General features: G+C 31.8%; 8 protein-coding genes and 1 long non-coding RNA gene across 12 annotated transcripts in view; 5 read left to right on the top strand and 4 right to left on the bottom strand.

Annotated features, from left to right (window-relative positions):
• LOC137825512 (uncharacterized acetyltransferase At3g50280) overlaps positions 1-1,317 on the top strand; it is a 1,954-nt gene extending 637 nt beyond the window's left edge. The window contains exon 1 of the mRNA XM_068631194.1: positions 1-1,317. This exon is cut by the window's left edge and continues 637 nt beyond it. Coding sequence (XP_068487295.1) covers positions 1-1,023 — 1,023 coding nt within the window. The 3' untranslated portion in view covers positions 1,024-1,317.
• Positions 1,318-11,226: 9,909 nt separating this feature from the next.
• On the bottom strand, positions 11,227-12,543 carry LOC137825727 (WUSCHEL-related homeobox 5). The gene is made up of 2 exons (XM_068631470.1): positions 11,987-12,543; positions 11,227-11,772 (listed from the first exon to the last, which is right to left on the bottom strand). Exons 1-2 carry the CDS (start codon positions 12,330-12,332, stop codon positions 11,567-11,569), a joined length of 552 nt encoding a protein of 183 aa, XP_068487571.1. The 5' UTR covers positions 12,333-12,543; the 3' UTR covers positions 11,227-11,566.
• A 3,577-nt stretch (positions 12,544-16,120) lies between these two features.
• LOC137827071 (uncharacterized) lies at positions 16,121-16,555 on the top strand. The gene is made up of 2 exons (XR_011083646.1): positions 16,121-16,205; positions 16,376-16,555. It is a non-coding gene; the product is annotated as an uncharacterized lncRNA (long non-coding RNA).
• Positions 16,556-22,143: 5,588 nt separating this feature from the next.
• Positions 22,144-24,172, bottom strand: LOC137827198 (probable aquaporin PIP-type 7a). The gene is made up of 4 exons (XM_068633428.1): positions 23,279-24,172; positions 22,887-23,185; positions 22,660-22,800; positions 22,144-22,545 (listed from the first exon to the last, which is right to left on the bottom strand). The coding sequence occupies exons 1-4, from the start codon at positions 23,613-23,615 to the stop codon at positions 22,453-22,455; spliced, it is 870 nt and encodes a 289-aa protein (XP_068489529.1). The 5' UTR covers positions 23,616-24,172; the 3' UTR covers positions 22,144-22,452.
• A 7,163-nt stretch (positions 24,173-31,335) lies between these two features.
• LOC137825791 (uncharacterized) lies at positions 31,336-37,652 on the top strand. Of its 2 annotated transcripts, XM_068631582.1 has the most exons (3): positions 31,356-31,622; positions 35,656-35,687; positions 36,797-37,652. In XM_068631582.1, the coding sequence occupies exon 3, from the start codon at positions 36,896-36,898 to the stop codon at positions 37,496-37,498; it is 603 nt and encodes a 200-aa protein (XP_068487683.1). In that variant the 5' UTR covers positions 31,356-31,622; positions 35,656-35,687; positions 36,797-36,895; the 3' UTR covers positions 37,499-37,652. The 2 variants fall into 2 exon arrangements, with proteins under 2 accessions (XP_068487682.1, XP_068487683.1); XM_068631581.1 differs by lacking the exon at positions 35,656-35,687 and having other exon boundaries at positions 31,336-31,622.
• A 6,894-nt stretch (positions 37,653-44,546) lies between these two features.
• Positions 44,547-49,354, top strand: LOC137823467 (glycosylinositol phosphorylceramide mannosyl transferase 1). The gene is made up of 5 exons (XM_068628613.1): positions 44,547-45,483; positions 46,349-46,745; positions 47,402-47,565; positions 47,680-47,750; positions 48,888-49,354. The coding sequence occupies exons 1-5, from the start codon at positions 45,281-45,283 to the stop codon at positions 49,046-49,048; spliced, it is 996 nt and encodes a 331-aa protein (XP_068484714.1). The 5' UTR covers positions 44,547-45,280; the 3' UTR covers positions 49,049-49,354.
• A 93-nt stretch (positions 49,355-49,447) lies between these two features.
• On the bottom strand, positions 49,448-52,014 carry LOC137823466 (uncharacterized). 3 transcript variants are annotated; one of them, XR_011083131.1, is made up of 2 exons: positions 50,001-52,014; positions 49,448-49,900 (listed from the first exon to the last, which is right to left on the bottom strand). XR_011083131.1 is itself a non-coding variant. In XM_068628611.1 (2 exons), exons 1-2 carry the CDS (start codon positions 51,508-51,510, stop codon positions 49,651-49,653), a joined length of 1,443 nt encoding a protein of 480 aa, XP_068484712.1. In that variant the 5' UTR covers positions 51,511-52,014; the 3' UTR covers positions 49,448-49,650. The 3 variants fall into 3 exon arrangements, 1 of the variants encoding a protein (XP_068484712.1); XR_011083132.1 differs by having other exon boundaries at positions 50,007-52,014; XM_068628611.1 differs by having other exon boundaries at positions 50,318-52,014.
• A 2,628-nt stretch (positions 52,015-54,642) lies between these two features.
• On the bottom strand, positions 54,643-56,661 carry LOC137823953 (nematode resistance protein-like HSPRO2). Its single transcript, XM_068629336.1, has one exon. It carries the CDS (start codon positions 56,191-56,193, stop codon positions 54,844-54,846), a length of 1,350 nt encoding a protein of 449 aa, XP_068485437.1. The 5' UTR covers positions 56,194-56,661; the 3' UTR covers positions 54,643-54,843.
• Positions 56,662-64,865: 8,204 nt separating this feature from the next.
• On the top strand, positions 64,866-70,903 carry LOC137827135 (syntaxin-31). The gene is made up of 5 exons (XM_068633354.1): positions 64,866-65,796; positions 67,193-67,341; positions 68,498-68,536; positions 69,915-70,112; positions 70,293-70,903. The coding sequence occupies exons 1-5, from the start codon at positions 65,332-65,334 to the stop codon at positions 70,450-70,452; spliced, it is 1,011 nt and encodes a 336-aa protein (XP_068489455.1). The 5' UTR covers positions 64,866-65,331; the 3' UTR covers positions 70,453-70,903.
• Positions 70,904-71,291: the final 388 nt, after the last annotated feature.

The following is a 71,291-nucleotide window of genomic DNA, read 5'->3' as shown; positions in this document are numbered from 1 at the left end:
CAGGTCACCGAACTCGCTGACGGCCTCTTCATCGGCTGCGCCGTCAATCATGCCGTCACCGATGGCACCTCCTTCTGGAACTTCTTCAATACCTTCGCTCAGCTCTGCAGAAACGCGAACAAAAGCATCCGCAATGTACCGTACTTCCACCGCGACTCCATTCTGATCTCTGACGCCGTCCTCCGGCTACCGGAAGGCGGTCCTCAGGTCACGTTCGATTCTCACGCGCCGCTGCGCGAGAGAATCTTCAGTTTCAGCCGCGAAACAATTCAGAAACTGAAGGCCAAGACGAACAACCGTCGGTGTCAGGAGAACAACAGCACGAGCGTCGAGTTGATGCGGAAGCAAAGCAACGATCATCACGCGAAGGAGAACAACGGCAAGGCCGGTACAATTCTGGAGAGTTGGTTCAAGGTGAACTCGAATTCGAAACCGCAAACGATTACCGAAACGATGGAGATTTCGTCGTTTCAATCAGTGTGCGCGTTGCTGTGGCGCGCGATTACGCGCGCGAGGAAATTGCCTGCTTCCAAAACTACCACGTTCAGAATGGCGGTTAACTGCCGTCACCGAATAGAACCAAAATTGGAACAGTACTACTTCGGGAACGCGATTCAGAGCGTGCCAACGTACGCCTGTGCCGGTGACGTGTTATCCAGGGATCTACGGTGGTGCGCGGAGCAGCTGAACTCAAACGTGAAGGCGCACGACGAGGCCATGGTGCGGCGCTTCGTAGACGATTGGGAGCAGAAACCCAGGTGCTTCCCTCTTGGGAACCCTGACGGCGCATCCATCACTATGGGTAGTTCTCCGAGGTTTCCAATGTACGATAACAATTTCGGGTGGGGGAGACCTCTGGCGGTGAGAAGTGGAAGAGCGAACAAATTCGACGGTAAGATCTCGGCGTTTCCCGGAAGAGATGGAACAGGGACCGTTGATTTGGAGGTTGTTTTAGCGCCCGAAACCATGGAAGCGCTGGAATCTGATCCAGAATTCACGAGATATGCAACGTGTCAGTTGTGACACGTGTGAAAAGGTGGTGCATCCGGCGTAACTACTTGCTCGCATGGTCACGTCATGGTAGTGTTGGGAGGAGGACATGGTTGGAGCAGTGATGATTTAATTCGGGATTGGGGGCTGTATCATGGTGACATAAAATGTTTTTTTTTTTAGCGTTTTTATCTGTTTTTAATTGAGTATGATGTGGTCCATTTTTTTCAGCTTATCAAATGGTTTCCTTTTCTCTTCAAAGATAGAGTTTTCAGAGACAGTTGTAATAAAGTATTAATTTAATATGAAGTAATTTTGGGAAATTAAGTTGGATTTGAATATTTAAAAAAAAAACATGAGAGTTGTGGAAAGAGTGTGAATGTAGAATATGAAGTAATTGGAAGTTGGAAGTTGGAAGTTGGAAGTAGTAAGTGAAAGAAAAGAAAAAGGAAACGTGGGATGGGATAAAGTACTGCCGTACTGGATAATAGAAGTTGAATAAAAGGAGGAGGCTTGACTGTTTAAGTGAGTATTTTTAGGGACAGCTGAGTCTAGCGCTTTTATTGGGATTCTATCCTCCTTACCACTTCACATGCACTCAATGTCAATATCAATATCACACTTACATACACGATTTATATCAACCAAATTCAGATGTACAAAGTTTTCAGACACACAACAACTTGCTCCACTTTCCCTCAAATCATATGCTGTCACCTTTCATTATTGCTTCTGCTTCACTCTCATTTCGGGGAACTTACCTGCCAAAACTCCAAACATAAAACACACTCAGCGACCAATACTCCCGACACACCCAGAGAGACTACTAAATAATACACTTCATAACAGATATGCAACTCAAAAACAAAACAAAACATTTAACACTTCCTTTTATCTCATATTCTGCTTATTTTCTTCCTATTTAAAGCTTTTTTTCCCAATAACCCAATTTTGATTCTATCACCTATCATCATTATTTTTAAATTAATGAATCATATTAAATAAATAATTCAAGTTCAAAACGTCAAAAATAATAGATGACATAAGTTCTTTATCATGAAACAAACTGAATTAATTTCAAAAATATATTTTAAATTAATTAATTAAAAATATTATCCTTTTAAATGATTCAACACATACAGCTAAAGAACCACTGACATCAAACTCAGAAAAAAAAAAAAAAAGAGCAGACAATATGGAGTTAGGATAACAACAAAGTTGTTAGTTGGAGCAAAAATCAGACAAGCATTAAAAAAAACGAATTCAGAGTAAAATAAGCTTAAGCTAATCTTGTAACATAATAATTTTCATTTTGTCAAATCAGGAAGCAAGAGGGGCATTTTGTCCATGGCTTGTCCTTGGACAACAGCATGATGACAGTTACATAACTGCAAGAGTTACATGTAGCAGTTATTTGATTCTGGTGGAAATGAATCGAAACACAATTGTCCAAAATGATATGATCGTGGAGAAATAAAACCAAAACTTCTTTTGACGTAATTATATTTCTACCTTTTAATTTAAATTCTGGAAAATTATAATTTATAAAGAAATACTTGGGATAAGTATAGTTTGTGTCTCACATTGATCCTATGTCAAACTTTGTTTAGGATGAGCTTGTCTTCATATTCAATTAATGATGTGTGGAGTACAATTTGGTTTGGATTGTGAGTGAAATCTGGAATCACAGGAATTCTATCATTTTCAAAAGGGGTGTGGTTGATGTGTCAGAAGTGTGTGCAATGGTGCAAGTAAATGTTTGGTCTTCGATTTCTGTAAAATCTCGTTTTGCTTATAGTTTTCCTATTCTAATTAGTGTTTGGAATCTTTGAAGTGTATCAGGATGGTTTCTTAAAGTATTTTAGGTTTTATTAGTACGGTTTGAGCTTTAGTTTGTTAGATTAGTGGCTCTAGTTAGAAGTTGGTTATTATGTCTTTTGTACAAGGGTTGAATCATTCCTGAAATAGTTCGCATTTATTTATTTTTTATTGCTGATAAAAAAAAAAGTGTCATATAATACAAAACTAAAAATATTGTAAACTATCATAATTTAAAAAATTTAAATATTTTATGTGCTTATAGGACTGAGTAACTTATTTCATTTTGTTATCTTACATATTTTAATAAAAGACAAAAGTTGACCTGTGTCCTTGATTAAGAAATTCAAAATAGAAATAATTTAATAAAAACTATTGTTAGCTATTTCAATGTGAATTCCCATAAATAAATGTTTTAATTCTTTAATTAATATCTTTGACATTTCGGTTAGTGAACTATTTATAAAAATGCCGATAAAAAAAATCTATTTATAAAAACGATCATACATGGCGGACGGGTACTCAGAACAACTCTTTTTTTATGCCATAGTTTATTTTCAAATGACTGATCTTGTTAATTAGTATTATTGTTGTTAGTCGAACACATTTTCATATACAGTACCATTAAATAATTTTAAAATACAATTTTTTTTGTGTTATATGAACTGTTCTCAAATTTTATAAGCGTAAGTTGACTAATTACTGTGTAAATCTATCCAATTTTACACAAAGAACAAATAATATAAAAAAAAAAGTAAAGATGGCAATAAAAGGTGAGTTACGTGGACTGATCCGCAACACATTAGAAAAAAGATGAAAGGGATTGGACAATTATTCTTAAGTTCGTGTAGATCCACTCCCCATAATCCATAATTTGGGTAAATTAAAGTATAATTAAGTTTGTCCTATCTCATAATTTGCATTAATTTTTTTAAATGTTTTATTGTTACCGATCCGCATGACACAAGAAAAAGATGAAAGGATTACAAATTTGTTCAAAACTCCTATAGATACACTCCACATAACGCGTAATTTACGTGGATTAAAGTATAGACCGGTTTGTCCTTTCTCACAATTTGCATTAAATTTTTTAATGTTTTATTGTTACATAGTATAATTTGTATGTTTAATATGGTTAAATACTTTTATTAATATAAGTATAAATCTAAATTTATTGTGGCCGACTTTAATATAAAAACTTTATAGGATGTTTCAATGTTTACTTGTAACAAATCGTAAATCATTAGTATAAGTTTTTATTATTGTTGTAATATTTGTAACAAAACCTTGTTTTGACGAAATACTCAAAGTTGAGATTAAAAGAATTCTAAAGAATTTTTTAAACTTTTTAGTTTATGCGGGTTAGTTCATAAATTTATAAACCTATATAGAACAAGTCAGATCTATTAACCCACAAATATTATATGGGTCACCTACCCTAAATATACAAAAACATATAGAGAACTTGCATAACAACTTTACTACCACAACAAAGGCAAAAGAAGTGTCAATATGGAAGTTATGCAATAGATGTCTAAGCCAAGTTATTTTACTTAAAATAGTTGATAAAGCTTTGCATTCTGCCTTGGTAGAAGATTTGCTGACCCTGTCTTTTTTTTGGACTTTCAAGAGATTAAAGAGTTATATATCGAAAAATGCAGAATCAATTCATAGATTTCCAGCTATCTGGACAAGATCCCTAATCAGCATTACATAAGCATGAAATCGGGTATCATAATCTACTTTAAAAACAATGCCTTGTCTAATAATGTTTTTGAGGTACCTAAACAAAGTATGAACAATATTCATATAATCAATATAAGGATTAGAGATTGACTAAGTTTGTGAAAGTTAAACATATGTCAAACCTAGATGTAGTTAAGTATAAAAATCTTCCTATAAGTCTCTATTATTGTTGAGGATTAACTAACTTGGAACCCAATTATGTAATAAGTTTTAAATTCAGATAAATTGGGATAGTTGAAGGTTCGCGTCCATACATACCACAATCTTTAAATAGAGACAAAAACATAATGCACTTGACATATAAATATTCCTTCTTTTTAGACCTAGATAATTTTATTCCAAGAAAAATTTTAAGATGTCCAAGATCTTTTAATCTAATGTTTACGAAGAAGAATTTTTGTGCATGAAATATCATCATTATTAGGCCCAAAATAATAATATCATCCACATAAACTAAGACCACAACAAAATCTAAACTACTGCCTTTAGTAAACAAAGAATAATCATTATTATATTTTTTATAATCATGACAAAGCAAAGTATTACTGAATTTGGTAAACCAACTTCTTGAAGCTTGTTTGAGCCCACATATAGTTTTTTTTTTTAAAGTTTGCAAACAAGAGGAGCAATGGAGTTGTTTCAAATAGTGTGGTTGTAACCCCGGGAAATCTTCATATAAGTATATTCTTCAAGATTACCGCTTAGAAAAACATTATTAACATATATAGTTAGGCTAAATGCTAATGCTTGGAAGGAGCTAAAGAAGTCTAAGAGTAGTGATCTCGGCAATAGTGGAAAAAGTTTTCTTGAAATCAATGTCATATTGTTGGGTGCGTAATTCCCTAGCAACAAGTCTAACTTTGTGTTTAACAACAATACCATCAAAATTAAGTTTAAACCTAAAAATCAACTTTCAAAACCATTCCCTTAGACAGGTAAAATAGGCAACACTTTTCTATCCAAATTTAGGCCACACTTTTTATTGTAATTTTAATCAATGATTGTTTAAGTGTTGCATTTATGTTTAGGTCACATTTAATATTATTAACAATTTGTTTGTTATAGTAAATCAAACACAGGTCCCATGAGTAAACATAAAACCTATAATCACTACATCAACAAAGTTTATTGTCAAATTATGATTCCGATTCTTATTATGATTATTACTATTATTCTTATTTTGATTATTATTAATAATAATATTTTTTATTTTTATTGATAATAATAATATTTTTATTATAGTTATTCATAAGCCACATTGTAAAAGTGTTATATTTTTCACTTTTAGGCCACATATATATGTTTGTGGCCACTTTTAGATCCGAGTTTTATTTTTTAGCCAACATATTCTAAGGACAACATTTAAAAAAATATGGTTTAAATAAGCAACGATTTTACAAATGTGGTATTTGGTAGTCCTCAAACGACACTTGTAAACTTGTTTCATTTTCTATGTTTAGACAACGATTATATAAGTGTGGCCTAGTGTAACCACGTCTTTGTATCTCCGTATATGATATATTAAAGTCCATAGGTAATAAATGTTGTCTAAATTACCTACAATTTTAAAAAATATGGCATAAAATATTGGTTAAATCACCCAAACTTTAAGGAGTGTTACCTAAAGTTTTCACATTTTAAAAAAATGTTGCTTGAAGTAACTACAGTTTAATAAGTGTTGCCTATAATTTTCCACATTCTATAACATGTTTGAAATAAATAGACAATAGGTGTCCCATATACATTGAGTCAAAGCAAATAAACCTTACTATATAGTTAAAATTTAAAAATCATTACTTATCCATATTTTAGGCAACGCTTTTTAAAAACCTTTAACAAGTCAACGTGGCTTAAAGTAAAAAAATATGTAGTGTCTGGATGTTAGAATTAGAGGCCTAAACAAGAGGGGGTGAATTGTTTTTGAAAGATTTTCACAAAGATTGAAGGTAAAGTAAAAAGCTATGTAGAATCAATCAATTGAAAATTATGTTCAACTAATAAAAAATTGTTTTAAGTTTGATTCCAAATAATTAACCAGTTGTTTTCACGAAACAAGTAGTTGTTTATACTAGAAAAATTGAAAAACAATGTTAAAACAATTTATACCGATTCACTCTTAACCAAAAGTTACATTAAGCCCTTTGCTAACCTCTGAGAATTCACTATGTAATCAATCATAGATTACAAAACACACACCAAGAGTGATGAACCCTTCAAGAACACACACCACTTTATAGCAAACAACACATTTTCTATAAACACGTTCTGAAACTACCTTACATAAGAACACACATAAATACAATGGGTAAATCAAAGCTTAAAGTTCAGAAGTACAAAACCCAATCCTATTCCACACACTTGAGATGATCCAAAGCTTTTGAAATCTTGAAAAACTTTTTTGATGAATCTCTCTTTCTTAGTTAATGCTAAGGAGCATTAAAAAACTTTTATGTAACCTCAATTAATTGGTCAAAGCAGTTAAACCAAAAGCCAAAAGCAGTCAGTTGGATCATTTAAAACAGTTCAACCCACTTAACAAAGTTTTGTTAAGGTTTTCACAAAAAACAATAAGTTGATTGATCGAAACAACCGGTTGATTATGTTTGATAGCAAAGTCAAAACAAAGCTAAGTTTTTCCAAATCATTTTAAAAACCACTAAGTGTCAAACAATGGATTGATTCGACATTTCAACAGGTTGAAATTTCACACCCTTTTAGAAAACTCATCTTTTAAAAAAGGTAAAGATTCAATTGAACTTGGATCATCTTAAGGAATGAATTAACAAGTTTCAAATAACTAAACAACACATGCGCAACAACAAAATTTTCAAGTTTTCTACTTGGATTTAGAGACATCAAAGTATCTTGTTTAATATGGAAGACATCAAAGTATCTTGTTTAATATGGAAGACTGTAGGCTTTTATTAGGTTTCATCTTTTATATATGTTTTAGATGTGTATAAGTAATATTTTGAAAAAAATATTTATATACCTTATATAAAACCCTCTATTGAATTCACAACATAATAGATAGTAAGTGTTTTGGGTGTTACAATTGTAATCTTGAAGTTATTGTAAGCCACCACGGAAAGGAAGGTTTGTAGCTCAATAACTCCTCCTACGTAGACTTCAGTTTGGTATAATAACATCATTGGTCCTTTGTTGTGACGAGGTGAGTTGTTTTCGAAGTTAAAAAAACCTTGGATCATTTTTCTAGAAATCATGGTTTTCCTATCTTTAGAAATTTTTGTTATAGTATAAATGAAAATAATATTGGTGATGATTTCTTGGGAAATAGAGTTATACAATTAAGAGATAACAATATTATATAAGACATTGAAGTCAGTATCATACATTGTAAAAAACTCTCCTCAAAACATATAAAGCTAACTAACTAAACACAAACTAGATCAAACAACATGATAAACCATGGTTGATCACAATAGATGAGTTCACATTATATAATAGATCCAAACTCAAATCCAGCGCATTTTTTTTAAAAAAAAATATCTTACCAAAATGATTTTCTCCAAAGAACATTCGTAGTCTTCGTTCAAAAGATAGTGAACCTAACATCAAATTCCCAAAACTCTACACCCCCCTCGTGCCTAGCTAGTAGTACCCTAAACATATACTACAATATTCTGACAGACTACTAGTCAAAACCAAAGATTATAGCTACATATAGAAGGCATTAGGTTTTTGGAGGTTTCTCGTAGAATAGGGTAACTGCTTATACAATGAACCGAGTGGGTTCATGCATGCAAGTGGAAATAATGAATGGTCTACTACTTTGAATGGCATGCATTTGCCGTACTATTATGCCAATGTAGTTTTCAATTCTGAAGCTGCAAATGTAAACCCAAACGTATCTGCAAGCAAGTGTCAATATCATTTCACACACCAGTTTCCATTGATTCTTATGGTCATACCTCAAAACTTTAGTCAATTTCATGTAATAGCTGCACACCGCCCACCCTATGCTTCACCAACTTCTTTGTACAAAAAGTGCTGTCAATCACATTTATAACCAGAAAGGTATTACCAGTTTGTCTTCTTCTATGTCTAAACATGCCAAAATTTCAAGAAAAAGTCAATGATGTTAGCTACGGGTACTTTATAATCAAAACTACTCGTGACAAAGGGGATGAATATATAAATCAAATTTTATATCCAGTTATAATAGATTGAATTTAAGAATTTATTAATCACTTTTCATCCAATCTAATTTATCTGTTAATTATTTTTCACGTCCTTTTATAAAAATAATATTTATTAAAAATTATTTTTTTTTTAAGAGTTTCCAGAACTGGATTTTGTAAAATAAATATTTAATTAGTGAAAATTTGATTGAGTTAATTTAGATTTTTGAGAGATAATAGATGAATGATTATTTCTTTACAAGATTGAATAGATGGGTTTTCGGGGATATATTTATTTAATAGTGTCAGATTAATTAAAAGAGTTTACTTATAAAACATAAACAAATATATACTTTTGTTATCTAATGAAAAGTGAGAGAGAAGATTTTAACAAAAGAGAAAGTAGAGTTAGGAAATATTTATTAAGGCAGCAATGCTGTAAGATCAATGAAAGTCTAGAACGAAAAAAAGAAACTATTAAAAAAGATAATTTGTTAGTGCTTAAAATTCATTAAAGAAATCATATATATGCTTGTCAATAATTTTTTTAATAATCAATCATAAAAGTTTACACTTTGAGATAGAGGAATCAGCCTACTCACTGACTTTTGGTATATTGATTATTCATACCATTCCTATAAATTGCAATTAAGCTATTTCCATAACAAGAATTATTATGTAAGATCTTAATTTATTTTGTATGAATTTTATTGTATTATATTATTTCATTTTTTTACAATTTTCACTTCAATAACAAGATTGTATAAAACTTATAATTTAATTAATTAATATTTTATTTGGTTGTTAATATTTTTAAAATAGAAAAATAGTTTATAGTAATGAAGATCATTTGCCTAAAGCGAAAAGAAGTTTAAAGTTATTTTTTTGAATGCTAATAAATTTGTCTCTTTTGATTTTTAATTCCTCAATAAAATCACTTTCTTATCTATCTTTGCAGATTTTTTTTTTATCAAAGACATAATTTTCATCATGCTCTAATGCACTTCCTTTTTGTACTTCTTTTTTGTCATTTTCGAATTTTGTTTAGCGCTATGGTTCTCCAGTTCATTATATAATGTCAGTTTTGGGCTTTGCAGAAATACAATCATAAATGTGACGGGCTTCTGACCACGGTAGTTATGGGGCCTATAACAAAGCCTTAAATAGTACACACTGGGCCTCCACGTGAATCAACACGGCAATTTTTACTTAATTTTATAATTTTTTTAAAGTACAGTCTACAATATTAAAATTTTAAAACATTCGGAAAATTAAGTTTTAAAATATATTAAATTTTTAACAGTTCTGGAAGTATTTTTGAAATATTAATTTTTTGGAAATCTGGAATATTAGAATTTTTATTTTGGAATACACTTTCCGAAAACCAAGTTTTAGAAGGAAAAAAAAAGTGGGATATCTGTCGAGTTTAACGGAACAAGTTTTTCACTGTTTTAGACAATTGGTGTCATTGACATCATGATCGAAAAAATTCTTGGCACTTAAATTAATTCCTTTCTTCTTTTTTTCAATTTGGTAATAGTTCCTGCCAATTTCACAGATCGATTAGTTTAATTCATCTTATTTTACACAAAATCAATAATATGAAAGAAAAACCAGCAACATTTTAGAAAAAAATTTATATGGTACCAATTTTTGCTATCGTGTCATGCGAAGTGAATGAGGACACAAAAAGTGAGAGTAATACTAAGTTGCCAAATTTTAAATCAGCTGTTGAAAACCATGTTAATTCACTGATCAAGAGCCAAAACCCACACCATCACACAAGTTTGATGATTTCGCTAGTATATAACTAATAAAATATCGTTTGCTCACCAATCTTGGATGTTCTATTACTCTGCATTAATTAATGCAGGGAGTAATAAAACTAGATTATCAAGTGATAAAACTAGATTACTCTGTATCAAGTGTTAACTGAGATTACTCAAGTTAACCAGTCAAGTAATAAAACTAGATTATGTGAAAGTGGAGGGAGTAATGTTGATGCTTCAAGAATGAAATTGACTCCTCATATGATTATCAGCTTATCATTACAGTAAACTATCTTTCAGATATCAAACCTTGTAAGTCTCCAACACGTAAAGCATATAAGTAATACACCAAGAATTAAACTAACATATATCAGTGTTTGTCGTTATACGAAAGGTATAAAGAAAATATTATTATTATACACAATTCTTATTTGGATTTAATCTTTAGACACCACAATGATATATATATCCAATTCATACTGATTTATTGTTTATTATCGTTGAATAATTTGCCCTTGCACGTGACTAGCTTGCTTCCTTACATACATGTGAGTTGAGTAAGACCACTGGTCTTCATAATTATCCAAGTACCTCTCCCAAACAAAATTAGTAGTAATTTGATAGTAACAATGAGTGACATGCTATCTTGGTTAGCTACAATGCCTTGTTTTATATATATATATTCTTGTGTTGTAAATGTGGTTCATGATATTCAAAGATGGAATCAGACCCGAGGTATGACTACGACCCATTTGTAACTGGTAGAACAGTAAAGTACTAATGTTATCCTTTATGAATTCCAAGGTGAGAAATCTCATGAGGATAGAAATTAGAATCCCAAGCTATCCAAGTATAATCCAACAAAGATCAAATCAAAATTGAAGGAGCATAAGGAGAATGTCTAGACGTTTAGAATATTTTAATGGAGCTAAAACTGATCACTAGGTAAATATTAATCTCATAAACTACATATTGTCTTAACGGTCCATCATACACCCCTAAATGTTTTCTTTATGCTAAACCTAAGTCTACCAAGTAACAACAATGAATTTAGTAAAAATCTTCTTGCCTTCCACCACCACACAAAAGACTGAAACCCTTTTACAGAAAGCTCAAGCGCAGGTCCAATGGTGGGTGCTCTATTTGTTCATCCATCATGTACGAAAACATTGTACTACTATCCCTAAATTCATTTGCATGTAGCCTTAGGTTCTCTTGTTCAGATTCACCGAAGGAGTTCAAGGGAAAGAGTTGAAGAGTCTCAATCACCCTATCTGGCTCTGAAACTCGATACGTATCAGCAAGACCTACAACAATAAGGAAAACTGTTAAAAACACATTACATAGAACCTCAAGAGCTAATTGACAATCTTCCACACTCTCTTCCATAAAGTTTTCCATGAACACTTTAAATCAGCTTAAGCATTAGTTTACGGCAAAAGTTCAATTTTATTCTAACTTTTTAAGACTTTTTATGAATAATTACTAGGAAAAAGTTATGGAAACAGATGTAATACTTACTTTGTGTGGAAGTATTGAAGGAGTTTTGTCTACGAATGAGATCCTTGTCATCAAAGGAGACCTTGCGGCGCTTCTGTCTTTCCCTGGCCTTATGGTTCTGAAACCAATAGAAGACATTCTTGCTCTCAATCTTACCGTAAAAGCTGAGCTGAGTGGAGATCTTTTGAATCTGGTCAGTGCTTGGAGTGCGGAGCCCTGACCTGAAGAGTTCAGTTAGAAGTTTAACCTGTTCAGTGGTGGGATTCCAACGCCCACACTTGGTGCCAGTGGCAGAAGAAGTAGTGCTTCCACTTTTACCACGGACACTTCCTGATCTGATGCAAAAGCCTGACATGCCCTCATCCATGTTTTCTTCCAGATATGATTTTCTCTCTCTCTCTCTGCCTCTGAACTCAACTTTATTAGTTCTGAGATTATCTGAACCATAAAGATCCCAATCGTGCGCATATATATATAATACCCTAACTCATTAATCTAATGTCAAAATCTTTGTCCTTTTATTTTTTGTTGCATTGCTGTGTGGGGATCACAGATCTTACAATCAACGTTCTGTCTTCTTTGAATTTAGAGAATATGAGGGACCATTATGGGGCAAAACAAAAGGTGATCGATGAGTATTTTTTGTGTTTCTTTTCATGAAAACACTGCATAATTGTTACAATTTTGAGCAATGAACAGTTATATATACCTAAAAAATAGGGCATAACTGTTATATTTTATCATGATTGTAACACTTGTTGTGTACTTTCCATAGAAAAACAACATCAAATTGCGCATAGAAAATATAGCATATATATTAATCTTGTAATGTTTTTCATTGCATGTACTGTATTCGATCTGTTTCATTTAGAGTGGTGTTTTTTCATGGCAATAAAGAAATAGAAAGTCATGCGCAAAAGCAGCCGTTGTTCAACGTTTCGGTCTTGGGGCAGCGAACTTCAAGTTTCACTAATTGAAGTTTAACCATATTTTATATGATTCTTCATCGTTTATTTATTTTTATTTCCTCGAGTTCTTCTTAGACACAACACAGTGTGTTTTTCAGTAAAGTGTGCACTTACTCCTAAAATTTATATACTGTTATATATTTGTGTAGTTTTCATTGTCTTATCTCTGATGCTTAGTGCTTCGACAGCATTAATTGTCAAATTAATCCAATTCCATCAAGACATGTGAGTTAAGCCAAACTTTGCTTTTAAAAAGAAACGTTGCCCGCTAAAGTTATTGGAGAATAGTTAAAAGTTAAAGTTGTAATATACTATTTATCTTATAATGAGTTTGGCATCTATCAACTCCAAAAGCTAGCATAGAATATACCATAACTCCTTCACTTCTACACACTATTTTGACTATGTTACTAATAAGTGTGAAATCTTCAACAAAACACTTAAACATTTTAATTATATAATATTAGTGCCAAATCTTTAATGCAAACCCTCGTGCCTAAATTTGAACTTTAAGTTAAGCTCTTGTAGGTGATTTGTTTACATATAGGATCAACAATATAAATGCAAAAAAAAAATCTTTAATTTATATTTGAGTATAATTTAACTTTAAAGTTAGTTTGTAAGGGTAAATTTTTTTAACACACACGTAATATTTATATTGATCATATAAATAGTTAATGTTGCATTTCCTGCAAAGTGAGAATTCAATCTAATAAATAAAATCCAAAGCTGTAATTAGACTCAAAGTGAAAACATTATTTATAAAAAAACTTTATGAACGTAAATTTTATTATAAACTTCACTAATATTTCTTTTTGTTAAAAATCATAGTTTTGTATTTTATTTTCTAAAATTTTCCTCTAGCTTTAAAAAATCAAATATAATGTTAATTTCTATATAATTTGAGTTGCATACCTATTTTAACGTAAAGACATGAGCTTTTCCAACACTTCCTTTCGTTTTATGATGTATGATTTTACCATTATTTAATAATTGAATTCTATCTTTTAATAGGTTTAAAATTATTAAATCTTTTTTCTTTTTTAAAAAATCTCTGTTTTGAACTACTTTTAAAAGTTTTATTCAGCATATTTCTTTATTTTTTTTCTCAATCAATTATCAAACATTTATATTCTCTCTTTGATTTTCTTTTATAAATTTACACTTTCCCTCTGAACTTTTACTTGTATTTTTTCATATATTTATTTAATCAATTTAAAATTTTCCATTATTTTAGATTTTAATGTTTACTTGAAATAAGTTACTCCCGTAATGTTTACTTTAAAATTGTTATTAAAAATAAGATTGAATTCAAACTTAAATACGTTTAGTAATTTTACAATTTTTAGGTTTAAATTTTTTTCCAAGTCGTTTTTTAAATGAATATAACGTGTTAGATCATGGAAATTAAAAAAAAAATGTTTTGTTCATTCCTTTTTAAAATAAATTAAACCAAACACTACCTATACTAAGTTGACTTGTGTTCATGGGAATCTTCCTTTTAAGACGTGGGAGCATAATTATAGAGACGACAACATATGCATAGAGAGATTTGAAGGGGCACCTTGCGACCAGCACAATGGAAGCTGCTTTATTTTCTGTATGTTACGTCACTTTCTCCTTGTCTTCTGTCTTTTCCAATTTTATTAACATTTTCAGACTTACCATGTTTTTCTCAGCAAAAAGAATGATCAGACTTACCATTTTATAAATGTAAGAAGAAAAATTATGTTTGAGAAACCTAAATATAGTTAAACTTTAATTCTTTAAGTTTTATTCAATGTGCCTATGTGTAACCTAGATAGACATTGAAAGTGTTTTACTTTGTCTGCTTCTATTTTATTTTTTTTCTTGGTTCCAAGCAAAGGCTGTGATTCATGATATAGTGGTGATGGAAAAATAAAAGAAGAAATGATGATAGTGTGGTTGAGGAACACGAGAGTGGTAGTCAAGAAAAGACAGAGACCACATTCTTCCTTGCACTTTCTACAATTCCCGAGGATGTTGTACTATTCACGAGTGTCATTTGTCTCTTGAAACTTAGCACTAGGGCTCTAACTCCTACGTGTTTTGGCCACAAGCTGTTGTTCAGTCTACATGTCATGTTAGCCACCAAACTAGCTATCAAGTAATTTCCGCAACTAATTAAGCCTAACACCAAACAAGAAGGTGCTGCCAAGTTGCAAAATGCTCAAAATTCTGATTACACCAACAATAATTACTAAATAATCATCGTGTTCGCAGACTTCGAGTTTTAAGTTTGTGTATAAAAAGTCTTTGCTTTTTTCTTTACAATTCAGTTTCATAAATGATTTTTCATATCTCTCCATAACTTGTCTCTAATTCTCGAAGAAGACTTAGACACTTCATATAATATGTTCCATGTGGAAGAGTGAATACAAATTAGAAGAAATCGTGAATTTTAGACTTAGTCCTCAGTATAATTTATCCTCTCACCATATAATTTATTTGTTCTGATATCATAAGTGCATCACAAAGTTTCATGTCCATAAAAATGTTTATAAACCCATGCATATCTTAACCCATTCAAATATCTATAAAAAGTAAAATTATGATAACTCATTAAACTCATCATGTATGATTACCCAAATAATCTCTAAATAATTAGGATGGAAATACTGTTCTCTTGTATCTTTTTTATGTATAAATAAGGAAGATTTTACATTGATTATAGATAATTTAGGATATTTCATTTAATTTTATAAGATTGAGTTAGGTTTAAAGTCAAATTCTTATGATAGTATCATAGTCATTTAGGAGTATATCCTAGAAAGAATTTGTTATCCTTATTAGGTCACATTTATTGGGTCGCTATCGAACCACCTATAAATATATAGTTTCACGCACGAATTAACAGTTTCGATGGAGATGGATGTGTTAGAAATTCATATCAACTAAAAATAAAAACATTTTATAATATATAAGTGAACATAAATTTTACTTCATGAGATACTTTGTTGATTTTATAAAGTAAAGTACACTTCTTAAAAATACTCGTTAAATATGAAAAAAAAAGGATTTTGTAATCTTTAATAATGCAATAATTCCCCCATAGAAGACTTTTAGGTATGAATAATTGTAAAGGTGCTTTGCTTTTAGGTGAGTTGATGGATGTGTCTATAAGAGGGTTCGTGGACGTATATAAGGAGTAGTGTTTGATGAAAGGAAGAAAGGCAATAAAAAAAGGAAAAAGGGTTAGGAATAGAAGGAAGAGAGGATGCAATGGTGCAACAGGCGTGAAAGAAAGAAAGGTAGGACGCCGCCACACCCTTCTCCGTATGATCCGTGTCTTTTACTTTCTTGTCGCTGCTTTTATGAAAACAAGTACCTACCATGCGCAACCCAATTAACACATTTTCTTAATTCCCACTTATAAATTCTTCCCATCTAACTGCATTGCAACACTGTTTCTTCTTTACAGAGAATAAAAAATATGTGTTTCATCCATGCTCATACAATACAATCCTTAGAATGTGGATGTGCTTTTCCAGACACGACAATAACATAGGCTCAGTGAATGAGACTGCTTAAACAATTTATTATCCTTATTCCCTCCAAGAGACTCAATGTGTAATACCAAATTACCAACGTTGTCTATCAATATCAGTGGCAGAAGTTGCTTTCTCTGATTGTTGCATGCCCCGGCTAGTGGGAATCTTTCAAGTTTTCTCAACACAAATTATCATGCCATTGTTAAAATCTGTGTAAACAAGTGTTTGTTTGCTGTTATAATTTAAAACAGAGGCACTGCTACTTTTTGTTTTAGATTTATACATTGGTGTTAAATGAACTCAGTCCTTTTGAATTATATATAGTAGTGAAGGTGACAAAGAGATCTTAACTAATAAAAAGCTACCTTTCACTTTCTTCCATTATTTCATGCTTTACTTATGGGTGATCGAACGAGAAAACTGTAAAAAAAGTTATAGTGTTCTTAAACCAATTATATTATATTGGTAAAATAGAAAAGTGTTCATTTTGTCTCCTGTAGAATTAGAATGAATATAGGGAAAATAAGAAATAAAAAAAGTCCTATTTCTTCCTATTTTTATACAAAAACATCCTGACAGTTTTTTATTTTATTTTATTTTATTTTATTTTATTTTATTTTATTTTATTTTATTTTATTTTATTTTATTTTATTAGCATGAAGAGTTAAGTATAGTGAAGACCAGATGCATGGATGGACAATATTATGTGAATATCATACTAAAAGCAAGGGTTTTTTTCTCTTCTGTATCACAATAAGAGATAATGCAGACACTCCCCAGGAATCAAGTTATAATATATTTGAATAATTGATTTGCAATGAGCAATGATGCATGTGAATTGTGGGAAAATGCTCTAACTTGGTGCAATATTCCAATTGTGTACTGAGTTGATTAATCCTACAAATTCCGAAGTGAAATAAGTTGCACCCAATTCAACTTTTTTTTACTACCGAGTCATTGTTAGTAAAAGGGTATCATGGCTTATCTATAAACAACAAAACTGAGGAGAAGAAATGACAACTATGTGTCACAATTTTGCTATGTGTCACAAACAGAAAGTACAAAAAAAAATTCAACACAAAAACAAAAATGGTAAAACATGTAACCGTTAAACCAAATCAATTAAATGATCAATGCTATTTATTACTATTATTATTAATATTATTATTATTATCCCCTTTTGAGTGAACTTGTGGTCTGAACATTTTCTTTTCAAGGTGGAGAAAGCTTTTTAAACATTTAGTTTTCTTCACGCAAAAAATAAATTGATGATAGGACAGGATTTAAATTCTACCATTTATATATATATATATATATATATATATATATATATATACATGTATTCTATATAGTTTTACTCTCAACCTTTCGTACCCCCCTTCACAAAAACACTTGCGTATGTTTTTGTTAACAATTTTCCTTTTCCAATTTTTATTATATATATATATATATTTTTTTTTTTTTTTATTTTCGTTTCTTTTTCTTTCTTCTTCTTCTTCTTCAACCAAACAATGTATGTTTATAAATAATTAATAATTGTTTTGTTCATCATTCATTTATTTTCATACAGGCAGTGATTTATTGCCAACTTACTGCAATAATATGTTGCATGCAATTTTTGGGCCTTGTCTGTGGAGATAGGCCCACTATTAGTAATTGAGTCAGGGCAATTGCTTCCTGCACCCGATCAATTGTGACTGGCACCCGACACACTTTTAAAAATCCTAAAATGCCCTTGTCTTCTTCATTTACGGATAAAAATATCCGGAATTGCTAGTTGCTTACGGATAAAAATATCCGGAACTGATCGTTGCTTACGGATAAAAATATCCGGAAGCCACAGTTGTGCCTACGGATAAAAATATCCAGACCCAACTATATTCCGGATAAAAATATCCAGACCCAACTATATTCTGGATAAAAATATCCGTAAGTCAAAACAAACTTACGGATAAAAATATCCGGACCCCAAACTCCCTTATGGATAAAAATATCCGCACCTCTCAAAAGTCACTTGCGGATAAAAATATCCGCAACTCTCACTCACTTATAGATAAAAATATCCGGAAGCATGACGTACTTTCGAATCTGGTGCTCTGCCTGCGATAATGGAGGTCACGGTGGGTGCAGAAGAATGGAAAAGAACGTCGCTCACGGTGGTTGGACAACAAGCTTGCTCACGGTGGCTGCACAACACGGTGGCTTACGGTGGCTGCGGCAGGCACAATGGAATGGAAGAAGAGAAGAATAGGGTTGGTGCAGGTGATTGGGTGCATATCACAATTATATTTTTCAAAATTTCATTAAGGATATATTCGTCTTTTACTATTAAGTGATTGGGTGCCAGTTAGAATGTGTTGGGTGCAGGGAGAATGTGCCTTGAGCCAGATATGCACGGGCTAGTATTTATTGGGCTAATTTACTGTCAATATTATCTGTTGGGCTATTTTTCTTGCAAACAGGAAAAAATTACTGATACCTCCTGCTTATTTCAGCGTGAACTTTTCAGAATGTGTTTTTTTTTCATCCGGAAGAGCTCATCTCAAAATGAATAGAAGGTGCACAAAATTTATAAGATGTAGAAAGAAAAATCCCATATAGCTATGATTGTTTTGTGATCGAATTGGGCTAAACAATTTGTTAACTGAAGTTTATGTTTACCAGATAGCGAACGTATTAAAAGTAATTAATAATGAAAATACTTCTGGTTTTTAGTTTGTAGAAATACATGACCTTAAATAATAAGAAACACGTTATAAATAAAAAAGAAACCATTACATTTTAATACTTAATTCATGCACATGTACTAAGTATTTAAATTAAAGTAAACTAATTATCTTAATCATTTTTATAATTTTCAACTCTAAAATAACATACCACATTGAAACATATTAATATCTCATTTTATTTTATTTAAGTATCAAATAGTATTAAGGGTGTTATTTAATCATAATAATATATAATAAATTTAAGTATAAAATATTGATAGATATTTAAATATACTACAAATACTGTAATAATAACAAGAATAATAATAATAATAATAATAATATTAATAATAATAATAATAATAATAAATTAAGAAGATTTGAGTTAGCAGAACTAATTTAATTTTATATATGATTAAATAATTATTGATGTGTGAAAGTTAATTATTTATTAATGTTAAATATTGCTAAAGCAAATCAATCAGGAATTTAAATTTCTAACTATTATAATAATTTAAATAGTACATATTGTTAAAGCAGATCAATCATGAATTTGAACTTCAACGCTTCCTTATAGAAAACTTGCTAAAAACACTACACTAATGAAAACATTTGTAGAAGAATATATAAATAAATAAATAGAACAAAGAGAGTAACTTGAAAATTTGTCACTTTCATAAAAATAATAAGAGAATTTATTAGACTTTAAATTATCATAATTCTAAATTATTTAAATATTATTCTCTAGGTTTATAAAACCAAATTAATTTTAAAATGATTAAAATTTATTAATAAACATTGAAATAAATAATTCTAATATATACCAATGTCAATTTTTAATATGGAATAAAATATGTAAAAAAATACTTTGAGATAAGTAGAGAAAAATATGCACATCAACCAATTATTAGTCAAGACGAAAGTGAATATATTTTTCTAAGAAAAAATCTGAGTTTATTTTTTTCTGAAAAAAAAAAACATGATGACTGAGGGAATAAAAGTGACGAGAAGCTACCAAATTAAAAACTGTATGAAATAAATCAGTTAGCAAAATAGCACAAAATAACCTAATCTAAATGTCAATATGCTTGAGGTTTTATTAACTTTATATGCACTCCCTCAAAGTTTTATTTATCAGTGTGATAAAAAAATTGAACTTAATAATAATTTTTCTTTATTTTTTACATGTTAATGCAAAAATTGGTTTATCCTTCTCTTTGTTATATATATATGCAATTTCCACTTAAAAGTTGTGTGACAATCTAGCATGTGTGTTCCATGAATGTATGTGGGGCTAGACAATCATATAAATTCAAAACGACATGAAAACAAATATGCAGAAGAGCACCTTTAGCATATCATCTCCAATAAGATTCATAATTTTATCTTTAATAAGAATTTATAAATTTTTTCTGTTTTATAGAACAAGACAGTGTCATATCATCTTATTAAAAACAAAAACGTACAAGAGTTAAACGGGTTCGTCAACTTGTGCACAAATATATTTTACGTTTGTGTCTTCATCACATGTGATCATCACTATCATACTCTTAAAATAAAATCAGAGTACTGTATGTTGAAATAAACATTTTTTAAACCAAGTTGCGAATAAGTTTCAACACTAGCACCATAGTAGTTATACCTTTTTCGTTCTTTAAACAAGTTTTCAATTATAATAAATTGGGATGTGAAAATCAACCACTTTCTACATAAAAACAACTTGTTTGTACCTCTTCCATTTTGTATGTTATGCTAAAAAATGTGAATTGAGCACATTGGCTGGTTAAAATTCATCCCCGCCTTAACCATTACACTTAAAATTAATCCTTATTGGGATACCACGAAACAGAACAATTGTTAAATTTTGTTCTAGTTCAAATTGGTTTCAATCTTTTAAGTGTTTATGTGAACTAGACACGTACAAATGTTCAAAATTTCGAATAAACCAAAAAGGAAATATCGGAGCAAGAAGAGGGTTTGAGTGAGGAAGGTGTTGAAATTTGTTGGTGTTATGGTGGTGTTAAAATAGCAAGCAAATAAGTTATTAAAAATATTGAGAAATATGAGTGTAATTTTTTTTTTTGTATATTTTAATCCAGGGTTATGGTGGAGGGAAAGAGTTACCTTAGGAAATAATAAAATGACATAAGATGAATGAAGAAAGATGGAAATAGACATCTTATCTTACTACTTTGGCAACAACATAAACAAATATGCAATTCGGACATTTGTACGGAGAGAAGTTGGAAGAAGCTTCACCACCATTTTCATTCTCTTAATTATTTCTCTCTTCTTCCACTTTTACTCATTCATTATTTTGTACTTTCACTTCATTTATTATTTTGTGGGGACCTAAGTTCTTCTTCATCCCTATCACTCCAATTTAAATACTACTTTTCTTTACCCATTCGTATATATAACTTGTAGATTGAGAATTGGCCCGAGAATAACTTTTTCTACTTTATTTTAATTGGGGTTCATGTTATTTAAATAATGTCAATGTAGTTAATGAGTGGTGAGACTTGTATTAACGCTTTCTTCACAGGTACTTCTCTGAGGAGTGCCACGTCTTTTGAGTGAAGGGTTCCATGGAAGTAACTAGAAGGAAAATGGTGGCAATCCCATTGGTAAGATAAAGCTTATCCTAAGCTTATTGAATGCGTACACAAATAGTGCACATTCTTTTTTTCTCTGGGCTATGATCACAAATCATTATTAAACGGAGAAGACAAGAAAATGTGCATTATTGATGAAGAAAGTGGTCCCAGATTAGGCAATAGACATCATCCAACCACCCACCTACTTCCCCAACCCCACTCTTTTCTCAAGCTCACTCCATGGATTTCGATTATCCATAGCTAGTGATAACGGCCACAGGCGTGGATAAAGAAACCCAACCTACGCATATACTTCAGGGAAGAGGACAAAAATTACAGGGAGGACATTGCGGGGTCTACACAGAATTAAATAATAATAGTATTATAAAAAGATGCATAAATGACTCTGCTGTTATTTTTAAATTTTGCATAATAATACACAATCACAGCCGTACATCACACATGAGCTGGGCCTCTTCCAACTTAAAAGCAGAGGATAACTGAGGCCCATTACGCGACACATGCACCACCTAATAATCATAAGTTTACATCTATACATACAAAATACAAGACTTTAAATTAAAAGCAAAAAAAAAAAAAGATGAAACAGATCATTGGATGAAATGAAACCGAAAAGCCCACAAACATTGCTTGATTTTTTTTCCCCAACTTGATTGATTAAGCATGAACCGTTTGATTCAATCACTTGGACTTGAAGGGAATGGCGCGGATTACGACCTGGTGGTAGAGTGCAGCGAGAGCCGCACCGATGAATGGTCCCACCCAGAAGATCCACTGCACAAAAAGCGACAATCAATTAGCGTCGGAGATCTGACGGTCGAGATTGGTTTTCCAGAAAATTCTAAAATTTGATGCATTTAAAAGAGAGGACGAAATTAAATATCTCACGTGATCGTCCCAGCCAAGGTCTTTGTTGAAGATGATGGCGGCACCGAGACTACGAGCAGGATTGATACCAGTTCCGGTGATGGGGATGGTGGCCAAGTGAACCAAGAACACAGCGAACCCAATTGGTAAAGGTGCCAGAATCTAGTGATAAATTCAACCCACACAATAAGTCCCACCAAACTTGCGTATTTTTATTAATTAAGAGGGAGAAAGAGGAAGACGCTTACGGGGACGTGAGAGTCTCTTGCGCTACGTTTGGCATCGGTGGCTGAGAAAACGGTGTAAACAAGGACAAAGGTGCCAACAATTTCAGCACCAAGTCCGTCACCTTTTGTGTACCCAGGGGCAACAAAGTTAGCGCCACCGTTCAATGCACCGAATCTGGTTTTTCCCTCGAAACCCTTCACCACTCCAGCGCCGGCGATGGCACCCAACACTTGCATCACTATGTAGAACAACGCCCTGGTCAACGACAATTTCCTTGCCAAGAACAGCCCAAACGTAACCGCAGGGTTTATGTGACCCCCTACACCACAAACACACAAACAAGCAACGTTGTTTATCTTCCACAATTTAAAAACGAAGATATTTTTTCAGCAGTGGAGAAAAAAAAAGGAACCTGAGATTCCGGCGGTGCAGTAAACGAGGGCGAAGATCATGCCACCGAAGGCCCAAGCGATTCCTTGAATACCAACGGATTGGCACTTGGTAGGGGACCTGAGGACACCCATGACGGTTAAGACGGTGATGTAGAGAAACAGAAAAGTGGCAACAAACTCTGCTATCCCTGCTCTGTAGAACGACCATGACGTAAGCTCCGAGGGCTCAAACAGCGGCGCCGGCGGTGGCTCCTGGTAGTCCTTGCCGTCGTCTTGGCTCTGTGCCGCCGTACCAATGGGTTGTCTCTCGGCGTACTTGTTTGCTCCCAACGACACATCCTGCTCCTTCCCCTCCATGTTTTTTTCCTTCTTCTTGCCTCGGATTCCTGTGAGTTGTGAGTGAGTGAGTGTGATAGGGTAAGGAGTATGGTGCGGATTTATAATCCTAATGAGTTAGAGTTAATAGAAGTGAGGGTGAGAGTAGTGGGAGTGGGTCCCGCCAGCGTAATATGTTGAATTTTTTATTGTTTTCTTTGATAGAGACCAATGATTGATGGGGTTCGTCCTAGCTGGCGTGATTCCAACCACTCCTAGAAAGACCGACCATGTTCCGCGCAGCACTGGAACGTGGATTACTGTAGTTTTGAATAAACGGAACTGGGAAAAAAGTTAACGGAAGAAGGGTAAAACGTTTCGTTTTTGACGGAGAGAGTTGCATTGCAGGGACCCAATTCTACGTGGTCCTTCACTGCGCTTGCTCCTGGGCGGTGCTATTGTCGAGACCGGACAAGTATCACGTTGAACTCGCGCCTGCACTAGGACACGTGTCACCAACTCATGCATTGCATGGTGTATTCGAGAATTTGAAACCAACACGCAAATACTCCCCCTACTGTTGTTCGCTGCTGTTACTCCTGTCAGGTGTCTACAGTTTGTTTCTCTTTTTGTTTCAGTTTTACATTTTTAGAATTTGGCTCCATTGAACCACACGTAAACCTACATATCAAACCAACATGCAAGTAATTATACTTTTCAATTTTCATTCTTTTTTATATATATAATTTAGTGTCTCAGGTATTTTCTTCTCTCTTAAATACATACTTTTAAATACTTATTCATTTTTTTTAGTTCGAAAAAAAAAATACTATTTAAAAAATATATAGTATCATTTTAATATTTGAAAGATTATTTATATGATCTGTTTATTTCAAAGACTATTTAAGATACCCAGTATTTTAGAATAAAATTTACTGTTTATTCCTACTTTTAAAACACAAAATTGTAAGGTAATACAATTTAATATAATAGATTTAAGTTGAATATGAATTCAAGTCATTCTCTAATATATATTGATTATTGTAGAATAATAAATCTAAACCAAGAAAAAAGTACAAACAAAAATTAATGCATTTGCTAATGGCTGCAAATCCATGTCATCATTGTTTTAAAAATATTTCACTCAAAGCTGTTTATATAGTAATTACCAACGTTAATAGATGAACAAGGTTTTTCAGAAACAAAAAAAATGTAACGATAATGATGAAGAAACAAGGTTTTTGTGTCCGCTAATTATTATATACAAACATTTCTTCCTTTTGATTTATAAAACATGGTCGGCACATGGATGATGGATGTTCAATGTTCATTTATAATAAACTTATCTCACGTCCATTATTAAATGTTCATTCTACATATATATGCACTCATTTTCCTCTCTTTAATATATTTTGTTTCTTTCTGGTGGATGAGACAACGATAAAGTCTAGATATGTTAATAGGCCATGTCTTGTAACTGTGGCTTTCAATTTGTTTTGTTGGATAATAATAATAATTGCAGGTTTTCCTCTGGTAATACGTAGAGATATAGAAAGGTGGTTAAGGAAAGGAAAAATAAAGAATTTGAATATGGTTGTAGCGTTGTTATTTATACGTATTAGGTAGCTAATATGCATTAGTTTAGTGGGTTGATTAGTGTGAGTGACTTGTAAGGATAAGATTAATAAAAGGAAGGGTTGTTGATGATATTGAGTTTTGAATTGTGGGGAAAAACATTGGAATCTTTTGAAAATTGATTAGTTGGTCATTCTAGTCTGGCAAAAGGCACAAGGTTAGGACCCATGAGCTCCAGGGAGATTTTGGGTGGCAGGGTCCTACACTCTTCTTTATATCTTTTGTCTCGTGGCTTCTAATTTAGAAACACACATAAAATTTAGCTAGGCACTTCTGGACCCCTTTTACCAATTTCCATTATGCTTTCTGTTTCAGTGAGGGATCACAATTCTTTAAAAATTTTGGTTTCATATATATGTCTCTTTTGTTTTCAGAAAATTTATGTGGACAAGAAAAAAGAAGAAAAAGGAAAACCTATTCTAACATTTCATATTCCTTCTAATCAAGTAAGATGGAATATTTTTCCTTCTAAGCGATGTCGATGGAATAATTATTATAAAATATAGCAAGTAATATTTGTTGGAAAAAAACATCATTATAAAAGAGATATTGACACTCATATTGTAATTTATATTAATATGGGTGTTGATAATAATAATAATAATAACCAAATTCCTCTATATTTTTATCTCGGCAAAAACAAATAACAGAGTTATGTATAAGACACCGTTTTTCTCTATATTTATTAATAACAAAAATTATTATTATATAAATGCTAAAAATAAGTAAAAATATTTTAAATGGAGATTCTAAAAAGAATAGAGGAAGTTTTACTTAATAAAAGAAGGTCAAACACATCTCTTAAAACATAGAGAAGTCTTATTTGTTTATAGAGTGAAAGATATAAATTGAAGCAATCAATTTGATAGAACTTGATTAGTTGTCCAATTGATCAACTCCCAGAATCATTTAAGCACATGAACATGGATTTGAGAAATCGTTGAACCAATTAAATAAATAAAAACAATTGTGCATGATGATCTAGTATTGGGTGATCTTATATTCTTTTAATCATAAAGTTTGATATCATGTTACATGTCAATGTATGAGTAAGTATTTACTTGGATATTAAGAGGTATAAGTATAGTCTTTTCTTAATTTCTACATAAAAATTGTCCAGATTTAGATGTTTGTACAACAATATGAAATCTTAATGTATAAAAAAAATTAATTTATGGTATTTATAATTTTATTATTTTAGTTTATGTAATCCTGGTTGAACTAGGTTTTGTGATTTACATTGTTTAACTTAGATGGTCTATAAAATTTATAGTCTAAAATGTCTAATTAGTCTAGATTGTCTAGCAAGTATCTAGTAGGTCGTCTAATGGGTATCGTTTAGTAAACCGTTTAATTTTATGTTCGTTTTTTATTAATGTTGAAGGGACCTTGACTTTTTATATAAGAGATAAGTATGTGTCTTTATGGAGTTGAACTTTGTACTTTGTCTTTCAAAAAATAAAATTGATCCAATTTTCATATTCTTGTGAGTTTCATGAGATGTGTTGTTTATGACTTAGAGTTTTCTTGTAGGTATGTTCTTTTTTATGCTTCAAGCATGACATGCCATATTCAACATAGTATCGAAACATATTAGGATTTTTGACTATTATAGGGTTATTTTTTTGGTTTTTACCAAAATGAGGTCCGTTTAAAAAAAATTACAAATTTAGGCAAGTCGTGCCAATTTGGCACATCTTCATATGCACAAATCGTCCCAATTTGACATGACTCTGCCATGTCATACTGAAGTTGTGCCAACTTAACACGACTTCTGTCATGTTGTACTGAAGTCGTGTCAACTTGGCACGACTTCTGTCACGTCATATTTTTTTTTAATTTTATTGTTTATATATTGGGTAGTAAGTTATGTAATATTAAAAATTAATTTGATACATAATTTTCTAAAAGTGTTAAGTTTTAAAGAACAAAAAATTGAATAATCGTGTATGGATCATGTTTGATTATTAGCTGACTTGACCCATGTCGCCACTTATAATCATTACTTTTCAAGTTATTTATTTTGTTAATTCACAACCATAATTCTCTATTTATTTTCCAAATACAATAAATTTTCATTATCTATTTATTTCCAAATTCAATAACAATTTTCTTCATTTTTTAATTAATCAAATGATCAAGTTATTGTATTACATTACCGCCAAACATGATCCATACACGATTATCCAATTTTTTGTTCCTTAAAACTAACACTCTTAGAAAATTATGTATCAAATTAATTTTTAACATTACATAACTTACTACCCAATATACACAATAAAATTTTATAAAAAATTATGACGTGGCAGAAGTCGTGCCAAGTTGACACAACTTCAGTATGACATGACAGAAGTCGTGTCAAGTATGACAGGACAGAAGTCGTGCCAAGTTGGCACGACTTCAGTATGACATGATAGAGTTGTGTTTAATTGTGACGATTTGTGCATATGAAGTTGTGCCAAATTGGCACGACTTGCCTAAATTTGTAATTTTTTTTAAACGGACCCCATTTTGGTTAAAAGCAAAAATAATAACCCCATGATGGTCAAAAAGGCAACATATTAAATCTTGCTATGCTTCCATTTTGTTCTTTCTTCCCCTGTATTTTGTTATTTCCACAAAAGCATAATATTGTGTTTTTACCACCACTACATGTGAGTTACAATGATTGAGTTATCTTCTTAATGATCTTCGTGTCAAATTCGATGTTACTATGGTTCTATACTGTGATAATCAATATGATCGCAATATTTTTCATAATTTAACTTTCCATGAACATACCAAACACATAGAGATTAACCGTCATGTGGTTAACGACAAGCTCCAAGTCAATATTTTTTAGTTCCTTCCCATACAACAAACTTGCGAATGTCTTCAATGAAGTCCTTGATAATTCTTCTTTAAAAAATAATGTATCCAAGTTGAGAATAACAAGTATACATTATCCAACTCGAGGAGAGGATGTTGAATTAAATATTTGTGATTTATAGTGTCTAATCTAAATAGTATAACTTGTATAGTCTATCCTTTAAAGCGTGTTTTATCTAACAAATACCATGGTATCATTTAGTGAATAGTTTATTTTATGTTAATATTTAAGATATTTTTAACTTTATAAAACAAGTTATATTAAGAAAATAAAATTTATCCAATTTTTAAATATTTTATTGTAAGTTTTTTTTATATATACCTTAAGCATGGCATGCCATATTCAATTACCTAATACTCCTTCAATAATAATAAAATTAGCAAGCCGCAAATTAATATAATTATCAATTTAATAATAATTATAACTTTCAATGTGCTTTAACCCGGGGAAAAACAAAAGCCTGGGCGTCGTTAATTGCAAACGAAGCTAGCTAGGGATATAAATCTATAATAATAGGAAGATTAAGATTTACCATAATATATATTTGAAATTTGAAATCTTAGAAACTTCTCGTATAAAGTGGTTCTTGTGTCACTGTGTTGACAATAATTTATTGTTTTCGAAATGATGGTTTTCTGTCGTCACCACTAGCAGTCCTTCTCATTATAAGAGAAACATACCATATATTTGAATAAACGTGTGGATAAAACTTGTGATTATTTCTCTCCTCTGCGATGCATTGTTTTTTTTAATAAAATTATTCTTATCCTCAAAGTGCTACAACTAATGACACAACACCATATGTTAAATTATATAATAAATTAATCATTCGAGACCGTCTGCGAAATTAGGGCCACAGGTTTGTGTTCGTATGTCATGCCATAATTTTTTAATATGCTTAATGAAGATAAACAAAAATATTAATCGTTCTTTCTTGTTAATTACACTTTTGTTCAGGTCTATCTATTTGGAGGGAAGGATTAGGTTCCTTAATGGTGGCATAATTAATTGTTTCAATCACTGTACCTTTAAGTGAAAGCAAAAGCAAAAGTAATTCCTTGCAGTCGTCACCATATTTTTGTATATAACTATTTTCTAGTTACTTCAGCAGTATATATGCTATATTTTGCATTGGAACATTTTCCCCAAAGGACCACTTCTGCCATTATCATTTTCTACTTCATTTACCCTTTATTTGAGGAGTTAGAGAGGAAGATAACTCAATGATGGAGAAAAGGCATACAAAATTCAGCAAAAGGTACTAGAAAATCAATTAAATAAAATTGTTATAATAAAATGAAACTTTAAACAATGACATGTTAAAATTAATAGAATAAAAATATTTTGAGTTATTGTTTTTAAATTAGTGGCACCATCGGAATTGGGACGAATTTTCAGTAAGGTTGTTTGCATTACAAGAAAATCATGAAATAGAAACCAATTCATAGAAACCAAAATAATTAGTTGCAATAGTAACTAAATTAGAGACCATTTTAGAAACTAAAAAAAAAATTGGTTTCTAAATTAGTTTCTACTATTTTCTATTATTGTTAAATAGTTTCTAAATTGGTATCTAATTAGCAACCAAGGTTTTTGCTACCAAATTTAGAAACTAAATAATTAGTAGTTAAAATCTTAATTGCTAATTAGATACCAATTTAAAAATTATTTAACAATAATAAAAAATAATATAGACTAATTCTTTAAAAAATATATTTGCACTAATGTCCATTCTAAAAATGAATACACTTAATTTATAAATGTATTGATTTTATTAATTTTTTCTTGCAAAATACTTAAAATTTGCTTACTGGTAAGTATTATTTATTAAGAAATTTTGGTAAGGGTGTTGTTTTACTCAAAACTAGAGCACTAAATATACTTTATCTTAGTTTTATTTATAGATAGATATTTTTTTATATATATTTTTTTCTTATGGTGTTAAGGTTAAGGTTTACATTTTTTTTTTATATTATCTTAACAATTATTTTTATCATGATTACTTGTATTAAAATTTATTAGATTCTCTTTGAGATTTGTTCCAGATTATATATTATTTTCTATCTTGATTGTGATAAAATTCTACAAAATGAATATATTTTAATTTGTTGATATTCATATTTTGAGTGATAAGATTTATTCTAAGGTAGATTGGAATCATATCTATCATTACATTATCATTACATAATCGCTTCGTCTTCTTTAATATGTATATCAAAATCTTATCTAATACTAGATGCATATTATAGAAAAGAAAATCATAAAATATAACAAAATAATTTATATATTAATGCTAAAAAGCTAAAGTTTCTTATCGAGAATCAAATAATTTATATAACAAAATGCAATATATATATAAAAAAATACATTTATGTGATAAGTAAGCAATAAATATATTGGAAAGGTAATCACTAAACTTTTATTTTTATTTGTTTTTTTTTTCATTTAAAAGATTTGGGAATTTTCAATACCTCAAATGTAAAAATGTTGAGAGTTATAATCTTTAATAAGAGATACAAAAGAAATTTCTAGATGATATTTTTTCTACTCATTATCAATATTATTTTTTTTATTATCCTCGCTAATGTGTATACTTAATTTAAGAAGTTGGTTCTCCAAGGTTCTTAATAAAACATGAAATTATATGTGATAAAAAAAATGTGGGATGTGTATTGGAAAGTACACAACAAACGACCTTTTTTAATATTAACACTTTTAATTAAATTATCCTTTAATAATTTAATAATCAATCTTATGTTGAGATGAGTTGAATAACTACATATAGGTGTTAAATATACTTTTCTTTTTTTAATAAAACACTTTTTTGCTTCACGTCCCTAAAAAATATTTGTTAGGATTTTTATTCTCCTATTGGGCTTATTGGGCTTTTAGTTAAAGGCCCAATATAAAACAACCGGTTGACAAAACCAACAAAGTTACTATAGACGCACCTCTTGAACTTCTACCTGGTGTAATTGAAATATTTTTCTGATCTCCTAATTTTTTTTTTTTGCTTGAATTGCTACCAAATATTCATAAGTAAAGATACTCTTTGTATGCAGATAATACTTAATTATTCAATTTAAACGTATTTATTAATTTAAATTTTACGTATAACTGATTTCATAATTTATTTATAACGTCAACTCAGTTAAGTTAAACAGTCCAAATTTTACTTACAGTCATGTTAGATTTTTTTACAGAAATTCAAACCACTTGATGGACTATTACAAAATGGAATTGGTACAGTTAAATATCATTGACAATATATTAAAAATACATTGAAACGGTTAGGCTGACCAGACCGCTTCGGCGAGGCTTCACGCATTCCTTGCGGCGGTGATGAGAGGGAGCTGTTGCGTTTTGAACCGTCGGAAAGAGCAGCGGTTCCGTCTACTTGCGATCTCCACCGTTAAATCAGTCAAGATCAAGCTTCTACTCTGTTGCTGCGTCACCTTCACACTTCTCGCCTTCTCCAGAAGCGCTTTTTCCTTCGTCCTATGGAACAACCAAACGCCGCTTCCTCCTCTCTTCTCCGATTTCAGGTTCTCATTCTTTTCTTCCTTTCTCTCTGCTGCACTTCATTAATTTAATCCCAAAAAATTATCCTATTTCTTAATGCGGATAATTCCAAAAGTTAAATTAAACTATTAAGATCGCTTCGTTTTCGGCAACGGCTTCTTCTTCGGAAAGAGTCTTTTTTGCAGTTTAGGGATTTCCATATATTTGTTGGCTTCTCAGATCCCGCAATATTTTTGTTCCAAACACCAGGTCGGTGAGATAACATAGTTAAATCGTTAAATCATTGAAGTATGGTTAGTTTTAGAGCTCATCACGATTTTATTAAGACGCATTAGAGAGGATAGAGCCTTTCTCGGAGCTAAAAAATAATAAGATTTGTTTATAATATTAATTCATTTCTTTTTCTGTGAATTAATATTATCACTTTTTGTTGATTCAGAGATCTTAATTTATTTACGGTACAAATATATAACAAACAATTTCTTTTTTATGGATGCTTTAATAGAGATGACCCATGGACTTTACATATTCGAATCCTATATATCTCTATATTTTTACTGCCTTAAACTAAATAATTTTTTTTTACTTTATTGTTCAGAATTTTTGAGTTGCTATAATACTAATTCTTTTCTAATTTAATATTTTTTCTTTTGACTAATTATTTAAATTTTTTATTCCAAAATTATGTGAGAGTATTGAATATACTCCAACAAATCTTTCCATTGGAAGGACAAGGGATTAAGGCCATTAGGGTTTAGGGTTATTAGGGTTAGTTTTTTAATCACTTTTTCATCTTTAAATATGAAATGTTTTAATCTTAACTCCTTCGAAAAATATAGTTATGTTTAATCATCACATTTGAGATATTATTCGTTTTGAAATTTAGAGTTTTGTCACGTTTTTATCCTTAAAAGGTTGATTGAAGATTTAAAGAAGAAAAATGTATTTGAATCGTTCTTGCCCCCAATTCATAAGTGATGTCAGATTATTAGGCTTATCAAAACAAGTCTTCAATCGAAAGTTAAAGGAATAAAGATTTGTCTTTGAAACCATTTTTTCATCCTCATAAATTGTGTCAATGTTTCAACCTCAAGTCTGTTGGGATAATATTGTTAGAGTCAATCCTCAAATCCGATGTAGGTGCACTGGAACAAGCCCCCGGTTAAGGGTTAATAGGACGTGTGTTCATCTTCGGAACCACTTTTCCATACCCATAGACTCCATCAATGTTTCATCCTCAAATCTGTTAAGATAACATTATTAGTGTCAATCACCACATTCGAGGTATTGTGCATTTTGATGTTTCAGAGCTCTCTCGACTCGTAAGGCTTAGACGACATGTCATTTGGGTTCTCAAATATTCTAAATGACTTGATCATCGAGTCAAAAATCTAATTGAACATGTTGGGTTCATACACATATTGACTTTTAAGAACATTGATATAAATCATCATATAGTTATGACATTAATTGAGAGGTGTAGAACTGAAACACACATCGTTCATCTGCCATTAAAAGAGACTACAATCACCTTAGAAGATGTTGCGGTTCAACTTGGGTTCTCAATTGATGGAGAACCAGGTGTTAGTAGTGGTGACTTGGCATCCGTCTATGAGGAATTGTTGGGATTTGTGGCACCAAAAATTGTGGTTCAATGAAATACAATCAAAATATCTTGGTTGAATAGTTCAATGAAATCCTAAATCACACGATGCAATTGGTGTTATTATTGCGCAACATGCACGAGCGCACATATTAACATTAATTGGAAGTGTATTGATGTCACAAACATCAGGCAGTCAGGTTTATTTGATGTATCTATTGTTACTCGCTGACTTGAATAATGGATCTAACTTTAGTTAAGGGTCAACTTTGTTGGTGTGTTTGTATCATGCAATGGATCACACTATTAATTATAATCAAGAAAATATCGGATGGTCCATGTTGCTATTAGAATGTTGGGCGTGAGATCGAATGACATGCTTTTCATTGACTATTGATCGATTGAGTGTTGAGTTTTTCACTTGCGAGGAAGTTACTATTTATTCTATTGCTCTCAATGTTGTATGTCTAAAAAATTCATATTAATTATCACATGACAAACATTTATCGTAGGAGGTCTCAAAATTTTCATCGATCAAACACAAGTGCGATAACAATGGTCAAATCTGGAAAATGTGGATCAGCAACAACGGGTAAAATCTGGAAAACGCTAAATCAATTGCAACCGAAATAGGTTATCCTTTCTTCCTCTAACAATTAAATGATTTATGAATAATCCAACAAATTAATAATGTTACTTCCCATTTTTGTGGATTCGTTATCGACAACCTCAAATTAGTGGTCTAATTATAATTTATGTGTTAATTGTAAGTCGGGTGGTTGTACCGGTAATCTGTTTTGCAACTATTGAATTTCATCAAGTTGACCGAGTGATGCTACAATTTAGATATCAACAACCCATGCAGCCTTGATGAAGTGCATGAAGAAGACATGTGTGGAAGAACATATAGGTACTGCCCACAATATCACTAGAGGTGGATAACAATGTGGAATGACCGACAAAACTGTTTAATTTAAGGAATACCACAAAAAAAACCACTTGTGTGATGATTCAACTTACATGTATGGTACATCAATCATACTATCTGCTACGTCTCACCTATAGAGGTCACGTCTTAAGACAGTATAAGTTCAATCTATAACCCATTTCATATTGTAATTTTATTAAACACTACATTAATTATCTTTTTAAATAACATTATGACATCTCACCCGACAGTCAACCCCACCATTCCGAAGGTCACCCTCATCATGTTAGGCCTTCTACAAATGTTGGACAATAAGTCAAACTTCAATCGACCTCGATCAACTACAAAAAATATTTAGCTTTATGGAGTATCACCACAACATATATGCCCAATTTCCTTACCAACAAGTCTCATCAACCTACACCAATTTTCCATCGCATGGGTATATTTTTTCTTCAGGTCCATAGACTTCCATATTATTTTTTGTAATCTAACTTTTTTTAAATATCTAATCATCAACTTCATACATCCTTTTTAATCAAAATAACACATCTAAGTCTTTCTTAAATTATTTCTTCATTTAAAAAAAATTCTTCCAAAAAAACACTGAAGTTGTACATAAATACAATTTCAATATAACTGAATATAACTGAAATTGTACATTACATATAATATGATTTCAATCTTATTTTCTAAAAATTATATTAAAAATGTTAGGAGTCCCTAATTAAAATCGTATTTTTTTCTATGTACGATTTTTGCATAAAATATTTTTTAGTCAATTTACATTAAACTTGTATGTGGTAAATACGAATTCTTTGAATTTTGCAAAATGTATACCCTGATTGACGACTTCTTTGAAATCAAATCGTATTGCATGGGTATGATTTACCTAGTTCTGAAATTAAAAAAAAAAAAATCTGTCCATTTACGGAAATTTGAATTAAAATTACACTAGTTTTGGAGGGAAAAAACCCTTTTTATCATTTTCTCTGACTCAACAAACAATTTTGAACAGAAAATCGAGTGAATTAAGATCTGGGTTTGGGTGGTTTAGAATTTTGATTATTAACCTAGAACCTGGATTAGGAGAACTCCAACCTCCTTAATCATATATTCTTGATAAATATGTTCGTGGTATTTGGTCGGGGGATTGGGTTATTCATACTAATTTTTTTTTCCTTAAAGACTAATGAGCTTATGTTGCTTGTGATATCATAGGACTCATTATCGTTTAATATCTTGAAATCTTTTGGAAATTTTATTAGTTGGTACTCTGGCAAAAAGCACAATTTTAGGGAAACATCACCTCCAGACAAATTTTGGGTGGCAGGGTCCTACCCTCTTCTCTATATCTTGTCTCGTGGCTTCTAATTTAGAAACACACATAAAAATTTAGCTAGGCACTTCTGGACCCTTTTAGCAATTTGCAATATGCTTTCTGTTTCAGTGAGGGATCACAATTCCACTTAGATTGTTCACTTCCCTATCAAATTTTGGTTTCATATGTCTCCTTTGTTTTCAGAATGTGGACAAGAAAGAAAAACGAAAAAGAAGGTAATCCATTCTAACATTTGACATTCATTGAAGATGGATTATTTTTCCTTTTAAGCCACTAGTTATTACATTACATGGATAAAAAAATTATTATTATAAAAGATAACAATTAGCATTTGTTGAAAAGATACCATTGTAAAATAGATATTGAAACTCATATTGTAATTTATATTAATATGGGTATTGATAATAATAACCAAATTTCTCCATATTTTTTCTCGGCAAAAACAAATACCAAAGTTATGTATAATAATACACCGCTATTCTCTATACTAATAATAACAAAAACTATTGTTATATAAATGCTGAAAACAAGTTTTATAAATAAAGTCTTTCGAAATGAAGATTGTACAAAATAAATAGAGGAAGTTTTCCTTCTGAAAAGATGAGACAGAAGAAAGTCAAACACATCTCATAAAAAGCAGAGAAATCTTAATTTTTTTAGAATGAAAAAGGCAGGAAAAGGTTTTGTATTTGTGTGTATAGGTTTTATTTGCCAGGTTAATTTTGTAAAGAGCATAGGGGGGGTAATGAATAATAGGTTTTATTTAAGTGCTCGGTATTGTTCCGAACAAATTTGGCAAAAACAGTTTAATTGAAGTAAAAGCAAAAGAAGAAGATGAAAGAATGAAAGAAGAAACAGCTCGTAAAGGACTAATATAATTGATTGCTTCTAAAAATATACATAAAATTACCTTGTAAAAAGACTTCAATTTCAATTGTAAATAATAATGTAAGACTTGTAACTTTTGTTCCACAACTTCTTACAAAAGTAATTTTAAAAAAATTAATAAACATAAACTATTTGGTCAACATAGACTAAATCAACAACTTTTTCCAACTATACTTATTAAAAGAATATGGAAGTAAATAACAAAGTATAGTCACCATCAGTGGCGACGATAACTAGAAGTTTAACTGTGGATAACTTGTTTCTTTGATACCAAGATCACTTACTCACTAATCTCAAATTGGCAATTGATCCTTTGACATCAATTGAGTTCCTAGTAGTTTCTGATCCCTTAAGATTCACTTATTAATGGATATTGTACTTTATTTTGTTTCGTTTATTATTACTCTTCAACATTGACTCTCCTTTTCTTGTTTAGAGACTTGGGTGTTGGATTTTGTTGATCAAGGTGAAAAGCTAAGATCTTTATTTTGAGAATAGCAACTATTCAACTATTGGGATACTGGGTTTCATCAAAATGAGGAGGCGTCAAGTTTTGAAGCATTCAATTGCTTATGTAAGCATGTTGGTGTGTGTCTGCTGTTTTTTTATCGTGACCGTGACTGTTCTCAAGCTTCCAGACGCCCCAACAAAGGAAAGTGCAATGGGGTTTTACCCAATAACGAGATCCAGAAAAGTTTCCCCTAAAGATGCCAACTTGGGCAAGTTTGGAGAAATGATGATTGACATGTTGCCCCAAGATCTTGCTTTTACCGTGTTTGTTCCGTCCGAGGAAGCGTTTAAGCGAGATCTGCGTCTGTCGGTGAATGATGCTTTGAAATCGGACAGGTTCAATGATACTTATGCCATTTTGACTCGTATATTGGGATTTTCAGCTGTCCCTCGTGCACTTTCTTCCGCAAATGTGAAATTGGGAGAGCTTGTGAACTATGATTCGTTATCTGGGTTTTCCCTGTACATTTCAAAAGACATCGATGGAATGCTTGTTGTTAACAGGATTCGATCAGAAATAGTGGATGTTAGAAAAAAAGAGATTGTTGTGCATCTCATGGATGGGGTTATTATGGATGCTGAATTTGAGCAATCGGTTCTATCTGACAATGATACAGACGAGGATTGAGTATGGGTGATGCTTTTTTATTTTGGTTATCCTGTAGATATTTTTATTGGAAATAACAGTGTCCCTGGAACTCCAAGAATCACAACCTTAGCTGAACTTGGTGTATTATAAACATCAATTATAAGGATCAATAATCTAAAAGGATTATTAGCGACGTGAAGGGTACAGAACTGCTGCAGAAAGACCTTCTGGCTTTTCTTAGTAGCATTCTTCATTCAGAAAGACCTGTCACTTCCCACCCCTTTTGATTTGGCCCCTCCGATATTGATTTCTTTATTTTTCTTTCCCCCCCTCCTCTCTTCTTTTATTTCCTTCAAATACCATGTTGATCAATGAGATTCCTCCCTATGTATAATATTTTTTGAAGGAAAATTTTGTAACAGTTAACTAGATCTTCGGCTTTATGATTTAAAAAACATGTATTAAGGTATTTTTTATTTTAAAAAATTATAGGCTTTTAAATTTAAAATATATTTTAAAAAGTGAGTTGGATTGGTTTATGTCAGTATAATACATGGATTATTACCATTGGTAAGTTAATCCTTAGGTTGTAGTGGCCCTAACCAGAATAAAATACATGAACATTTATCAAATTGGTCTAACTCATTGCCAATTTATTAGTCTAATTGCTTATTAGTTTAACTATTCCATTTGTTTCTTTTATTGTGGTTGCATTTTGATAGATTTTGATCCAAATTGTGTTTGAATTTTCTACTGAACATCCTTTAGCTGAAAACAGACTAATCCGGGGACTTCTTTAGCATATGCTCCCTGAAGATCCTCTTTTTCTTTTTTGTTTTTGGCTTTTTGGCTTCCATAATTACTTGGTGGATCTTAGTCAAAGTAATATGTAAGATTTGCTAGCTTAGAATGGCGTTATTCTGTACAAACCTATTAATAAGCATTGAATGCTTTTTTGGTTAGGTTTTAAAGCAAAAAGTGAGAGAATTGAGTTTATTGTTGTATAGGGTGAAAATAATCCTGTACTGATTTATCCTTAAGATTTTAAAGCAAAAAGTGTTATTCTTCAATCATTGAGGTGATCAAAGTCAAAGGCACGAATGGTTTAAAGCTCAAGAATGAATCTGTCTCCTTTAATATAAACTTGCAACAAAACCAGAATGAAAACCTGAAAATGAAATTGCCCAAAAAAAGCTTGGAGAAACTAGAAACTTTGCCTTATCTAATAAACTCCAAAACAACTAATTTATAATTATATGCTTATAAATAGTTTAGGGTTTAGATATATAAATAGATAAAATTAGTCTCCTCCTAAACTACCTTGATCTCAACTGTCTTAATAATGAAAATATATAAATATCTGTTGATAAGGTCAGGGATGGGAAGTCCAGTGGGTCCGTGTGATGGAAAATCAATGCCATAGTAATAACCATAAATGAAGACATGGTAACACCATGATCAGTGAACTTTTTCTAGAAGTATACACAAGTATGTATTGGATTAGAGCTAGTGTATGTCCATAAAATTATTTTTCTGTCGACAAGTGTTTTGGCAGAGGCCTGTTTGCACCATGCAATCTAACCCATAAGACTAAAACTGGGATGAGATCAATAATTATATTATAAATCCACACTCTTTCCACTTAACCTGAAAATATTCAAGGAAAAAAACAAAGAAAAACTCCAGGAAAGGAATCATACTTCTACCCACCATTTGAAGGCTTGAATAAAAATTCCCATCTATTTAGGCCAAAAAGTCTAAAACTACAATTCCTAGCCTGTAGACATTGAAGCAATTCCTTCCAATGTAATCTGTTCTACAACTATACCTATCAATTCATCTAGGGGCATCATGGACAAAACTTGAGAACTGAGTTCATCAAGACCAATGCCAGCCAATTTCTGAAACAACTCTAACCCATTTAGGTACTGATTTAATGCCAACACACAAGGCTTCACCAGAAAAATGCCACCCTTCACATAAGAAAGAATATGTTTCTGCATAAACAACAAAATATATTTACAGAAAGGTGGGGATATGTCTTGGAGTAGGTTTGCAGAAGAAATCATGTGCAGCCGTATACCTTAATGAATGTTTGTGTAAATTCTCTAAGCCTATGCAGAATAAGTTCAAAATGAATATGATGAGCGAGTTAAATTTCTTCCTCTATCTACAATTTAAACAAATAAAAAACAATATGCATACATTGGACGAAGCATGTGAAAGAATTTCTAAAGAAGTTTAAGATGGACAAATAAAATCTCATATGGATCCATCAAATTCATTTAGACCAAATAAAGACTCAAACAAAAATAAGACACATGATTGATTCACTCATAAACTAAGCATCATAGACCAAATAAAGACTCAAAGAAAATAAGGCACATGATTTTCACTCATACTTAACATCTAAACTAGGCATCATGTTTACTGTATGCTTATGTATTTATTTTCAATCTAACTCAAGATAAGTGCACTTAACTGTTATCAAAAGAATCATTTTATTGTATTAGTGACTCTGGTTTATGCTTTAAAAGAAGAAAAATGTTGAAGTAGTAGGTTATTATGAAAAAGACAGTTGGAAAAAAATATTAATGGAGAATTGTCACTTCACAAAAAAAAACTTATCATGAACAAGCAATAAGAAAAGGACCATAACATTAACAACTACAAAAGTTGAGACATCTTTGTTGTTAGTTGCTACTCTAACTTCTATGAATAAAAAATTAACTAAAAGATTATAAAGTCTATAAAAGTAATATTTTTATCATTTGTGATGATAGCATTGTAATTTGTTTTTTTTTTTTAAGAATATCATACTTTATTCTAGAGCAAAAGATGCAGAGATGAAACATCACTTTAGTAAAAATCATGTTAAAAAAGGATACTACTGATTTAAAAGTTGCAATTATGTAAAAATAATTTACTTGTATTTTTACAGAACTCCTAATAGAAACAAAGATTGTTAAATACCATAACGTGATCTTTGTTAAAGAATGATTAATAACAACACATAAAACATGCATTTTTATTTGTTAAAGAATGATTAATAACAATAAAATATGCATGATTAATAAAAATAATCCATCAATCAACATTTTATATCTAGAGCTATAATCTCTCGTGTAATACATGAAATATAACAAAAATTCTACATAGTGCTCTTATTTATTTATTAATAATATTATTGTCGGTATTTTCCTCATTTATGTTTAGCTTATTTTAGAAGAACAAATCTTAAGACTTTGAGTTTCCAAAGTTCGTCACAAAAATCAAATATGATGATAGGTGATAAAATAAAAGATGTGCGAAATCACACAACAGACGAATTTCTTTAATATGTAATACTTTTAATTAACCCATCCTTTAGTAATTTAATAATCAATCTTATGTTAAAGATGGGTTGTTGAACAACTACTACAGGTGTTAAATATATTTTTGTTCTTTGTAATATCACTTTTTGTTCTGCTTCATCTCCCTAAAAGAACATATTTGTTAGCTTTTGGCTCGGACCCTAAGAACTCTTAATCTTAATCTGGCTGTTTCTTTCTGCATGCATGTATTATTCTTTCACCTCATATTTTTAAAAATATTTATCTGTAATATTCTGAATTATGTAATCCGGAGATTTTTCTTCAAATTCGTAATTAACTTATGAATTACATATTTTGAAAGCTTTTTTTTCAGAAGCATGATTAATTTTCGGATTATGTAATATGGAAGTCTTTTTTCAAATGCATGTCCGGATTACATAATTCTGAAGCTACTCTATGGGATGACACAAGAAGGATAAAAACATATTTTCACGTTGTGTATGGGGTGACACAAGAACCTATGGAGGTGCAGGAAGAAACAGTCCTTAATCTGTTATTATCTATTAGGATTTTAGTCCAAGGCCCAATATGACACCATCCTAGTCCCCCAAATAAACAAGGCAATTGCTTCCTACACCATATCACTGCACCCAATTTTAGTGGAAAAGACGAAAAGGTCCTTCAATAAAGTGTAGTGCATATAAAAATAATTCTAGACCCCCTTTTCCAAAAATATGTTTCTGGATTATTTTTTTTAGAATAAACTTTTTGTATCATGTATTTTTTTTTATCCGAAATGGGATTTTAACTTTTGTTTTCAGATTTTTATTTCCAGAACATAATAATTTCTTCCGATTTATTTTACTGGAATATATTATTTTTAATTTTGGTTTTTTATTTCTTGAATGAAGGGTATTTTCGAAAATTTAAAACTGTGTTGGTGCAAGTTCAAAAAGATTGGGTATAAGAAGCAATTGCCAATAAACTAAACTACTATACACCTCTTGGGCTTCTATACTTCGTGTAATTGTAATATTTTTCTAATCTCCTAAAATTATTTATTCTTGAATTAGTATCGATATTGATAAGTAAAGACACTTCATATTCATTAATTTAAACTTTACCTAATGTATACTTGATTTCATAATTTAAGCCCAATTTTTGCTACCTAGCCCCTGTTTACATAATAATATATCTTTAGTTTCTGCAAATATAAAATACTTACTTTTAGTCCTAAAAAATAAATTATTGTTTGTCCCTCATTTATAAAGAAAAATTCACTTATGCCATATTTCTAAAAATACAGAGTCTAAATAGAGATGCCATATTTTTTTTTAAATTAAGAACAAATATTATCCTGTTTTAAAACATTAAAAATGCATTTATTCCTCTTGGAAAACAACATTATGGAATATTCTCTATGGAAAAGTCCATTCAGATATATTTTGTATTGTTCCAAAATATTTAGAAAAAAACAGTAGAAAGGGGTTATTTTCACAGCCACGCGCAATATAATTGATCAAAATGCTCCAATGCAAATTATGAAACATTAATCCTCCATCTTTGAATTCTCTTCCACCAATGCTTCAAACAACACTTATTTCGTGGGCCTTCTATTAATAATTCATAACAAATAAACAAACTCTTTCCTATGAAAACGTTCACACATCTAAAATTATTACTTAATTTGTTCAAAAGAAATCGATCCTTAAATCCTCATTAACACTTCCCATAAATACTCATAAAGACAGAAACACATAACGTTAATCATTCTTCAAACTAGATTCAGTCCTTATTTAATATTTTATTAATCATTTACTTCAATAATAATAAAACAAATATTGTTGGTTAATGATAATTATTTCATTAGCCAATTACAATGTGTCATTAATTTATTTTCTCCAAATTGACCAATTACTCTTAATTACCTCGCAAGCACTTTCTTTCTTTATTTTAAAAAAGGATTGGTATGAAATTAAACTTTGACCCAATAAACACGTGGTCTTTGTTCACTAAGTTGACATTTCTTTGTTGTATATTTTAGTAGCCATGCCGTACCACGATTATTATTAGGGATGGTGATTGGTGTAATTTTCAATATGATGATATACAATTTATGACGTAAAATTAGTGAGATTCTATTTTGATTATTAAAAATATTTTTTATTTCTTCAAATTTCAAATAGCTGTTTTTAATATCTAGTGTTGAATTTAAGATAGATAAATATAATTTATTTTAGAAATTTAAGAGTTTTTTTAAGTATACCATGGTAACATTATTTATAACATAATACTGATATGTCTTACTCAGAATCATCACTTTAATATTTTGCGCAACATATAAACAGTTAATTAGTATCCTATAATATTAATCATGATAATTTTTTTACCACTAAATAAATAGAGTGGTAAAGTGGAAATTTCACTCAATTATTTATTTTCTAAATTTAAAAATCTTAGTCATTCTTTTAATGTTAATTAGATATTACTATTAACTTTTTCCTTAATAAACATACATGATAATTATTAAATACATAATATATATTCAGTTACCTTAACTCAGAATTTAAACAAAATTATCGAAATTATATCTTTTATACTAATATTATATTTTTTGTTTACTAAAAAAGAAATAGATCGATATATAATTAACATACAATTTATCCAAACTTCTAATGTGTAGTTTTTCAAGAATTTAGTATTTTTTTAAAAAAAATATGTTTTTAGTACTGTTAATTTAATTTATAAATTTAATTTTTCTAATACTAATAAAAAGTTAATATATAAGCAGCATCTAGATTAAATTATTTATATATTTTACATCTTTTAACTACTTTTATTTATTTAAATTAATCTTATAAAATAAATAATATGATTTTTTTTAAGTTTTGCAAACCGATTTTCTAATCCACACTACACATAGACAATCATGTATCGAACTTTTTTCCCATCATTATATGTAGGATCAAAATTAATTATTTTTAGTTATTTTTTAAAAGACTACAAATAAATATCATACTTTAATCAATAAAAAAATTAGAGCAAACAAAAATCTCATTTTAAATTAAGAAAAATCTTCAAACTGAAGTAATACTTAGAAAAAAAAAATCTATATATATGTCCCTAAAAATTTAATAAGAAGCTGAAACTTATAACATGCGATTCTCTTGTATTTTTTTATAACATATTTAGTTCAATGTAAACAAACTATTTTTATTATAGTATTATTTTATTATGTTTTTTATCTTTAAAAATTTAAGTATGAAAAGAAAAGAAAAAGTATAACTCTATACTCCATCAACTATGAATTGTTTTTTAAAAAAAGTAATAAAAATGCAAAAATATAATTAAATATAATGTATTTTTTCACTTTTTTTTTCTCTTTCGTGAAAAGCCAATCACTATGATTTTCAAATTATCGTGTAATTTGTTTCTTTTTTTCTCTCTCTACCATCACCACTTCTTCCTTTTTCTTTGTCTTTTTCTTTTTCTTTCCTCCTTTCATTTCATGCAAATGATCCACTTATTTAAGTCTCACGAAATGAATTACCATGATTTTTTTTATTTGCTTTAATTAACACCAAAAAATTTGACTTGTTACATTGAATATTAAAATGAACTGATGTAACGGTAGCTAATTATTATGATTTAAATATTTAGTTTAATTATAGGATTTAAGAGCTGAAAATCAATTTAATGAGAATCAATGTGAATACGTTGCAAACTAGGAAACAAAGAGATAGTTATTAATAAGGAAGAACAGAATCGCAGTTATAAAAAAGTCAAATAAAGATTTTAAAAAGCCACCGCAACGAAGTTCTGTTGAGCTCGTTTTATTCAACTCACTCACATGCCGTTATCATCATCATCGTCGTCATCATCGTGCAGGAATCAAATGTGTGAAGGGACGCAGGAACCACCCCTCTCAGACGCCACGGGATGGCGGTCCGATTAATCTAGCGGTTACGAAAGCGTCCACGTGGCACGCAGCACCTGAAGTTTGTTCGTGAGTGAAGCGATTATACAAGCCCCCAAGGCCCAAACAAAAACCATGTCGGAACCCATCCAATGTGAATGAAAATAAAAAAAAATAAAAAAAATAACGAATCTCTCTCTCTCTCTCTCTCTCTCTCTCTCTCTCTCTCTCCTCTCTCTCTCTCTCTCTCTCTCTCTCTCTCTCTCTCTCTCTCTCTCTCTCTCTCTCTCTCTCTCTCTTTCTCTCTCCCGTTTCTCTCATTATATCTATTCAGCTTCGTCTCGTTTCATTTCTGGCATCAATTCCTGTCAATGTGATCTGCGACTGAGACAGAGACACACAACGACAAGGCTCAACAATCAGTAAGCTACAACGTTAAGCTTTCACTTTCACACGTCAAAGCCAACCTGAGCGCACACACAACACAATCCGTTCAAATTTTTTTCTCTCTCCGGATGCCTCGCCGCTGAACCGGACCGCTTCGCCTCGGAGAGATCTTCGCCTCGCCTGCGCGCATTCCTTGCGGCGGTGATGAGAGGGAGCTGCTGCGGTTGGAACCGTCGGACAGAGCAGCGGTTCCGTCTACTCGCGATCTCCACCGTTAAATCAGTCAAGATCAAGCTTCTCCTCTGTTGCTGCGTCGCCCTCACGCTTCTCGCCTTCTCCACAAGCGCTTCTTCCTTCGTCCTATGGAACAACCAGACGCCTCTTCCGCCTCTCTTATCCGATTCCAGGTTCTCGTTCTTTTCTTCCTTGCTCTCTTCTGCACTTCATTAATTTAATACCATAAGTTTTCCAGTTTCTTAATACGGATAATTCCAAAAGTTAAATTAAACGATTAAGATCGCTTCGTTTTTGGCAACGGACTTTTTTTTTTTGCATTTCAGGGATTTCCATATACGTGTTGGCTTCTCAGATTCCGTTTTATTTGTATTCGTCGTTTTCCTGTTTCCTGCATTTGTGGAAAAAAAACGTTAAGAAAGGGATGAGTGTCTCTAGGTTTTATTTGCTAGGTTAATTCTGGAAAGAGAATAGGAGGGTGAAGATATCTTCGTTTTGGATGCAAGCTATTCAAATGATTGGTGTTGCTCCGAAGGAATTTTTGCAATTTTAGACGCGGATGAATGACTTTTTGGGTTTTGGGATCTTGGAAGTTGATGTTTGGGAAATTTCTTCCTGATGTCATTATTACTATTAATATCGTTTACGCTTTATTAATTACCTGTGTTTTGTTGTCAAGTGATAAGATATTAGATATGTTAAGGAATTTGGGTTCATAACCATATGACAAGATATTGGAGTCCATCTTTTTTATATTACGAGGTTCATGACCCTTTTCTGAGTTTTTCCAGAAACAATATTGAACTGAAAATCGAGTGAATGAAATAGAATATGGGGTTTTGTGGTTTAGAATTTTGATTAACCTAGAACCTAGCTCAGGAGAACTCCAACCTCAATCGTATATTCTTGATAAATATGTTCGTGGTATTTGGTCTGGGGATTGGTTTTTTCATACTAAGTTTTGTTTTCTCAAGACTAATGAGCTTATGTTGCTTGTGATATCATACACTCATTGTCGTTTAATGTTTTTGTTCACAGGAGAGGGTATTCTATCGTAATGAACACGTGGAAGAGATATGATCTGCTAAAGCAGTCCATCAAGCATTATTCATCATGTCCTCGTCTTGAATCAGTACATATTGTGTGGAGTGAACCCAATCCTCCTTCGGATATTCTTTTAAAATTTCTGCACCACGTTGTAAAGTCCAAGCCTAAAGATGGACGACAAGTGAAATTGAGGTTTGATATCAACAAGGAAGACAGCTTGAACAATAGATTTAAAGAAATAAAGGATTTGGAGACAGATGCCGTGTTTTCTATTGATGACGATGTCATATTTCCTTGCTCTTCAGTGGAGTTTGCATTTGATGTTTGGCAAAGTGCACCTGATACGATGGTTGGATTTGTACCTCGTGTCCATTGGCTGGATTCGTTGGTATGGTTATCTTTTTCTTATTGAATTATTGTCCGCTATCCCTGTTAATTTTGGTCGCATAATAAGTTTTTTTGCCTTTGCTTTTGGAGCTCAAACATGAGAGGAAGTGTATGACTAATTTTGAATGGAGGTGTGGAGCGAGTCAAACAAGTCAATCATTTCTATTCTAACTTTCATGCATAACTACTCTGATTACTCGTAACATTTACCTTTCAAAATGTTGTTTTGCAAAATATAGAAAGCATATTTTTTGTGAAAATATGGTGTGAAGATCCATTTCAATTTTGAGAGGGATTTGCGACTGACATTGAAACAACAAAAATAGCACATTTTGGATATCTTGTGTAATTTACTTTCAAAACTGGATCCTTATTTTGAACTTGAGACATGTTATACTTTTCTTGATGAGTATCCAATTTAAAGGGAAGAAAGTTCAGTTCTGTCATAGAGGAAGGAATTTCATATATTAATCTTCAACATCTTTCTAGTCTTTGTTTGATGCATCTTTAAACTTAAAGTGAGCCTTACTGATTACCGTAATGTTTGATCCTTAAACCTGCAAGATTTTAGGTTTCTTTCATTAATTTCCCCGAGTTTAGTGCCATGACTGGAAAAATATGAAAAATAATGTTTTAAGTTATTTCATTTGCTTGCAGAAAGATAATGACGACAAATTTAGCTATGGTGGATGGTGGTCTGTGTGGTGGACGGGTACATATAGCATGGTGCTCTCCAAGGCAGCGTTCTTTCACAAAAAGTATTTCAATATTTATACAAACGAGATGCCATCGTCAATTAGAGAATATATAACCAAGAACAGGTTTTTCCCTGAATAAATAATTATTCATTGCCTTCTTTTAATCAGATTTCAATCTCTCAACTTTGGTGCCACCTTTTCTTAATTTTTTACTCAATAATTGAATTTATTTACCAGGAATTGTGAAGATATTGCAATGTCTTTCCTTGTTGCAAATGCTACTGGAGCACCGCCCATATGGGTTAAAGGTAATTGATTCATATCAAAGAAATTGATCGATATTCTGAGTTTTTTCTTATACTGATGAACACAATTTAGAACTAAACAACGCTACATTCTATAACCATTGCATAGGAATCACGTGGATTATTATTTTTCTATTTTGGTTGTTCAATTCAGAAGTTCCTTAACTAGCTCAAAGTGCATAGTGCCTTTGTTTTCCTTAAATGATGAACTTCTCTTGTATACGGATTCATCACCTTCCTGACATTTGAGTGATTAAGTCGAGGATGGGGAGCCAATAAATGATACATGCATATCTTTGCTATGTCATTACTACACATGAAAACAATTTTTTTTGGCATTTTGCTACTTCTTAATGCTAGAACTATTAGTAGTTTGCTGTGTTCATTTAGATGTATGTCAAAACTGCATTAGAAAACAATATTTTGGCATTTTGCTACTTATTAATGCTTGAACTACTGATAGTTTGCTGTGTTCATTTGAAGGTATATCCTATTTTCTCGCTTTCTTGCATAATAGTAACTGATATCTTGTTAGCATACAAGAGGCATACCATTAGCAAAAGGAAATAGACGTACTTAAGTCTTTTTTTTGTGAAATTAGTCCTTGATTCCGTGTCCCTTGCCTCTCTGCCCGTCATATGGTAGACAGTGTATAATGCATAACGCATCTGAATACAGCAAGGTTAACCCAGCTAAATTGAATCGAGAACATTTATTATTTCAGTATGGAATTTTAGTTCTTTCTATATCAGCGTAATTGCGCAGTGCAAGCATAGGTATGAATTAAGCATAGTATTATTTTCATTTATCTTTAATTTATCTTGGTGTGATCACTGAAACAGATTGACGATTCATTCTTCGTTTGACACTTATTTTTTAAACTCGTGATGGTGCTGGTGTTTTCTGACATATTTTGTATTATTATCAACCACTGGCCAGTACACTGCTGTTTACAGGGTTAATATGCACAGTTTTTAAATACAAAGAATATGTAATTGATTTTGTGCTGGGAAGCTCATTCATTGTTAATACAAAATTGAACAATGCACTCATTATTTTTAAACGAAGGTGTTGATATATGGCAACCCTTGTATACTATACGAATATTAACTTGATCGATTTTGTTATTTTTTGTAACAGGTAAAATATTTGAGATTGGATCGACTGGAATCAGTAGTTTGGGAGGTCACAGTGAAAGAAGAACAGAGTGCGTCAACAGATTTGCTGCCGTGTATGGGCGGATGCCCTTGGTATCTACTTCAGTGAAGGCCGTCGATAGCCGTAATATCTGGTTTTGGTGACGCTTGAATTTTGATTTCTTTGCGGTTTTTAGAAGTTCCACTTTCGTCTGCTAGTTGCTAGTTGAGTTGATCCATTCTCGTTAGTCACAGATCTGTATTATATTGGATCGTATACATAATTCATGTGTTTTGCTGCTAATGATCAAATTCCTTAGGTTAATTTCTTGTATTATTGCTAAGTAAATACAAGGCAGCATCCTGTGGTGCTTTTTTCTCAAAATATTAAGAATTTTATTGTACAACATTATTAAGGTTTTGTACACCCGGAGTGATGAAGCTCTATCTGTGATACAGATTTTCACGTTATCTCATCTCCTATTTTGAATTTATATTAACAGTCAATTAGCCCAATAGATAACGTTGTTGAGTTGGAAGAATATTGGAAAATGGGATTCATAATAAGACCGTAAATAATTAACATCATATTACTTTTCACATTTCTTGATACAATTTCACATTTGAGATTGCGTGTTCATTTCAGCTCTCGAAGGTAGAAGGTAAAGTTGGCACTAACAATAATCATGCTACCAAAAAGTACAATCACTCAGCCACGATGAATCATATGAACAATGTCATAGCTGTGATGAATCATATATGAACAGTCATAGCTGTAAGTTGTCCAATTCTTCTATAGGAAAACTATTAGCATCTTGTCCACCGGTGTTCCAAAGGAAACTGGCGTACTTTGATAAATAGTAACTGTTGCCAGGATCTGTTTCCAATGCTTGCAGATATCTCAGTTCTGCTGCCCAAACATCCTTTCTTACCATCAACAAGAAGTCAGCATAGCGAATGAATGCCTCAGCCTCCGGTTTTTCCACCAACACCGAACGCTTGTAGTACTCTTCTGCCCTGAAAATCAATATAAAATGTATTCAAAATGATAATATAAATCAGAAATGGAAATCGAATACACTGTAGAAAAGGGCTAAAGAGAGAAACTTCAAGATACATTTACATTATCTGTCATGCCTTCGCCCCTGAAAAGTTTACCTATACCAGATCACTTGTCAAGCAGTACCCTCATTTTTAGGTCAATATTGCAAAATGTTACTTCAATCCAATCTAAACCAAAATAAATCTTCAAAGACTCAAATGAGCTTCACTAAAACCATAAATTAAACACCCTTCTCTGCACAGAGAATAAACAAGCAACAATATTTGTTCTTCCTCTTATTCTTTTTCTCCTTCTCAATCATGAAAAGGCTAGCTAAAGAATGCAGCATCATCTAGTGCCAAACAGATTTGATCACAAAGTTGAGAACTCACCTTTCAATGTCATGAAGGACAAGGAATAGAAACTGTGCATAGTTAGACAGCAGAAGGGAACAGTGAGGTGTCTGGAGCAAATGCTTTTTGTAATAAAGGTCAGTTTTAATATATTCCTCATAATGATCCCCTTCAAGCTCCACGGATACTGGGGCCACAAACCGCTGCCTTGTCTCGTGGTCCAAAACATCACTCCTCAATTCCTTTTGCAAAATTGCAGCCTCCTCTTGCAAGGAATTCCACAACATTTCCTCTTCCTCTGACAACTCTTGCTTCACATACTCACCTTGATCAGCATCAGTACCGTCTAGTAAATGTTGTACTTTACTCTCGTCGTTAGTCAAGGGTGTAGCCTTTGTGATCAGGGAAGGAATGATTGCCTTGACAGTGTTGTCATTCGTTGAGAACACCAAGAAGTTAGCTAAGAGGACCATCACATCGACCATGAGAGTTGGGGTCTTCCAGAAAACCTGTTGGAAGAGCCAAACAAACGAAGCATCCATTTCTCTCCCTAGCTTGGCCATGACACTTTCTAAGTCTTCACCACACAGACTCTCCCTTGTTTGCAAGGCCCGACTTTGAAGCTCATGCATGATAAACATCATAGAGGAGAAGGTCTTTTTCATAGAACAGTTAGTTAATTCAGTCAACTCACCAGCCTCTTTGAAACCCTCCTCCAATTGTAGCTTCTTCTTAATCATCCTGATGGACAAAGGAATTTCCACACTGTTCACTTTCCTCTCAAAGCTAAGTCTCAAAATCTCATCCCTCTCTGGCCAGCTAGGTGGCTCAGGCTGGATTCCCAAAAGAGAAGGCTCCAAAACTTCAGGCTCCGTTATCCTAAATTCCTCAGAAGAACCTCTGCCCGAGAAATTTTTGAGTTGTTTGTTTGGGGTAATATCAGAGACAGCACAAGCAATTTCATTACCATTTTCATCACAACAACCAATCTGAACCAGATTCATCATTTCCTCTTGGTGAAAGTCATCAAAAAGTGCAGAGTAAACTGGTTTCCCTCTTTGCACCCTCAAATTCCTTGACCTATAGACCAACCCACATGGCATAACATAGTTCCTCTCAGTGACACGCCTCAGTAGCGAAGAAGAAGCTACACGAGGCGTCTTCCATGAATCACAATACTGAGGGGTCCTGAAGTGCCAACATTTCAGATTGGAAGAGACTCTAGAAGCCATGCTCGATCACCAAGTTCTTCCAGGGATCACAGAAACAATGAATAACAGAAAAAAAGAAAACACCTAAAATACAATCATAATTGAATAAACCCAAATAGAATCAATAAAAAATCACCCCAAAAAGTTCTTTGTTTTCTGTATCAATTTCAGAATCAAATTACTAAAATTATGGTAAAACTGAAACGGGTAAAAATAAAAACGATCGATAAAATAGGGAGTGAAGATGAGGGGTAGGTATGGAATTTAGTGAAGAGTAATTAAGAATGAGAACAGTGAAAGAAGGTGGTTCATTGGAGTTGGAGAATGGGTCTTGTATATGGAAAAGTAACAGAGAAGAGAACAAATGGCAACAGAAGAGGGTACTCAGCTTACTGAAAAAGTTTTTTGTTTGATGAGTCGTAGGAGAGGTTGGATGATAAATGCAAAAGAAAAAAGAGAGGAGTGGATAACACGTGGGGCCTGATCAACGTGGCAATGAGATAAAGTTTCAAGATATTTATTTTGCTTTTTAATATTATTTTTCAATGGATTTTGTTTGATATTTATTGATTGGTGGATCATCCTCTTTTTGATTCAATGGTTCCTTTTGTCACCCAAATTGCGATGCGAGACATACGCAACGGATCACTTTGGACACCACTCAAAAGTATTATGTTACGGTTATTTTTAAAAATTATTTAATAAAATGAAATTATTCAATTATGTATTTTATGAATGAATTATTTTATACTTAATAAAAAGTAAAATTACCTAATTAAAAGATAACACAAAAAATAATCAAATAATATATTTTTTATATAATAATATAAATGATATTATATAAATTACTTATTTTATTATAATAAAAATATTAAAATATTAATACAAAATTAAGATCAGTTATATTTTCAATATAATATTTGTTTGTTTCAGCACAAGTTTTTGCATAAAACAAAGAAAGCTTAATTTTTTCAAAATATGTATTTTTGTAATAACTATAAGTCTTGATTTTCTAACTTATTTTCAGTTGTTTTTCTGTGCTCAACAACATCGATCTGCAAATCCAAACACAGATAATTATTAAGTTCACTCTCTTTGTTTCTAAAAAAATGCATGTTATTAGTTTAGGATAGGATTTTATTCTTCAATTAACAGAATCATAAATTATTAAATATCATTCCTAGAAATGATTGAAATTTGTTTGATCGATCATAAATGTTTTTAGAAATTTATACAAATTTGAATCAAATAGTAATACAGTATATCTACAAAAAAAACGATTATTTATCACATTAAATAATGATAAGAGAAACGTAACATTTTTACTACATTAAATATATTTTAACTCGATAAATTTAGTTACATCTCTTAACAAATTAATTTATATAAGTTATAAACAACTAGTAAATACCATAAGTAAATTTTATTTACAGTAAATGTTAAACATTCTCAACTTAAAAATTCCAAAAAATAAAATTTCTTACCAGCTTAAGCATTTCTAACCAAAAATTAAAACCAAATTTTAAAAAATACTAAAATCCGTTTAAGAAAAGATATATCCTATTAAAGATTTTTTTTTTCATATAAAAAAATATAAGAAAGTCTCTAGTCACAAATTCTAAGAGGAAGATTATTTTACATAACACGGTCTTATTTGCAGTGGAATAAATATAAAATAAACCCTAAACCTTAAAGAATAAATGAATGATAGATTTGGAAAAAAATAATTATTGTTAACATGATAAACTCTTGTTTTTTTTTTTTTTCACTCGCTGTTTTTCAGTCCTTTTCTTTTTCGGTCCTTGTTTTATCTGAGAAGGGTCTAAACTTTCGGTATTACATTGAATGATAATTTTTCTAACATATTCTCTTTGCATCATTCTCCTTCTCTCTACTCTTTTCTTAAAGTTTTTTTTTTCATATTCTCCTCTTGGTAAATTTGCCTAAATTGTGTTGTCATTGCGATCTTATTTTTGTTTTTTTTTTTCAAGGTTTTTTACACTTTTTATCTGAATAAAAATTTGGCTACATCTCTTGTTTTTTCGATTCTTATCTTCACCAACTAACACTTATGGAATAGATATATAGTGACGACTTTAAATATTAAGAATAAGGTTGAGTTCATCCACAATACTGCTTCACTTTCCGCAAAAGCATATCCCGTTTGATTTGCTTGAAATCGTTGTAACAACATGGTAGCTTTGTGGCTGGTTCACTCAGTCTTTGTCCTAATCCAACAAAGTATAATATGGATGGACAAAGCTCTAGATATTTGGAACGATTTCATATATGCAAATGGAAGCATTGTTCTTGAACTAAGGTGATCTTTCCTTTACGAAATACTTGACCAAACTAAGAATTATCTGGGATGAGCTAGAAAATTTCAGGTCCAATCCGGTTTGCACTTGTCAAAATAGATGTTCTTGTTATGTTTCTTCTATTACTTTTAAAAAAAAAACAAGAAAATCAAGCCATGCAGTTTCTCCGTGACTTGAATAACCAGTACAATAATATTAAGTCTCATGTGATTTTCCAGGAATCCATCCCACCTATACTTACATGAAGATCATCTGCATGAAAGAAGATCTTCAGTGTACATGACATTCCTAGAATAAAAATGATTTTTTTTTGTAAGTTTCAACAATTCTTTTATGGTCTTAAGCAAGATGGACTTTAGTGGTATGCTAAAAGTGTAAAAAAACTTTATTCTTTATAATATAATGTTAAACTCATAGTTTTGTCCACAAGGAGCACAATAACCTACTCATACGATATATTAGACGTATAGTTTATATTTTAATAAATATCCATTGTGGGACATATCATCCAAGTCAAAGAAAAGAATTTCTTCTAGGATCCTCAAGCTGAACATATAAGATTCCAAGACGTAGCTTGTTACGTAGTCTACAAAATTTGCGAAATTGCCTAGCATTAGACCCGTATCTGTACCCTTAATTAGATTCTTCTGCTTTCACCCAATTTTTAAAATTAATTAGTCATATTTTTATAAAAAAATAGTGATGCTATATATTTTTTTAATTATATTGACCCAGTAAGAGTGGATAAATAGAAAGCATGGAGAGTGTGTGAGATCTCATTCAAACTTTGGAGTGCGATAGAGCTTGAATGGAATCTAAAACAAACACAAACCACTTTCTTGTAATGCATCTTGTTGCTCAACCGTAAGGTAATACCTTACAGCAGAGAAAAGAATATGATTCAAAAAATAGTGGAATAATATTTTACAGAAGCATACGTGTGTACATCAACCTATTTTTTTTTTGTATCTTTTTTCCTTTGTGTGGGTAGGTTTAACTATGAAGTGAATTGAATTGAATTATGTAACCAATTTAACTACCATGGAACTACCAAATTTTGGTTTTGGTTATTGTTGTTATTTTCCCAGTAATAACCAAGAAATGTCTTGGCAGCATCCAAGCTAGGGAAGTATGTGGGTTGAAGGAATATCTGAGTTAATCCATCGGCCTCGGAGCTTCCCATCAGAAGCGTCGCAACCTGCTTGTACGCGAAGAAGAACCTCTTCATCGCCACCTCAACCGCTTGCATACCCTGCAAAACAACAACCTTCTCCGACCCCTTCGTTTTCTCCGCGTACACCTTCATGGCCGCCTCCATCATCCCGGGCCCACCCTTCGGATCAACCTCCACTTCCAATATCTCCGGCACCTTCTGCCTCAGATCCCTACATACCCTCGCCAACTCCACAACCTCCTTCGACCTAAAGCAAAACGCCACCGTTTCGCCTTGCCTTCTCATCCCCAACTCCTTCTTCAGCCGAAGAAAATCCTCCGGATCCATCATCACATGCACGTCCTCAACCTCCGCCAGAAGCTTCCAGATCCGCTCCACCGCGTGGCACTCACTCGCCGCCTTCTCCAACGCCCTCCTCTCCACAGACTCCACCAATCTCTCCACCAACTTCCTCCCCACACGCGTCCAGCACTCCACGATCTGCTGCGCCGCGTGCAGGGTCCTGTTCTCGTAGTTCTCCACGTGATCAAACGGCGTCGGATCCAGAGACGGGATCTCGGTCGGCCTGCAAACGGCGTCGTAACGGAGAACCTTCTTTCCCGCGAGGTTGGCCTCTCCCAGGCCCAGCGTGTAGGTGCATCTCGTCATCTCGCATTCCACGGTGGCCAGGATCCTCCTCGCCACATCCCGGGACCTGTGCCACGTGGCGAGACGCGGGAGAAAGCTCTCCTCGCTGTAGCTTCTTCTTTGAGCGGTGACGAAGTCGTTGACGTCACAGACAGGCGCCTTGCCACGTGTCTCTGGGTTTTGCTCCTCGTCTTCGCAGAGCATGGCAATGATCTGGACCTGCGCGGAGGCGAGAGACTCGAGGCGTCGGGCCCAGTCGCGCTTGTTAACGTAGGGCCTCGGGTCCGATAAAACGGTTGCGAGAAATCGGAAGGTGATTTCGAGGGCGTGTAAGGCGGGCTTTATGATTGGGTAGTTGGGCCAATCGGGGAAGTGGTTAGAGGCCCAAAGATTTCTGAGGTCGGGGAGGCGAAGGTAGTTGTCGTAGGCAGCACAGAGCGGGGAGGAGGCAGCGGTGATGTCGTTTTGGAGAAGAGGGATTTGCAAAGTGGGGATTGGGATGTTGTTTGGGAAGAGGGAGAGTTTGGTGGAGTTGGGAGACATGTTTGAACACACCATCTTTGTTTGCCAATCTAGATCAACCATGTTTGGGAAGATGGATAGGAAGAAGTAATAGTTTTGTGAATTAGAGAAGTTATGGTATTTGAAGAGATAGAATAGAAGTGTGTATTTATATATGGATATGTGGGATGGGATTGGAACTTGGAGAGATGAGAGAGAAAGACGTGTGGACCGGGAATGGATGGAATCAGACAGAGGGCATGCACACACACATGAAGAACATGGAATTGGAATTTGAAAGTGTGAATGAATATGTTTATTTTAAAAATAATAAGTAAATAAGTGATGGAGGAAAAAAAGCTTATCCATAAGCAGGTGTGTCGTAAAAGGACAAGAAAGGAAGTTGAAGAGAAGAGGTAGTGGAGTCGTTGAAGTTGGACCTTCTAATTGTAATACTCATACGCGTTGAAACCGCACTCCTTAGGAACTTACTCCACCATCATTGCTACACCACCCTACTCCAACCACATTTCCATCTTCCTATTCTATCAACTCACACTCACCATTTGCAACTTCAAAACTCACTCTCTAATGCTCTCACCATTTCTTTATTTCCTCTTTTCTAATCTTTTTTATTATTCCATTCATAAAAAAAATATTAATAAACAAAAGAAATAAAATAGTAGGCACAACTATGGATTCTAGATTTAACAATTTTAATTTTGAGAAATAACTCCAAGGAAAAATTATGAGACAGAAAAAAGCCACACCAACACGTACATATAAAGATTCCAGAAAAAATGGATCAGAAAAATTAAAATTATTTCTTCTTAACACCTTTTCTAGACGTCTATACCTCCTAATAATTTTGAACAACATTATATTTTATTATTCAATTCATATTGTACATGTAAGACACTAAATTTTATGCAATAATATATTCAATTCTTATCTCTTTCCATAAAAAAGCTGAGGCAGATTTTATTTATATTTTTCTAATAAAATTTTAATTACCTATTGTTCAACTCTATTAACCAATTATAATATATTATAGTAAAAAATTTATACTATTTTTTAAGTTATTTGAATATTGTTGGTCAAATTTATTATATAAATTTTCAATTATAAAGTTTATTTTGACTTAGTTTATTTGATAAAAAAAACTATAATAATCCTAAACTAACAACTTTATCTGTTCTTCTGTACATTCAACCAATAATTTGTAGTATTTATTTCAAGAATTTGAAGGAGACATTTAAAATACTAACTTCAAACTATGGTTTTTCTACATTCTTATCAAATGAAGTAGACATTTGATAAATTGTATGAATAAAATTATATGAATGTAATTTAAATTGAAATTGATTTAAATTTTTTCTATTTCTTAACACTTTAGTCATATTTGATCATACTTTCTACTTTAAGAAAATACTAATAAACTATATGAAAAATAAATTATTTAGGTAGTAAGTAAAAGGTAATATAATGTGATAAAAGTAAAGTATGTTATAGTTATCCTATTAAATTTTCTTTCAATTTAATCTTTATTTCTCAGTTTTTTCATTTTAGAATTTTTTTATTATAATTTAATTTTTTAATCGGTACATGGAATCTTTTTTACATGATTTGTAATTAATTATTTCAATATATTGAATTTTAATTTTTAATATTATTTTGACTTTTATAAAATAACAACCTCCTAATTAATCACCTTTTAATTTTAATTCATACTTTTCTTTAAAAATAGACTAAGGGTATTTTAGTAAATAATAATATTTTCTAATTAATTTTAATTTTTTGTCATATCAATAAAGTTATCTACAATAAAAAAATTCTCTTCTCATTTTCTTCTTCTTTACTTTCCATTCTCTTTCCGTTAATTCAATAATTTTGCTTTTTTCTTCTTTTCTTCTCCTTTTTTACTTTCTCCTCATCAAAACAAAACATAAAAAATTCACATTCGAAGTTGCATATTGGTACATCCAATATCAATTTGTTTAATATACTATTATTTTTAAAGTATTAATAAATTAGTCTTTTTTGGATTAGTTCAAATAAAAATTACAAAAATGCATGTCCTAAATGTAATTTCATTGGTGTCTCATAAGATTGTAGAAACTTTCTTATTTAAGACTTGTATTTAATTGACTTGCAGTGACCTATATCATCATGTAAAGATGGTAAAGATGGTCATGAATAAATAAATAATACGCTATCATCTTATAATTTCTCTCTTAAATTCAACTCAAAGTGCATAGGCACCTCTTGTGATTACAATGAATGGCTACATTGAAAAATAAATAAAGTAGTTATTCCAAAACTAGTCAAAGTACAAATATTGAATTACAACAGTATAGTACTTAAACTAGTATATAAATAAAAACAAAAAGCTTCGTAACTCACTGTGTTCGTTAACAGTGCTTCATTCTTGACCTACATGTACCCTTAGGTGGATGACAAAATTCTCAGGTACAAAATTTCTGAATTCAAAATTATGTAATGAAGGGAATGACGTGATAAATGGGATAAAAGTAAGAAGAAAATTGGTTGAGCCAGTACACATTAAGGATACATTTAGAAGAATATATATATATATATATATATATATATATATATATATAATTTTCTTAAGAAATTAAAATTAACTTATCTATAAGTTAGAAATAGGTATTAGAAATTAATATAAAAATTCCATACATGAACCTTTTTTTTTAAAATAGAAATTTATTTTTATATATTTCTAATAACTGATACTTTATGATTTTAATAAAGTGACATTTTCTTTTTTTTTTTATTTAAACAATAATTTATTCATTTAAATTAATAAAACAATTATGAAAATTTAAGTTTTAAAATATCAAACTTGAATAATAACAATAATACTTTAATAAATTTGAATCATATATAGCAATTCACTTATTTTATATTAAAATAATGTTCTCTTAAAAATATACTTTTTTGTTAGTTTTATTGCACAATTTGTCATTAAGTGACATATAATTGTTGTGATATTTTTAATATAATTAAACTACTCAATTTTTGGTATAAGAAAAAATATATTTTTATTTTAAAATTTTCACTAAAATTATAGTCAACAAGATATTTTTAAATAACATAAAATTAAATGTTATTTTATTATAATATGAGGGGCGAATGTTATATATAAAAAATATATATGTATTTAAAAATTTAAAAGATGGAAATGTCATTTTATTTAAAAATTAAAATATGTGAATATTTATTTTAATTTTTAAAAAGGTGTGAGTGGTTTTATTTAAGGTAGGATAAAAAATAGGTAAATGAGATCTTTTAAAAAATATTATATAATAAAATAGTTGAAACAATTGTAATATATAGGGTAGAGTAGAGTAGAGGGAATCTAGTTTCACAAGATTCCTCTTTCCTTCTACCCAAGGACTCCTCATAATTCAACAAATAACCTAATAGTTAGAAGTCCCTTTGGAGTTGGGACAAATAAATAAACATTGACATCATTAGTCGGCTAAACAAGATTAGATGTCTAGATTTTAAACACTAGCTACCCCTTCATTCATCACCACTTTCTTTTCAATCTTCTTAGTCCCACACCAGTTAGTATTCAATATTATTAATTATGTTGTTTCCTATCTCTACTAATTTAATGTTTTCGTCTCAACATCATCCTTTCAAGTGTGTTAGAGCTATGGTTTTTAATTATTATTGTTCTTCTTTTTGGTTTTGGAGAGTAAGACAAGCATGGGTAATGGGTGTCCCATTCAACATTATTGTGTGATATTAGACTCTTATAATTATTTCAAAATTATACAATAATAATTATATATATATATATATATATATATTACATATAGTTTCAGACAGAAGGGATAGTTTACCTTATGTTAGAACATCTGAATATTGTTAATAGTGAGTGCACATCAATTAATGTGTAAAGATGATATTCTTGTTGGTACTTCTTTCGTATATATTGATAAACTTGGACATATTCTTTCTGATTCTGTATTTATTGAGTCATTAGGACTAGTTAAAATTAGTTAATTTGGGATTCTTAACGTATGTCAAGTAACACCATCTGATATTATAGATCGAGTAACGATCTACTTATTACATGATTGGGTCCATACTCATCACCTTACATGTCACAACCTCAGACGCAGGCTACTGAGGTTGTTATCAAGTCATAATCGAGTCCAAACAACGATCCACTAATTACATGATCGGATCCAGACCCATCAACCCACATATATATTATTTGTTATTATTTTAAATAAAAAATATATAATAAATATATTATATTTTTAAATAAAATTTTATATGTTGTAACACGGTCTATCAATTTATAGTAATTTATCTATAATTTTTTATATATATTTTATCAATTTGTCTTTTAGTTGTATTATCTCTAATTATTGTTTTTATATCTAATTTTTTTTATTAACTACATGATATTATGTTTTATAACGAGAATTGTAATTTAAAAGAATTATAATAAAATACTAGTTATATTCAAAGCAGAAGCAAAGTGATGAAATGAACCCCCTTTGCCAAAGAATTGTCATTGGTATTTTGATCCATTTATCTTTCTAAATAGTTGAGGATAATGGGAAGTTGAACATACACCCAAAGATGGGGTGGGTATTTGTTTGACTTCTATAGTCAACGGTGGCTATGTGTGTGTCCACATAATTTAAAGAGAACCTAAACAACCAGCTATAGCTATTGTGGAATAAGTTCATGCATATTTTGAAACTTACCATAAGGTTACGTGTCATTAATTAACACTTACAAAACATATTTCACTTTCTATATAGTTATACTTATAAGAAATGTTGAATATTTTAATAATAGCATATTAAATAATAATATTTTTATTAAAATCAAATTGTTTATTAACAAATTAACATGTCACCGCCAATAGAAGTTTTTAAAATTTTGTACCAGCTTGCATATTTAAATAAAAAAGACTTTAAAAGTCAAAAGCTATTTTTTTTTTTAAATAAGCCTAGTTGACTAAACCTTAAAAGGGTCATGATGAAGGAGACATTCAATGGATGATGGTGTATACTATTTTTCCTAATGATCCTTTTTGACAAGGTTACCCAATATTTTAGTTATGGAATTGGAAGAAAGAAAAAGTGGGTTTTGATTGTAATAGAGAAAGGGGAAGGAAATTAGGGAAGAGGAGTGTGAGATAAGATGAAAAGCATATTAGGGATGATGAATTTGTAGATGAAAAAAAGAGAGGAAAAAAGATAGAGTAGAATATGAGGGTTGTGAAGAGGATGCTTTTAGATAAATTTGGGTTTGAAAAGAATAAGGAAAGGGAAATGCAACAGGACATGAAAAAAGAAAAGAAGATAGTGGCATGCACTTGTTCCATCCCATTCTACTTTTTATGGTTATTGGATTCTATGCTGCCCAAAAAACTCTACCCACTATACATTTTTTCATTCTCATCAACATTTGGATTTGTTAATTAGCTTAAAGAAAAAATAAATATAAAATAAGATTGTTTGAATGAAGAAAATTTAAATAAAAAGTCTGTGATAAATTTTATTGATATGATAAAATAAATTGTATGTTAATATATTTGGATAGTATTTTATAAAGTATATTTTAAAATATATAATATTAGTACAAACAAAACAAATTAAACCTTACAAAAAATCTCATAGCCAATAAAAAGCAAACTCAATTTCATAGGATATGAATACTTTTTTACCAAATTAGACCAATTTTTATATTATATAATAACATTCTTTCTTGATATTTTGATCAGCACTTAAATCAACTACTAGTTAAATAAATGATTTTATTTAAGCATGGCCTGTATAAAAAGAAATAAGAGTAGTTCTTTGGTCTAATCTTTCATGCAAACGTCATCAGCATAACATCTCTTATTTTGATTCACCAACAATCCTTTTCATAAGCAACCCAAGAGCAGTTTATTTTCAATTTTCCTTTTTTTTTTCTTTAGCACAAGCTTTTACTTGACGAAGATAAGATATTAATATTTTTAAAATATTTTGTCATTTAATTAAAAGTAGTATCATTGAAGCAATAGTTAGAAGAGTATACAAAATTGTATGATGTAAATTTAACCTTTTTAAAAGTATTCAAAGTTGTCATTTGTCAGCAGCCATTCGCAAGTTCAATAGGAAAATATTAAGGGATTTGAGTATATTAATGTTGATAATTGAAAAAGATATATATTAAATGAGAATAATCTTTTGGAGAAAATTCAAGTGGGTGAATGGACTGTGTCCAAAGCCCATAGAAGGGGACTTCTAGAGATAGTTGTTGATGACTTAAATGTCACCGTCTTTTTGGAGTTCAACTTATTTTTCTCCCAAAACTGCATAAAAGTCTTTCTTATATATTCATAACTATTGTCATATATTTAAGGAGATAAAATGATAGCCAAAGTTAAAAAAAAAAACACGCCAACGAAATTAGATAACAGTTATAAGTTATATACAGCTTATACTTAGTCATTTGTGTGCCGATAAAAAAAAACTTTAGTCATTTAATTCATATAATTGAAATTTAATATTTTAATTTTTAGTTGACGTGGGATCTCCAATACAACTGAGAGTGACAACTCGTGCGTGGATAACAGGTGACACAATAGACCCAACAAATATTACTTATGATAGACTTTAAATGACTTTGATACTATATTAGAAAATAAACTTTAAGTCTAACACAACCCCATAAAACTGACTCATGAAGTGATGTTTGCACCTACTTATATATAATGAATGTCCTAATCTCTAATCGACGTGAGATTTCCAACATTTTGTGATAGTTTTGAACGGATTCTTGAAGCAGAATTTGGTACCTTTTATACTAACATTTTAATGTTTCATCTTACAAATATGTTACTTATTAAGGAAGTGGAAATAGCCATTCAAAAAGTACTCACTCTCAACACGACCCTTGACCTATCAGCCATGGATGCTTGTAAAGTGATGGTCGACGGAGTTAGTCAAAGAATAGAAAAACTTAGGCTTTATTAGAAAATTCTTTCAACTTTCTAAGTTTGATTTTGTAATGACCAAGTGCAATAGTATTTTGCATTATTCGACATTTTGTCTATTTACCGATTTATATATGGCGTTGCTACTTTTTTTTACTGATTACTTTTATTATGTTTTATATATCGCCCTTACTCATTATTTTAACAGTTCATGATAACCACGAAAACAGATTTAGAACAAACTGATTTATGACAACCTTATGAAATAAAACAATTTAATTTTATGAAAAGGCGTTTAGACAACCATGTGAAAGAAATCATTAGATCATCAATATTGTTTTAAATCAAACGCTCAAACTTAAGATGTTGCCGTTGCAAAAAAAATTTGGAGGCTCAGGAAGATGTTGTCGTTGTAGAAAATTTCAGAGACTAGAGACTGGGAAAAAGATGTTGCAGAAATGCAACAACATTAAAATCCACGGAATCCTTTCTTTTTATGAGATTGAGTTTTTTCTTGGATCTTCTCCTTAAGATTGGATTTTTCTACGTCTTTCTCCTTTTCAGGTGGTCTTTCACCTTTTCCAGCACGTCTCCGACGTCATCTTTGAACCGCTGGAACAACACTTTCCCTCTCATCTTTTTGTGGATTTTTGAGCTTCTTTCCTTGCATAAAAATAAGAGGCACGAGAATGCTCCAACATCATCACTCACAGTGCATTCTTTCTCCCTTTTCTCTTCTTCATTCTTTCTCTTTCTTTTATTATAAATATTTTTGGGATCATGTGTTCTTACTCTTTTAAGAGTAGCTTGCTAGTTACGATCCTCAGAATTTTTCGAGATGTTCTTGTTGTTTTCTGAGGGACTTGTGCAATACATCACGCATAAGTCCTTATGGACAGTGATCACTCACGCCTCAAGAAATCAATTTTGTTCGTGTTTTAAAATCTTATTTACTACATTTTTTTTTCGTAAATTGTGTCTAATCGCTTTAAAGTCTTGTTCTTTCATTATGTTATAAGATAAATAAGTTTACATTTGATGTTTGTTTGAATTGAGAGAAATGATTTTTTGTCACATAACATTAAATTGCTCATTTCTATCGAAAATAAACCATATCGTAATCTAAGTCTAATTTATGACATGGCTTAAACTCATAGATGTTAAGGTTTAAAAATGCAAAATTCATTTGAGAAAATATTGAAAAAACAGCTTAATATTTTTATGATGTTTTACTTATTCAACTTTTCAATGTTCCAACCGTGTCAAGGTCGAGACTAATTATTAGCCTTTTGATAGTCTGATCATGTCGAAGTCAAAGCTGATCAATCAGCCTTTTAATAATTCGACTTTGTAGAGATTGATTGAGATTGATTGATCAACTTCTTAATTATCTGGTTGTGCTAAGTTCGATCCATCGTGTCAGATCAACCTTTTAATAATTGAAGAAAATTTCACTAACATAATTTTATTGAATTATACAACCTCAATAAAATTCTTTGAAAAAAAAATATAAAAGACTAAGGAAAAAATGGTGGTACTTTGTATTTCTACATGTACATCAACTAAAATAAAAATGTAAATTTGTAGCATTCTTGAGGGATCAAACCTCCGTCTAATGTTTCCACTTTGTATGCTCCATTACCTAATACTTCTCGTATCCTATGTAGTCCAACCTATTTTGTCGAAAGTTTGTTCTAGATGTATGCCTTTGATAAAAAAAAGTTACTCCTTATATACTATATTGTGTATTTAGGAGAAGTTTTCTACAATATTTAACGTCAATTTGTTATGGTTAATAACGAGTGACTTTAAGCCACCGAGTTCAGAAAACTAATTTTTCTAACACCATTACAAAGTGTGGTTTACCACATGCTTGATCAATCATGGCCGATTCCAAGTTCCAAGGATAATGATAATGAGAAAAAATGATATAGAGTATAGTAGAAATAGACGAGCAACAAAAATCAAAGAAGAAGTAGTTAGTTGCGTAGGATGTAGCTGAGGAGGAGGAAGAAGAAGAAGAAAGGTGATCGGCGACGTTGAGGAGGCTGTGTTGTGCTGCGCGTCGCTAAGAAAAGAAAAGGGTCTGAAATGAGTGACAGGACTGGGTCTGGGTGTGAAATATTAGCCCAGTGGGCTAGGCCCAATAAAGTGTTGCATGGTAGTGGGTCTCAGTTAGTTGAGGTGTCTACTGAAATGACATCCTTCATGATATCTTGGAATTGGAACGAACGGACGTGTCTCCGATGGCTTCCTCTTACCGTGACCGCACGTCGGAGTTCCGGTTACTGTCGGAGACTCTCAAGAAGATCGGAGGAGGGACCTCACCTTCGCGTCAACCCGAGACTGCTCCTTCCACCTCTCAGGATTCCTATTCAAGATCCGAATTCAACCGAAAGGCCTCACGAATCGGGTTGGGGATCCACGAAACCTCGCAGAAGGTGGCGAGGCTCGCGCAGCTGGCGAGGAAATCGTCCATGTTCAACGATCCGGCTGTGGAGATTCAGGAGCTGACTGCGCTGATTAAGAACGAGATCACGGCACTGAATTCGGCTCTCTCCGATTTGCAAACCATTCAGAACATGGACATGGCTGACGGAAGTTACTCGCAGGATAGGATTGTGCATTCAACCGCGGTTTGTGATGACTTGAAGAGCAAACTCATGGGAGCCACGAAGCATCTTCAAGATGTCTTAACTGCTAGGACAGAGGTTGGTCAATCAATGACACTTTTTGTTGTTTATTTATTTTGAGTAAATGCATGATTCAACGTTTTCTTCATTGAAAAATTGGTAATAAACAATTTCTTGTGTTTAGAAGAATATGATAGGATGTGATATGATGCCACTGCCAGTGTCGTAAATGAATACTGTAAGTGTAGAGAGAGATTAATATACATATTGCTGCAAAAAGATAGTTAATCCTTTTGGGATTGGAAAATGTTAGGTTGAACAAGGTTGTGGAAGGTGTTGATTGTGTATGCTATGTTTCATTTTATCCATGGTTAGTATGAACACCGTTTTATGTTTTTGCCGCAGCCGCGGCGGTTGCTACCTACCTGGGTAGTCCAGCACTGGTAAGTGCCCAACAAAGTATAGGCAGAAAGTCTCGTACCCAAACTGTGGTCTACATTTCAGCTATTTAAAAGCATTTGGGACATAGGTTAGACAAGGCTGGGTCAGTTGATGTTATCAACCAACTGTGCTGGTAATCTCCTTATTGTTTTTACAGTCACGCCAGGGTGCTCATACTAACAGTATGATGACATTTATTGAAATAGCGGCAAGAAATGTGGTTCTCTTGTCAGGGTGTAAGTCGCCTAACCTTGGTAGCATTAACTTTTCACAGGGGCATTTCCTGCCTTGTATAAATGTAGACCAATTTGGCACCCCAGGACGGGTGGCACTTGACAGTGACTAACATCCAGCAAGGCTTCTGTGGCTACTGACATCCAGGCATCACATTTCAAGTTCTTAAGTTGGGCTGCTCCTTGGTTGAGCCAAGGTTAGGTTCATCTTGTATTGGCAGTGGTGCATGGACTCGTTGGGCTCTCAATGGATCAATGGATCAATGGATTCCTGAAGGTCATAGGATTTGGTTTATGTGCATTATGGTATACTACTAATGTTCAACTTTTATCTAGGAAATATTTAAGATATAGTAGAGGAGAGACAAGGTTATGGAACGTTCGTGGAGATGCAAATAGGCCACTTGATGATGCTGGACTTTAATTAGCAAATTTGTGTCTTGATAAAACAGAGTTGGAAGCTATGTTGTTTCTCAATGATGGAAATGAAGCATAATGACACTGGTAGTGTTAGGTAGTGAATATTAGGCAATTATATAGAACCAAAACTATCTGGACATGGCTAATGGTTCTTTTGTGAAAATGTAGGCAATTCTACAAATGACTAAATTCATCAATTTAAAAGTACATGAACCAAAATTCTATATATCCATACTGTGTTATATACCCTACTTCCCGTACTCTGTCTTACTCTGCTGCCTGTAATGTGTGATGTATCCGGGCTTCTAAAATTATCATATGACTTACTATATTTTTTTCTCCCTTGTAATTAATATTGTGCATGTGCATGTATGCTCCAGAATATCAAGGCTCACGAGAGCAGGAAGCAGATTTTTTCCAAGAATGCATCAAGGGAGAACCCTTTCCAGCATCAACCAAAGCCGGCTACTGAGCCGCCACCTTGGTCAAATTCATTGAATGCATATGAGAATCTGCAACAAGAATCGGCGTGAGTAATTTTTCTTTCCCTAACAAGTTAAATTTTAACATTTTTCATTATGCTACGACATGAATAATCCTTCCCAACTTCCATAATGTAAAATAAAATTAGGGAATTTGTCTCAATGTTCAAATTGAAAAACCTGGCTCCTGTGGGATGGGAGCTAACTGTTACTATGCTTCTCTAAATAGTTGGGAGTTAGCTGTTGCTGTATCCAAATTTCAAAATTTAGAAGTTTCTTGCTCTTGAATACTCTTGTCATATTTTGGATGCTGGTAGATTCTTAGATGTGTTATGGATTTCTCAGTCTGACCATTTATTGTTTAATATTATACATTTTGACATGGTTTACAATTCCATATTTCCACTGAAATATCAATTTTTATAGCAATATTTATTTACCAACTATCAACATTTAATTTCTTTCCTAATGCACCCAATGACATACTAAATCATGAAATTTTGTAGCAGAAAGAAATAGTCTAACAACTTTGATATTTTTCTTCACTGGATAACTAATAGGAACAGTGATAGTCAAGAGAAGCAGAACAATATATTCCATATGTTAATAGATGATCCCTGTTCCCCTTGCTGAGAAAATTGAATGTCAGACTCAACACTTAAGCCTAATAATGTAAGGCCAGGGCCAGGGTACTCTATTCAATATTGCACTATGAACATGCTAATCACATAAACCCAAAGTTCTGAACTGTGCTTTAAACGATTGGAGATAATTATCCTTACTAGCCATTTTCCGAACTTCCTTTCAGTATGTTGCCTCAGTAAATACCAGCCAAACCTGATGGAACATTCTTAAAATATCTTAACTTCATAATTGTTTCCATTTCTCTCTTTACTACCACTAACATGCTTTAGGGCATCATTGGAATGTAATTGTTACAAGTTTTGACATTGTACATGTGTGTGTGGCCTAAATGAACTGTGATAACACAATTTTCTGTTTAATGATGATGCTTATAAATTATAATGTTGTTTGACTGTGTAATTTATTTATTTGTCTTTCTTTAAGAAGTCACTTCTGAATCCCGTCCCAATTTGTAAATAATTAATGCTGGGTTTGTGTATATTTATTTTATGAAAAAAATGATATACCACTAAAAGTTTAATTGCTGAAAAATAATATATATCAATATATCTCATGCAGATTACCATCAAATGGAGCTCCTGTTAGCAATCAACTAAGGTTTGTCGAAATTTCCTTTTAAAGCTATAAGATAAAATTGCCTCTTTCACATTTCTATATATCATAATTTTATGTAAACTAAAAAATAAAAAATTGTCCTTTAAGTATAACTTCATGTAAAAACAAGTGGCTGTCATTTGGTCCTCACGGACTAAAAATCTCCGATTGTGTTTATTGTTTAATTCTTTTGAGTATGTAGTTATGTGTTGATGGGCATTGGGTACAAGGCATTCACTAATCTTTCCCTCTTTCCAGTACAAGCATGCCCAAATACACTAGGGAATAGCTTGCAACATTGGTACACCATTTCACTGCTAACCTGATAATGCTTGTGGTTTGGGGATAACCATTTAGGTTCCCACGACAGGGGAGGCTATGTCAAACAGGCAGGGCATGGATTTCTTTTCTGGTCCAAACTTAATTGAACACCCTTCTCTCTCTTGGTGGGCTTGACAAGTCTTTTCTGTGTTGTATAAATAAACGAATTAAACTTCTAGCCCAACAAGAATAATCATTTGTTTAGTAAAAGTTATTTTTATTAGTTTTTTTTTTTAAATTTTATATGGTTCATTTATTCGCAGTATTCAATTGTAAACTTATTAATGCTTATTTTCTGTACACTGTCTCTTGAATCCACAACTCATCTGATTGGTGATTGTCATAAGTTTACCGTTGAAGTCACTCAAAACAATAAATATTTAAATGTCTATTTTTTAGTTCTTAATGCAAGGTTTTTGTATCTTAATTGGATTGAGTTTAATTTAACGAACATCTTGCCACCTACTATGAGTAATTTACTTGGCAGTATTCCCCTGTAGTTTTTCTAAAACAAGTAGCATAACATCTGTTTAAAGCTTTGAATATCTTTGATGTTTAGATGTCTGTCATTGATAATTTGCTTACATAAATTGACGGGCATTTACCGAAACGCCCACAAAAGACAATTATTTGATGTGGCCATTCAATTTAGAACTTGTTACAATCTCAAATCTTCTCCTAACATGATAGGACTCCTAGACATCAATAAGGTGCGTATGGGCCTAATATTCTTGAGAAAACTGAAAGGCCTAGAATATGGCAAGTCTACACTAGGAGAAAGAGAGTGGGGCCCAGTTATGGAGGGAATGAGAATTAGTTAGAGAAGGGGTAAATTTTTACCCTTTGATTCTTGAGACATATCTATTACATTTTTGGTTTCTACATAAAATTGTTAAAAGACACTAAAAGGAAGGGAGGGAGTAATTCTTCGGTAACTTTTTACCCTTTGATTCTTGAGGTGTTGCTTTTGGGGTATGAATAGCTTAAATATTTTAGTCATGCCTAGGATGTAGGCATTTTCTGACTTAAGATACAAAATTTTGTTAAATTGCTGATACAGACGAAGGTTGGCTGTGGACAACACTCCATCTCAGCAAATGGAAATGTCTATGGTGCAGCAGGTTGTTCCTCGGCAAGAAAACTATACTCAAAGTAGATCAACTGCTCTGCACAATGTGGAATCTACCATCACAGAACTTAGTGGGATTTTCTCGCATTTGGCAACAATGGTTGCTCATCAAGGGGAGCTTGCTATCAGGTTTCCTCCTTTAACTTAAATATTAGGCACCTAGGTTACTACAGTGTACTGATTTTTTCCCTCCACTTATGGTTTTGACACGTGTTAAAAGATTAAATTACAATATTATTGTATGCGAAGCTGTAGATGTTCATGTTCTTTTAGCAATTACCATTAAATCTGTCTAACTTGCACGGGCAGGATTGATGACAACATGGATGAGTCATTGGCAAATGTTGAAGGAGCTCACAGTTCCTTATTGAGGCATCTCAACCGAATATCATCAAATAGGTGGCTTCTAATAAAGATATTTGCCGTTCTGATACTTTTCCTCCTGATCTTCATATTCTTTGTGGCGTAATATATTTGCACGTGCTAACATGGAAGTTTTACTTCACGGCTTGGATTTGTCTTCGTTCTTCTGTGGAGGCAAAATTACAAGAGCAGCAAAGTGTGCGGATGTATTCTATTTGCATGTAAATAGAGCTCCGTTATCTGTAAACTTTTTACATTCCCATATTCTTTGATGTTATTATAGGTGTTATTAAAATTTTCGTTCTTCGTTCACACCCCAAATCAAGCAGATTGAGTAAGAAATATACGAGTGTTTGGCAACTGATTAAGATTCACAATATTTTATGGAAAGTGAGAGATTTTCTGAGATGCAATTAAGAGGGAGAAAGAAAATATCCCGTTTCTAGATACTGTAGTGGACGAGTTACCAAATTGATGGTAGCATACCAGAAGTCTTTGTTCAGTTACCTGATCATGTAAGCCTTTTGATACTGTAATATCATAATTGATTTGTTCAAGTTTTATGTGCCAGATAGAATTATTTTTTATTAAATTTTTTTTATTCATTGGCATATCAAAGATCTTCAATATGTTTCAGGGTAACTTCGATATTATTTGTGAAGTTTGCAATATAGTTTTTGTGGTTGCATGTGCTAAATTTTTCGGCTTGCCTGTTTTGAATCCTTTTCGGGTACTTGTGGGTTAAAGACAGATTCTTTCTTAACTGATTTAATATTTCAAAGTGGTGTTCGTGTAATGTTTACTCTCTCGCTTTTTGTTATAGCAGTCTTTACTCTTCATAGATAATGCACTAATTTATTCACATGAGGATGTTTTGCTTTACATAGATAAGGATGCAGCCAAACTTAAAAAGAAGGTTATGTAAATGTTGGGTGGGAATCCACT

Source organism: Phaseolus vulgaris, chromosome 8 (genome assembly GCF_000499845.2).
Source record: "Phaseolus vulgaris cultivar G19833 chromosome 8, P. vulgaris v2.0, whole genome shotgun sequence".
In the NCBI taxonomy this organism is placed as follows: domain Eukaryota; kingdom Viridiplantae; phylum Streptophyta; class Magnoliopsida; order Fabales; family Fabaceae; genus Phaseolus; species Phaseolus vulgaris.
The sequence above is the reverse complement of the archived record's forward strand: the minus strand, read 5'-3'. Positions and strand labels throughout refer to the sequence as shown.

What these genes read in the sequence shown, in the direction of transcription:
- LOC137823466 (XM_068628611.1), bottom strand. Translation starts at nt 51,510, where the DNA reads ATGGCTTCTAGAGTCTCTTCCAATCTGAAATGTTGGCACTTCAGGACC. An exon ending in GTCCTTCATGACATTGAAAG is followed by an intron (nt 49,901 to 50,317) that starts GTGAGTTCTCAA and finishes ATTGATTTTCAG; the next exon opens with GGCAGAAGAGTACTACAAGC.
- LOC137827198 (XM_068633428.1), bottom strand. Translation starts at nt 23,615, where the DNA reads ATGGAGGGGAAGGAGCAGGATGTGTCGTTGGGAGCAAACAAGTACGCC. An exon ending in CTGCACCGCCGGAATCTCAG is followed by an intron (nt 23,186 to 23,278) that starts GTTCCTTTTTTT and finishes TTTGTGGTGTAG; the next exon opens with GGGGTCACATAAACCCTGCG. An exon ending in ACCTTGGCTGGGACGATCAC is followed by an intron (nt 22,546 to 22,659) that starts GTGAGATATTTA and finishes CTTTTTGTGCAG; the next exon opens with TGGATCTTCTGGGTGGGACC.
- LOC137825791 (XM_068631581.1), top strand. Translation starts at nt 36,896, where the DNA reads ATGAGGAGGCGTCAAGTTTTGAAGCATTCAATTGCTTATGTAAGCATG.
- LOC137827135 (XM_068633354.1), top strand. Translation starts at nt 65,332, where the DNA reads ATGGCTTCCTCTTACCGTGACCGCACGTCGGAGTTCCGGTTACTGTCG. An exon ending in TCTTAACTGCTAGGACAGAG is followed by an intron (nt 65,797 to 67,192) that starts GTTGGTCAATCA and finishes TGTATGCTCCAG; the next exon opens with AATATCAAGGCTCACGAGAG. An exon ending in AATCTGCAACAAGAATCGGC is followed by an intron (nt 67,342 to 68,497) that starts GTGAGTAATTTT and finishes TATCTCATGCAG; the next exon opens with ATTACCATCAAATGGAGCTC.
- LOC137823467 (XM_068628613.1), top strand. Translation starts at nt 45,281, where the DNA reads ATGAGAGGGAGCTGCTGCGGTTGGAACCGTCGGACAGAGCAGCGGTTC. An exon ending in CCTCTCTTATCCGATTCCAG is followed by an intron (nt 45,484 to 46,348) that starts GTTCTCGTTCTT and finishes TTTTGTTCACAG; the next exon opens with GAGAGGGTATTCTATCGTAA. An exon ending in GAATATATAACCAAGAACAG is followed by an intron (nt 47,566 to 47,679) that starts GTTTTTCCCTGA and finishes TTTATTTACCAG; the next exon opens with GAATTGTGAAGATATTGCAA.
- LOC137825727 (XM_068631470.1), bottom strand. Translation starts at nt 12,332, where the DNA reads ATGGATGAGGGCATGTCAGGCTTTTGCATCAGATCAGGAAGTGTCCGT. An exon ending in CTTCAATACTTCCACACAAA is followed by an intron (nt 11,773 to 11,986) that starts GTAAGTATTACA and finishes TTATTGTTGTAG; the next exon opens with GTCTTGCTGATACGTATCGA.
- LOC137823953 (XM_068629336.1), bottom strand. Translation starts at nt 56,193, where the DNA reads ATGGTTGATCTAGATTGGCAAACAAAGATGGTGTGTTCAAACATGTCT.